This window comes from Trachurus japonicus, chromosome 24 (assembly GCF_045865225.1).
Source record: "Trachurus japonicus isolate A0001 chromosome 24, Traja_1.0".
In the NCBI taxonomy this organism is placed as follows: Eukaryota; Metazoa; Chordata; class Actinopteri; order Carangiformes; family Carangidae; genus Trachurus; species Trachurus japonicus.
In genome coordinates, this window is record NC_140930.1 from 29741378 (window position 1) to 29813466 (window position 72089).

At 41.6% G+C, this 72089-nt stretch overlaps 2 protein-coding genes across 3 annotated transcripts; both read right to left on the minus strand.

Moving 5' to 3' along the window:
• Nucleotides 1-6027: 6027 nt before the first annotated feature.
• On the minus strand, nucleotides 6028-17147 carry ankef1a (ankyrin repeat and EF-hand domain containing 1a). Its single transcript, XM_085770110.1, has 11 exons — nucleotides 16942-17147; nucleotides 15650-15857; nucleotides 15245-15406; nucleotides 12912-13111; nucleotides 12651-12800; nucleotides 11798-11921; nucleotides 10706-11531; nucleotides 9525-9751; nucleotides 9243-9382; nucleotides 6916-7068; nucleotides 6028-6600 (listed from the first exon to the last, which is right to left on the minus strand). The coding sequence occupies exons 2-11, from the start codon at nucleotides 15840-15842 to the stop codon at nucleotides 6469-6471; spliced, it is 2307 nt and encodes a 768-aa protein (XP_085626236.1). The 5' UTR covers nucleotides 15843-15857; nucleotides 16942-17147; the 3' UTR covers nucleotides 6028-6468.
• A 916-nt stretch (nucleotides 17148-18063) lies between these two features.
• On the minus strand, nucleotides 18064-46598 carry emilin1a (elastin microfibril interfacer 1a). 2 transcript variants are annotated; one of them, XM_085770109.1, is made up of 12 exons: nucleotides 46277-46598; nucleotides 30599-30715; nucleotides 28090-28262; nucleotides 27069-27168; nucleotides 26566-26674; nucleotides 26277-26450; nucleotides 23474-24751; nucleotides 21853-22267; nucleotides 21370-21495; nucleotides 21163-21180; nucleotides 20929-21063; nucleotides 18064-19803 (listed from the first exon to the last, which is right to left on the minus strand). In XM_085770109.1, the coding sequence occupies exons 1-12, from the start codon at nucleotides 46390-46392 to the stop codon at nucleotides 19484-19486; spliced, it is 3081 nt and encodes a 1026-aa protein (XP_085626235.1). In that variant the 5' UTR covers nucleotides 46393-46598; the 3' UTR covers nucleotides 18064-19483. The 2 variants fall into 2 exon arrangements, with proteins under 2 accessions (XP_085626235.1, XP_085626234.1); XM_085770108.1 differs by lacking the exons at nucleotides 28090-28262; nucleotides 30599-30715; nucleotides 46277-46598 and adding an exon at nucleotides 27278-27363.
• Between the last annotated feature and the right edge of the window lie 25491 nt (nucleotides 46599-72089).

Consider the following 72089-nt stretch of genomic DNA (forward strand, 5'->3'; position numbering starts at 1 on the left):
ATGCAGCGAGAGAAAAATGTGGGAATGATGAATGTGATGTGCAGAGCTTTGAGGGAAATAATGCTAATGAGAAACATAATCACAAGTGACAAAAAAAACTCCTCAGACTCCTCATTAGGCCCAACGATATTTTACAAGATAAATGCATCACAGACGGAAAAGGCCGAAGTGATTGTCTCTAAAATAATGCATTCATAATTAAACGTTTTTACGTGCTAGTAGAATAAAATGAATGCTGATGTGACAGTAAAACTCTCCAGAGATTAACATAAATCTGGGGAATTATACTGAAAAAGGTGCAAGTCATGTGCTGATGCATGAGTGGCAGGATTTCTCAAAGTTGCTCTCCCCTCTCGTCACCCTTTTACATAACATTCATCTGTATTATTTATAGGCTTATCAGAAAACCCTGCTGACAATTCCTTATATAACATTCATATTTTATGACTATGTTTCCTGCTTGAAGTTTGATTAAAATGCCCTTCTTGCAGTGGATTCCAACTGCTGCTGAGCAATTGGCCACTGAGGAGGCCTTAATCAACAGGGAGTGTGTATTCATACTGTAAATGGGTGTGTGAGCGAGTGAGAGAGAGAGAGAGAGAGAGAGGCTGAGCCCATCTCTTCTTTCCTTTTTTTCTTGAGGACTGAAGGAGACAGTTTGGGGAGGGTGCAGATGATACTGCAGTGTTGAACGGAGCCAAATGCACAGACATAACAACAGATTTGAAACTTTTCTCAGACAGTGGACGTGCAGCAGCCTGTAGGAGTATCTCAACACACAGTCAATAATGTAACATCATAATTAATAGATCAAAGTGCTCTGTTCATTTGATAATAATAGTAAAACCCATCAAATAAAATATAATACTTTATTTCTGCTCAGGTTAATTGCTTAGGAGATTAGGAGATCGTAAAAATAATTTATACATCTGAATTAATTTACTCTTTAAAAATTATTACCATTTATTTCCAGTAGTCTTTTGTTCATGTGGTGAATGTCATTTCAATATTCACTCTCTCTGTTTTTGGTCTCCACCAATATCTGTTTCTTTACCTACTTTGTCTGCTGACAACTGCAAGCTATATGAATGTAAACAATGTGAAAATATTTCCTAAGGAAATTGATTAAGTTACGCATAAAGGAGATTTGGCTAAGTAACTTTGAATGTAAACTTAACGTTTATGTGTTTATATGAAAATTCTATGGGACAAATTTAAAACCATCACTTTGATTAATGCTGAGAAGAGCTTTTCCATTTATATAATAACAAAGTTTAAATTGAATAGTGCAGCCTGAAATAGCACAGACAGTAAATATAACCGCTGACCACCTCTTATGGGAGAAGTTTTGTGTTGACTCTCCATATCAGATATCAGCAACTTGTTTCTTGTTTTATCTCTACTTTTTTAAACGATATCTTGGAAGTTACACTTTTTGCGTTTCTCCTCTAAAACCCTGTTTGCATTAGCTGGGCTTCCACTCTACTTATTTTTTCTTCCCATTTTAATGTATCACTGAAAATGAGGCAGAAACTACTGTGGCTTCAGACTAATGGCACCCCCCTGGTTTCCATGATCACTGCCAGCAAAACTAATGAGCTGTTTTAGAGGAGAGGAAACTTCTGTTTCTACTATTAGAAGTAGGCAGGTTAAGAAAAGCACAGTTAAGATTAAATATCTTTCTACAGAAAAGGCAGAATAGATGACAACATGAAATGACTTGCTAGTGTTTTCAAGATGCTGGAATCTGTTTTCAAGCCACTTCATTGATCATTTTGATCCTGTGACCCACTGTTACAGAAAATTTATGGCAGAAAAGATGGAGATCAATGGTGATGTATTTACTGATCTTTGTCAATTAAGACCTTCTGAAATGACCTTTTTATGAAGGAAATATAGTCAGTAAAATGCTGCAGCTGTAATCTGTCTAGTGGGATATTTATTGTATCTGTTTTGGGTCTCTTTCCCAGGAACCGGCCTGTTTATCTCAGCCAGTCCTCTGTTCACCACCCAGCATTATTGGTCTCACTATGAAATTCAAATCAATATCCTCATAATAAAAGTCCCAGGCCTGCAGCAAATTGGAATCTATAGCTTGGAAAGCTAAAGAGATCCATGGCACTGCCAAGGCTGCGCTAATGAATGATGAATCACTGCAACACTGTTGCCCACTCAGTAAACCTGCACAGGTACCAAACTTTCATAGATAAAAAAGTGCTTACACACACACACACACACACACACACACACACACACACACACACACACACACACACACACACACATACACCAAATACCACACACACATGTTGTCCTGTTGTGTCACACACACAGCACAGTCAGGCTGATGTGAAACACGACTCTCTCATTAATAATGGATGCAAACCAGGATCCGTACAAAGTCGCCATTGTTTCACTAGACACAGCATTTCCATACCACTGCTACTGTGTTTACAATTATCGGCTCTTTGGTAAAAAAAAGAAAGAAAAAAAACCACACAGAGGCACTCGACTGAGCTCTGAATCCATCCTGGCATGAAATTACAAACAATAGATTCACTTTAACCCTGAACTGCTGAATATATTTTATCAGCTAACTTTTTCACCTATGGGCTTGCACTGTATTTAATATCATTAAAAAAAAGAAGCAAAATCAGTCAATGTGATCACATCGCATCACAATTACACTTAAACATACTGCAATCTAGGATTATGTTCAGTGTATTGTGATTACAGGAGATGTGCTATGTCTGTCCACATTAGAGGTGAATCTGTGTTGCTCACCAGAAAAGTCATTGGCAAGTATATTGATTAAAGATAAATCCTTTCTGTCTATTCAAGAAAATAAATCTTGCTGCAGCTTTTTAAACACAAAGATTTGCTGCTGTGCTTTGTCACATACAGTATACTTTAAAAAAACATATGGAAGTGTGACTGGTGTGACTGGTGGATGAACAAAATTAAATTTCTTTTTGTCATTGACATTTTACAGACAGGACAATTAATTGAGAAAATAATTGGCAGATCAATCATTAATGAAAATAACCATTCCTTGCAGCCTCAGTCTGCTTGTATTCATGTTGTTTATATTTGCTGGAGGAGGCTGCAGGCAGAGTGAGACAGCACTGACAGTGCATCTGTGTGTATCTCAGCGTATGTGTGTGCATGTGTGTGTGTGATGTCCAGTTTGCATGTGTATGCTTGCCTGGATAAAGTATGCAATTATTGGATCATATGCATGTCTGAGCGCATCTGTTACTGTGTACATGCATACTTAATGTAAGTAATGCTATAATAAATGGTATTACCAAACAATACTCTGGTAGACAGCAATAACATGATCTGTGACGGTGTATGTGTGTTTGTGTGTCTGTTTTGGGAAGTGAAGGGTTGGAGTCCTGAGTGCTGAGTAAGCGGTGCAGGACCAGAGCTGGGAGACTGCAGTGCTGCTGGCAGCAACACACACTGATTTGAGCTCAGACTGATACTCAGCAGAGGGGGAGGAGGAGGAGGAGGAGGAGGAGAGGAAGCTCTTGAAAGAAAAAAAAAACTACCATTGGACATGAGCTAATAGCATGTATGTGCACTCACATCCTAACACAACACAACACAACACAACACAACACAACACAACACAACACAACACAACACAACACAACACAACACAACACAACACAACACAACACACACACTCCCACTCATGCAGACAACTATAACAAGATCTGAGATGTTGAGTTCAATAGAATAACATTAACTTCCACACATAGTGAAGCACAAGATCACACACACACACACACACACACACACACACACACACACACACACACACACACACACACACACACACACACACACACACACACACACACACACACACACACACACACACTTGGTAACACTTTACAATAAGGGACCCTTAATTAACGTTAGTTAGTACATTATTAAGCATTAATATATAAACTAATGGGTTATTACTTAATAATTTATGAACTAACTTTGTAGACTAGTAGTGAGTAGTAAACATTAATTAACTGCTTACTAATAGGCTACATTAATTAATGTGTTTCCTAATCCAAAGTAATACATAATAATGATTGTTAATATATCTGTAAACAGTTAATTAATGCTTAATAATGTACTAACTAACGTTAATTAAGGGACCCTTATTGTAAAGTGTTACGAAACATTTATCTACACATGAACCTATCCACATAGGAAACTAATATCTCTCTATGTTAAATGACATTATGCAAAATAGCCATATTTCCTCTATATATACTTTTACATACACACATCCTTGTACAACAGAAATGCACCTAACCACACTCACATGCACACACACACATACTGCATGACCATATAAGCCTGAGCCCACGCCCTGACAGACACACTGCGTCATGGCCAGCAATCAGAGCCAGCAGCCTTGTTTACTCCCTCTAACCTGTGTGCCACTGATTGTGCTAGAAAAGCCCTCGTCTTCTCCTCCCGCCCACTCCTCCGCTCCCCCTCTCATCCTTCGTCGTGCTTCCTCCCCGTCCTCTACTCTCTCTCCACCCCCCCTCTCCCCGATCTCCTCTCCTCTTCACCTCCTCTCCTCTCCTCTCCTCATGTCCTTTTTGCCTTCCCTTCCTTTGCTGTTAGTCTCTGCTTCTCTCTTTCTGTAGATCATTATTACATGTGCCTCCTCCTCCTGCTTTCATTCCTCTCTTCTCCTCCGCCGCCTCACTGTCATCGCTCTCATCCACTGCCTCTTTCTCTCACATCTTTGTCATCAATGGTATTATGACTATGTATATTTAAACAACCCAGGCCCTGTGTTATGAACCTCAAAGCCGCTATCCCCCCGCCCCCACTTCTGCCTGTATATTTGATTATATAACTGAGTCCCCATGGACCTTGAGGACACTGCAATCTAATTTTATCTGGTGATGGTGGTGGTGATGATGGGAGTGAGCATCGATGCGACATTTAACACAGAAAAGGATGTGTATCTCCTCAGATGATTGCTGATATGCACATCAACAACTAAAGTATGACCCAAACACCGGCAGCGTCACAGCCAGACCCCCCCCCCCACTCCCCGAAGCCTATGATGAAGTCACATCATAGAAACAGAGAGACATGTCAATTCTCGACCATCTTCCGACGACGTCCTCTTTTCATTCATATGTCAAAGTTTCACAGCGGTCTGAGCTACTAATCTGAAGACAGTAAATACACATGGCTGCCATTTTGATGTCTTTCTGTGCTAGAAACACAAGAGCTCCCTCCAAGTTTTCTGTCCTCCCAGCTTCATAAACAACCGAACCCCTGCATTGGTAAATTTGCCAAACAGCGCCATTCGCTGGCTTTACAATGGAACTGCATCTGGCCTGAGCTGCCATAGTCTTGCAGGTGATAGCAGCAACATGGAGGGTTCATGGTGAAATCAAATATCACAGCATTAACGAGGCACAGTGCCTCATAGTCAGTGACCGTGTATGTACAGGATGAGTTAAAAACTGGATATGATACAGGTGGAATGCATGTTTCACAGACTTATAGAGGTCTTCCAGGAAAGAGGGAAACAAAGGAAGAAAGAAACAAACAACAAAACAGATGAAGCAGGGTGAAAAGCAGCTAATTTGTGAATTCATTAAATGTGCCACCACTCTCCTGTCTCCCCCACCCCCCCTCCCTGTCAGACTCCTCATGTCTCTCACTGCAGGCAGACACTGCAGAGTCAGGGGAGGATATCAACCAACTTCCCAACTGCAGTATGTACCAATACAGTTTTACCCCTGTACACCACTCACAGTCTGTCAGACTTAAACTCTTCTTTTCTGCCTACTTAATCAACATCCATCTAACCACCTATTAAAACCATGGGATCGTATGACTAAGTTATGTTGAGCCAGTGTAATGTGATTAATGTCTTAATGCAGATTCCCTATCGGGGTATTTAACTTCCATGGCTGTATAATTTCAGAAAGAAAAATGGTTCTGGATTTAAATAAGGCTCCAAAAAAAGTACAGTAGCCATCAATTCTGTGTGAATGTGCAAAATCTTTATATTTAGTAAACATTATGTTCCACTGTATTGATGAACCTGTTGAGTTTTTGTTGTTTGACAGTTGCCAAGAGACACATATCCCTGCTCAGCTTGGCTATACAGTATTGACTGGTGCGTACATAAAGAAAAAAAAAAAAAAAATTATCGTACTGATCAGTTTGTTATCTCATTATTAATCAAGACAGATTCTACTAAAGACTCAGATGTCATGGTATTTCAAATTCAATAAAGAGATTAAGAAATAAGAGGTTCAGTAAGATGCTGTCCAACTGTGTTGTTTTATAGTGTCTGTAATGGAAATAGATGTAAATCAATGTCCATAACTGAGGAAGGTGACCTGAGCTCAGGTAACAGTACGGTATGAGTGTCTCTCTGTCTAACCTACTTCCAGTCTAGTCTGTGGTCTTTGCAAGCTCTCACGTCGTCCTCTGGATGCTCTGGCTGAAAGGCGTCATGAAGTCGTCAAAGTCCACCTCCAGGGTTAAGGGCTCCTTCCGTCTCTCTATCTTTGACATCAGCTGGCTGGTGGTGGGCGGCTTCCCCCAAATCTGAGGCAGACAGACAGACAAGTGACAGTTAGTAAGGATCCTGTAATGATTTGATGTGCAGTGATGGGGAATTTAAATTTCTGTGTTATGCTTTCCTTATCAGTACACATTTGCAGGTAAGGTGGGCGGCTCAAATTGAATATAAAATATAACACCTTCTCCTTATTACAAACGTCTTTATCTTAGGAGCTGATCCTTTGCAATAAGAATCGTTGATAAAGTTACAAAGATGTGTAATACATGTTAAAAAAATTAAGGCCTAACTGTAAAGCTACAGTATAGAGGGACAGGGTACAGTCCAGTGGTGTTGCTTACTGTCTTTGGCACAAAGGTGATGTCTGTAGTGTTGGTTTTCCCTGTGGCGATCCTGGTGTTCTGCAGGACAATGCTGTTTGGATTTTTCTGAGATGTCCTCCCTCCTGTTGAAATGGATGTCTCTGTGTGCACTGCACCTTCTGCAGCAACGCCCTGTAGAGGACACCATGTTTTTCAGATTCACCATATTTCCTCAAGCACTTTGTGTCAGTGTCAGATTCAGGTCAGAGAGAGAGCGAGAGAGAAAAGGAGAGGATACTCAACATAGTTGGTGAGGTTTAGCTGTAATAGGACAAACTGTACAAAATGTGTAGAACGTGCCACTTTGAGGATGAAAATTGTCAAGATTAATCAGATGAGATGTCAGATTCTTCTGACTTTTCAATGAATCATATATTGGTTCAGGATAGAGAGGAGGGTGGGAGGTGTGAGAAAAGTCACACCTGTTCTACAGAGGAAACAAACTCCTTCACTGTACTATTGACTAAAACTTTGAAATGTATCCAAATTCAATCTTGGTGCATAGTAATAATGGTAAACAATGGTAAACAACTGGGGGAAAAAAGTCAGCCTTCCCTGGGCAAACTATTCTAAATATATGTGACAGATGAATCAATAGGTCTTTTCCACTTAGTGTGGTTAGGAGACCAAACTCATTTTAGATGCCAACAATGCTTAATACATAGAACATAAGAAACACACACACAAATGGAAGCTTCAATGACTACAGTAGTAAGTATAACTTTCCTTGCCTGTACTGTAGTTGTGATGTTGTAAATCCAGATGTTTGCACCTGCATCTTAACCAGCTGTTGCCGTGACTCTCATCTCGTCCCTGGTAGGTCTTGGATGACTGTCCCTAGGCCTTGTTTCAAGAGCTTTGCCTCAATCTCTCTGTCTCCCTGTTTCATAGCCTGCTTCAAAATCAATACATTTCACACACAGTTCTCACAACTGGAAGCCAAAGACATCCATTCACAGCCAGGCCTCTCAGCAGTGCTGAGTAGTTCTGTGATCTGGATTACAGTGATAAGGTCTTCACTCTGTAGGTGTCTAAAGCAGAGCACTGAACCGACTGATTTCTTAATGAAATATAACAGAGGCTGGACAATGAGATGAAGGTTCAGATTCTCTCCACTCCTCACAGTTTACCTCACATTTTAACATATAACTTTTTTTTTTTTTTACTTTTATGGGAAATACTTGGTTTAATTATGCTAACATCTTAGAGTTCCATGGTGTGTTTTTCTTTGTTTGTCTTTTACCAAGATAGAACATTTGATGCCTGGAAACGTGCTCTGTAGTGATAAATCTGATACATGTCCTTCAGTGTGATAACAAAAGAGTGCAACTCAGGATTGCAGGTTCACAACCACGAGTAAGTAATTTGCTCACAAAATACACAGAGTGTGTTTCCTCAGGAGTGAGTGTAACATTAATATGAAAAGCATGTAGTATGACTTGAGGGTGCATGTATTATTTACAGTGACTGACTGACTCATGAGTCACAGTTGATGGAAGTTTAATAGGCTGATTACTTTCTCACATCAGTTAAAAGGTTCTGCTGTTCTAGTGAGAATTTATGCCATTATTATTTGTTATTAGAAGAAAAAGCACAGGGACACATCATAAATGCTTGGTGGGTAGAACGCTCCATATTATACCTGTGTGCAATTTATTCTGCCTGATAGACTTTTTCTTGCCTTGCCCCCTAGAAGTGCTGCTCGCAGCTACACTGAACAACGAATATATCCCTGACAAATTTATGCCCCAGCACAACCTGCTACTTTCACAGCCTAAATGACAAAATCAATTCATTTTGTCTAATGGGTGCAGAGTTATAGAAAATGCTAACTGTCTAGTTGTAACATAACACTTCTGGTCTAATTTGCTCTACAAGTCGGTGTCTTACAGTCACCAGATCTCTTTACAGGCTTGGGTTTCTCATGCTGTAAAAAGAGGCCACGGTGCACAGTTGATAACCAGGGTGAGAGAAGGCCTTCAGTCTGATGTTGGTTAAGTTTCAGTTCAGCGTCATTCAGAGGTCAGAATCGTAGGGACCCCAAAGGTCTGTTTCATCTGCAAAACGTACACTTTCATATTCAGATTTCTGACTTCAGAGAAAAGGAAAGTTAAATATTGCCACAGTGGCAGCCATGGGTTCTTTTCCATTGAATGAGTCTGATTTAGTTTTGTGGACAGCAAACGGTGCACAAAGAACAGTATGCAATCAAAGAAAACAGGGAAAAGTTTGAAGCCACACTACTTTAATTTTTTTTTTTTTTGATGCCGACTGGTGAAAAGATTGGAAGAGAGTTTCTTTTATACCTTGGCAGATTTAGGTTTTGCTTTGGCCCCCTTCCCCTTGGCCCCATCCTTGGGTTTAGGCTGAGATTCCATCTTGTCTTTGACCAATTCATAAATCCTGTAGTCTGCAAATGCTCTGGCGATGTCAAGGCAGGTTTGTTCTGAGGAGGAATTAAAAACAGTCAAATAATAAAAACAAGGTCACAGTGTTAAGTATAAAACAGAAAGGGCTTTTTTTCCAAGTGTTAATATTAATCTGTCGTGAGTGCACACATTAAAACATATTTGGCATTGAACTCAAACCTTTCTTATTCTCTGCATTAACATTGGCACCAGCCTTGATGAGCACGTCCACGCAGGACGGCCGAGAGCTCTCGATGGCTCTCATGAGGGGCGTGCCTTCACCGAGTGCTCGAGCATCGACAACGGCCCCGGCCTCCAGCAGAAGTTCAATGAGTTCCACTTGACCAGCGTGAGCCGCGTGGTGGAGCGGCGTCCAGAGGAACTGGTCAGACGCATTTACATCAGCCCTGTCACGAAAATGTGGAGAAGTAATATCAGCCTCACGCGATCATTTTGCACAGCCACAGCTTCACATTAAAAAACAGTCAGCAACGCCTAACATCTTCAAATTTAGTGCAAAGACGAACTGATTACATTTTGATGGTCAAAGGTGAAGGTGACCTCACTAATTAATATAATACAATATAATAATATAGTTAAAGGAGATGTATGTAAGACTGTGGCCAAAACTGTTGCTGCAGTCAAATTCAAAATACTGCAGTGCAGTGTTTGCCCTCCTTCCCCACCCCAGACTCGAGGTTGCCAGATAGGTTGCCAGATTGCCACTCGCTAACCTCTGCCGTGCTCCAGCTTTGTGGCTATGGTGTAAAGCTGCATACATGCACTGGGAAAACCGATCATTGTGCAAAAAAGCTAGGTGTGACCAGGAGAAAACTCTGTCCTCGAGTTCTTCTGCGCTTTTAGCCTTCTCCATTTACATCTCCCATACAGATCCTTGTTATGTTTCTGCTTCGGTCAATATGTTTTTGAAAGTCATAGCGAGGTCTTTTAATGTAAAAAACGTCAGACATAATCCACAACGCTTGTAGCTGCAGCCTAGTGGTAAATGGCAACCTGGATGGTGAAAAATGCTACTGACTTTGTGATTGGGAGAGGGCAACAGGCCAAAACACAAAATCAAAACATAAACAAAATTTTGAAATGAGAATATTCTGGCTGCACTATTGTTGTCAGTCAGATCAGTATTTCAAAGTAAGTTCTTAGTCTCTGGTGGTGTACAGTATTGGGAGATTTTATGATTACTTGCCATACATTTTTTACATACTGTAGGTCCTCTGAAACAAATTTGAGTGACGGAGGCAGACAACTGGAAAGAGGCAATTCTAGTTATAAACGCAACAACAATATCTGTAATGTGTGAAATCTGTTTCTAAACCCAGAAAAAAGAGAAGTTTCCTCACCCCCGGCTTAGCAGGTACTGAACCACCTTGTGGTTGCCACTGGAGCAGGCCGCCATCAGTGGAGTTTTATAAAACTGATCCTGAACGTCCACAGGGACCCCCTGACTGAACGCTTGGTCCAAAGTCTCCAGATCGCCGCTTTTCACACAGTAGTTGATGTTGACGTAGATCTTTGCCGGCCTCTCCATGTACCATCCCGAGTCATTCATTATGGGATGATCTGGCGGGTGATCACGGTCAAACCGACAGATGTCCAGGCAGTTGTAGTATGTCTCGATCATGAAGTTAGGCGGTCCTCCATCAGGTCGCCGGGGCATGAGCTCAGGTGTGAGGGTGCAAATGGGCAATGGGATCTCCAGTTTACCTTTCTTCTTCTTACCTCCCTTTCCACCCTTCTCCCCCTTTTTCTTCTTGGGCATATAAGAGGAAATGAGAAAAGGTTTCTTGATGTACTTGACGCCTTTGAAGAAATCGTTAATGTTGACACATCCTTTTTTTTCCTTGTCATGTGCGGCTATGACCATGTGGAGCTGCTCCAGTTCAACCGGAGCTTTTAGATTCTCTAACACCGAAATAAACATCTCTGTGGTAACTGTGTCCTGTTTGTCCCCACAGGCTTCCCGTAGTTCGGTCTCAAACTCGTAAGACCAGTCGTGGAGGGTCAAGGCCCAGGGATCTGACATGGGGCCAACGTCTGTGGATTTGTTTCCTTTCCCTTGTTGCTTCTCAGCTTTCTTCAGCTCCTTGGCTGCTGCTTTGTGACCAGCATCTTTGGCAATCTGGCGCGGCAGCAAACCCTCCTGGTTCTTTAGTTTGGGGTTACAACCTTTCATAAAAAATATAAACACAAGGTTGCATTACCTTAATTGAATTTTTGGACTGTTTGCAGCTGCATGTTCTGCAATTTCAGTTAGTTTCTTGGCTCAGGAGACAGAGTTTACAACATACAAATATACAAAGAGACCAGCAGAGGGCCTGTGTTGATCTTGTGAAGGCAACAGAGCTACTGTGTCTTTGCCAAATCTTTGAAAACCCCAAACGCTGAAATCACTGCATTAACATGATGCTTATGATTACTACGCTCTCTCAAACCTCTCTGTGCCAGGAACTTGCAGCAGTTAGCGTCGCCCGTGGCAGCAGCGTAGTGAAGGGCCGTGCAGTCCTCAAGGTTAATCACACCCATGTCTGCTGAGTATGCAGACAGCACCTGGATCACCTGAAGGCACAAACCATCACAGAGAAACACATCGCAAAGTCCTAAATCTACATCGAGACTGGCTGAACTAGCAAAATGGAAAGAAAAATGGAAGAAAAACGTAAGGAGAATAATTTTGAAACATTGTGCTTTAAAGTGATGTGGAATTTAAAGGGATAGTTCAACATTTTGGCAAATTGACCCATTGCCATTGCAAGCTATTTTTAGAACAGCAGCGCTCGTGGGATTTCTTGGTTTCCCTCATCAAACCCATCAAATACACAATGTACTGTAAATTCATGCAAAACCGCTGATGCGCGTTCCCATCGGGGAATCGTTTTTTTGGCAAGCAGTCTCTAAATTTGCCTGGAGAACAACTCTGTCTGGTAACGTTCTGTTATTATCTCATAACGTGGTGAATGTGCAGGTCACAACTTGTCCACCAGAGCGTTTTGGAGTTGTTGGATTGTGTATTGATGAGTTTGATGAGAGAAACCAAGAAATCCCATGAGCCTCCGTAGCGTAGCTCTGAGCAGCTCGCGGCTCGGCTCCGCCGTTCTAAAAATAGCTTACCGACAATTAAAGGTAACGAACCTACTGCTATGACTATAGGGATTATGGCAATGGGCCAATTTGCCAACATGTTGAACTATCCCTTTAAAGGAAATTGCTGTCTAACAATATCTTCACATTCTATTCTTGTTAAAAAAAAAAAAAAAGAGCTGGTGTGTGTGTTAGCAGCTAATTCACCTCAAAAAAGCCACCCTTGGCAGCGTAGTGCACCGCTGTGAGACGTTTACGGTCCAGGCTATTAGGGTTTCCCCCTGTCTGAAGAAGAGCTCTCACAAGCTGCACAGAGCCCGCCTTGGCTGCCTCCATCACCGCTGTGACACCAGTTTCCTATGGAGACGGAGGAAGAGGAGCTCATGGATATCCACTATCATTTCCTTGTACTCTACGTTTTACAGCTCCATAATCCCTCGGTGTTAACCCCCACATCTAATTCTGAACCTTGTTTGTTGCATTGGGGTCGGCCCCACCCTCCAGCATGACGAGACACATGGGGGTGCACTCCGTGGCTTTTTCACACATCAGCTGGAAGACATGCGTCCCCTGTGCCGACACATTGTTGACGTCTGCCTGTCTCTTCAGGGCCACCTGCAGGCAGCGGATGTGGCGCTTGGTGGGGTAGATGCAGTAGAACAGCACACCTAAAGTGGGGTTGAGAAATTGTTTAGCAAAAGCTAAAAGGAGTGTTATCCAATACAACTTTGAGCCCAGGCTTCTTGGGATGAGAGTAGTTCAGAACACAGAACATATACTTTTATACTGTAAACAAATACTGTGCAACTGCTCAACAAGAAGTTCGGTGGTCGTACCACTCTGTCTCTTTCTTTCTGTCTCTGTCTTTCTTTCCTGTCTGCTGCTGCTACACTCTTTGTAATTTTGCACAAAAATAACACAGAGAAGTGATATTAATTCTAAAAAATATAATAATTCTGGGCAGATTATAGCAGACCAATGCACAAGAGACAAGAGGAGTAGGGGAATTTATTTGTGTTTAAGTTGACTGTACAATGGAAAAATAACTTCTAACAGTCTGATAGTTGGGCTCTGGAGCTGAAGTCAACACATTCTGGGGCTTGTCTGTGTGTCCTCATGCTGAGGAATCTGCAATTGGCCAGAGAGCAAAGCCACTGAAGGCTCACATTTGGATATCTCTCTTTAAATCTTTATTTATCCAGCTAAGTTTTGCTGTGAGAAAAAACTCTGTTTCAGGAATGCTCACGTAGTTCGTATGTAAGTGGTACTGTTTTCAAAGGTTTTCCCAACTCTGAATTATCTTGGTGTATAAATCAAGCTGGGGCTTCAGTGATGTTGAAGGATCACACAAGCAAGTGTGTGACTACTGACACCGCTCCTACTGGAGAAAAGGTCTGGCTGTGAGTGTTGTGGCTGGGCCAAACCAGTCCTCTGAGAGAACAGGGCCATATCAGATTACACAGCCGGTTTCGCACGAGAGGATCACCATTAGGGTTTGATCTGTAATTAGATGTACCCACACAGCCTGATACACACATTCGCACACATACACACAATCATATGCATACTACTGTACACATATGGCATACAGAACATTACATTACCCATGCCCACAAGCACACACGCCTAACTCAACCTCCCTCTCCCCCTCTCTCCCTCTCCCTCTCCCTCTCCCTCTCTCATTCACTCACTCTCAAGAGCATGCCATTTGCTGTAATTGATTCTCCGGACACACTGTAATTGGGGTAATTATCACAATTGGTTTAAAAAGGTCCTGAAGAAGAACTTTAGGCCCTCTGATTGGAGTTGTCTGGGATACAGCCTCCTCATCAATATATAAACAGACGCACCATGCATTTTCATGAGTTGTAAGACAAGGCCGGGCATTCAGAACAGAGCTGCTGCTCTAACATGAGGTGGAAAACACCTCTATTGAGATGGCCACACTTCAAGTGGAAGCAAAGCTGTGCCAGCACTTCTCATGATTAAATTATTGACTGTATAATAGTGCAGACCTGTGTACTCTGTAAGAGTTTTATCTCCAACATAATCAGAAATACAATCTTGTGCTTTGACATTTAAAGGTAGGGCAATCCTTTTGTTTACATAAAAAAACTGGTGGTCAAATAACTGTACAGTAACTTGATACATATAATGATCTATATAATCTGTCATCAATTGATCTAAAAAAATAGAAACTTACTGAGGAAATTTTATCAAGCTGTAAAAAGCAGTCGTTTGTTTTTAAATTGGATACTCAGCTCTTGATTATCAGAACTGCTTTACTGGTAACCTAATGTAATGTCAACTGAGCCTGAATGTTCACACTTTGTGTAAAACATATCTGATAAAAATAACTGTCACTTCAGTTTTCAACTGCATTTTGTGAACTTCCTCAGCAGATATTTTTCTCACATGCCAACTGACTAGTTGTTCGGCGAAGATTAATTGTCTAATCGTTTAGAATCTTTATGCAAACTTATTTGTTTGTCAATGCATTATTCCATCAAATCCCTGCTTTGTACTTATATGTACTGTATATATATTTACATTGGATATTTTTTAGCCGCCCTCAACACTTCGGTGCCTTTTCTCCTGTTCTTTCCTAGGTCTGCTGTTTATGTATGTATCGACAACAATGCAGCCTTATTTGGAAAATGTGTTACTGTGCTTTCTTATAACCATGGCAGCTGTCTGTTTCCCTGTCGATCACTCTCAGTAAGATAGATTGCTTGTTTCTCTCCAGAACCCACCAGCAGCACATGCTATGTCAAACAGCAATACTGCCTACTACTGCTCACCTTTGCCCTCGGCATCCTGGAGCTTCAGGTTTGCATTGCTTTTTGCCAACAATGCCACTATGGCCTCATTGCCCAGCTCAGCAGCTAACATGATTGGGGTGCGGCCATTCTTGTCCTGGATGTCGGGTTGTGCCCCATGAGAGAGAAGGAAGCTGACTAGGTCTGTGAGTAGTCAATGAGAATAGAGAAACTGTCAGGAGAGCAAACGGACTGGTGTGCAGTATTTTCTATAAACTGCTATAAACTACAGTAAGGTTAATCACAGTGTCTGTACGAAGCAAACAAAGCTTTAGTGATGACTGAATTTAAAGCATATCAAACCGTTACCTTTCTGTTAACCACAACAAATCATATAGCACCTCTTGACTAAATGTGAACTGATGGAGCAAAGAGGAGGCCTCTCACCCTGATTGTTGGCTGAAACTGCCACGTGAAGCGCCCCAACGCCATCCTGTGGCTCAATGAGATTGATGAGGTTTTTCACCCCAAGGTTCACCATCTTCTCTATCTGCGCCTTGTTCCCTTCATGGACCCACTGCAGGAGGCGGTAGACCTGGAGGAGCTGCAGGCGGCCCTCCGCTTCTCTGCCACTCATCATAGAGGAGGAGAGAGGCTGGTGGAAAGTAAAAGGAAGGACCAATAAATTCATGATAAATATGGATAACCTCTAAGTGAACTAAGGTGGCAGCAACTGTGTAGCTTTCAGAACTCATCATGGTAAAATTTTACTATGGTGAGTTTGAATTAAGCATTGTACTGGTCAAAGCGCTCTCTAAAGTCTTAACATCACAGAGCACAGTTAGGTATGGTTTGTTACAACACTCTGTGGAGCCATTATACAGTAGTGAGCAACTTTAAATTTCAACCATTTTAAACCAAGTCTGACCTTTGTGTATGGGTCCGTGAGAATTAATTAAAAAAAAGTTTTAAATAAATGAAAATTAATAAGTAAAAAAAGATTTGTTAAAATGTACATTCTGAATTTGTGTTGTTACACAAAAGAAAGACTGAATGCCCCTGAAAATGTCAAGGGGTGTAACCTCAAAAGAGTGATAAATATCAAATATTTTGTCTAGCCTAACTACACTGGATTTAAGTGTACTTTTAAAAAGTATATTTTTTCTGAAAACATTAAATTGAAATTGATTTCTTGTTGTGTTTCTATGATTTGATTTTAATGCATTTTAGCAACACTGGGCAGGACATGTCCTAAAAACACAGCTTTTCTTCCAAATAAACTGTGACAAATATTGTAAAATAGTGTTGCATTGCAAAAATGAATTACATTTCCACATTTCAGTCCAGACCTATTTTCTATTTATGAAAAAATGCCTAATCCACTTGATATTGGGTTGCATCACGTCATTGTATTGGCACTTTGACACACATTTTCTTCTCTGAGGAAAAGTATAGCATATTTTAGGTAGATTTCTAGACGGATTTTCACATCCTATGCAGTTATACATTGATATATTGTGCTGTTACTGACCATTTGACCTGTTCTGACCGGTTCTGACCCTTTGTTGGGAAAAAAAAAAAGTATTTTGTCTGAAAAGCGCTTTATTCTTGAAGTGTGGCGTCAGTTGTATTAACAGTGAGTGCAGAGGCAGACTGTCACTACTGCAGTCATCATCACTAAGTTACAAGTGGTGTTAGCTAGCTACCTGGCGTTTCCTTGTTTGGCACGCGCACCTTACCTTTGCGGGAAAACTTCACAAATCCCTAAATTATGTTGTCCACATAACCGGCGCGACTGGACAGGCGGTTATTCCCAGTTTCTTCACTATGTCCTTACTTTAAAGCACAACCTTTCACTTCGTATGAGCCGGAGAAAGGAAACAAACTCAGCTCCATAGCAACGGAACGCGTTGGTAAATCCCGGGAAGGAAGGACGTGTTGTGCTTTGGTAGAGTCTGGTGCTGCTTTCAAGTGCCAGCGATGAGCTCGGGAATATGACAACTACCCGAATAATGATAATATGGTGGCCAATTTGACACCAGCCACGTTTTGTCCCCTAAACAACGTCACATTTCATCCACTTTCAGATGTCATAGCCTACAAGAACTGCCAGTGTTGTGTAATCCAATTTATTAGGCTATCTGATCATTTTGACAACTTTGGATTGTTTATTCCTAAATATTCATTTGGACCATGCCTCCAGTAGTCTTGGGCAATAGCCTATAATGCATAGCCTATATAATTTATCAAATTTTCCCATGATAAATCAAGCACATCTACATCTCACCATGCTGTAATATGCATCTTAACTAGTGTGGGTAGAATTACCTCTTCTTTTTTGCCTTGATCGGTAGTGCATAGAACAACTTACAATAGTCTTGAGGATGACTTTGTTTGTGTGAGTGACAGTGGAATGGCAGCTATTGAATGTAGAGAGCCTCAGAAAGAGATGTGTAAGTCCCATTGATAAGTAGGCTAATGAATATGATAAGAATGGAGGAAAAGTGATACTACTCATGACAGTCTTCAAGGATGAGCAGCAGAACCATCCGCAAGAATGACGGTGACCAAAGCAAACACAAGGTGTCACTGCAGTGCAGCATGTGAAATGGCTTTTCAATTTTCATCAAAGTCTTCAACTATAAATATCCCTCAGGCCAAGAGAAAGAGATTGAGAGGGGTTTAAGCAGGAGCCAGAAACAAAAGTTAACCCAGCTGTGTGTATTTGTGAAAGCCAAAAAAGTGCCAGATCAAATAAGTGAAGTCCAAATGCAGGCTAAACAGTGTGTAAAATCTGGCACGTTCCTGTTCATTTAATAAAGGAAGAAAATCCAGATAAAAGAGAGACTGTTGACATCGGCTGTGTAAAACTGGGTATCTGTATTTGAGGCACACGTGGCGAAGACATATAAAACATATACAGTACCTGGCAAAGGTGAAGTGGTAATTCATAAAAAAAAAAATCTCATATTGGCAAAACCGCTAAAAAAATATTTACATTCCTTCACGGTTATACAAAGCATAGAAATATATTTCCACACTGAACACTGATGGAAAAAAAAAAAGTCAAACAATACACATTGTGAGCCGACCCTGATATGCAGATGTATTACTTCAACAATAATATAAATATAATGCAACATGGGGCTCAATCTGCTGTGTCTCTCTGCAGAAAATGTACAATGTTCCTTTAAAAATCCATTCAAGAATATCTACAAACTTGATGCCATGCACTTTCTCTTGAGACATTTTAGTTATAGACTTCTAAAAGCAGAATGTGTGTGTATGTAGCCTATATTTGTTAAAAGAGATTTGCAGCATAGAAACAACGGTATGTGTAGCTTTATCATTTGTTATTGCTAGCTTTACGTAAAAATTCCACTGTAAGACGGACTAACAGTAACAGCTTCATAACTTTAACTACTTGATCCTCCACCAAGTTTAGATGGCCCTTATTAGGAGACAGGAAAAAAAATCCCCATTCTTCCCCGTGGCCATTCTCCTCCCCTTGTGTTTCTGGGCATAGCTAATGTCCTAAAATGGTCTTATTGTTTTGCTGTCGTATGATTTATAAAATCCTGTGGTTTCTCGTCTGAACTGTCACTGACTTCATTTGTGCACTTCCCTCTACAGAACAGTGGTTTGGACTGTGTCCCCTCCCCAACTACATCACTCTGCAGTTTTTTTTTTCTTAGACAATTGGCATTCAGCATTATGTTACTGAGAATTTGCTTGTGGTCAAAATGAAACTGGGAGCAATACAAAGAAAAACCCCACTACATTAGAAACAGGAAAAGAATGTGTAATGACCTCTGAACATTTGATAGCTGTGGGTGGATAAAACACAAAAGACAAAAAAAACCCAGCTACATCCTGAATACTGTAACATCTTACCATATTTCCTCTCAGTGACACCAGGAAGACTAAAAGGCTGTCTCGGTCTAATCAGTGAAGAATTCAAGTTTATAGCACAGCATGAAATTAAACCTGGAGGAGATTTTACTGAGGAAAACAGCAAAAAACACTTTGCTTTGCTTTGCACAGGTTTTCCTTAAAGCTGTGAAACACAAAAACAAACCAGTGAAATTGAAATTGCCTTCTTCCTAAGCACATAAAGTAAAATATAAAGTATATTTCTCTTTGCTGAATAAATCCAGTCCAGTTATTTCAGTCTTTTTGACCCTCAGTCAACCACTCTGTCTCTTAAGAGTTCAGACAAATTAGATCTCGCGTGCTGGAAGTTTCCCTTTGACTGACAGGTCATAATGAAACTGCATCCAATCAGATGGTCTCGTACAACAGCATCCCACTGAAGATGGTCAGAGGTTCAGAGGAGTAGGCCAGCTTGCCGGTGACGAGGTCGATGCAGACCGTGTCCCCTGCCTCCATGGGCAGGATGATGTTGAAGACAGCCAGAGCTCCAGGGATTTGTTTGGCCTCTGCCATGGGTTTCTCCAGGCCCTCTGGCTGATACCCAGCTGAGTCCACTCGGGCCACACCACTGTTGGACTTGGACAACACGGCCTCGATCTTCATATTCTTGTGGCCTGTAAGAATGCCACTGAAGAAGTACTTCCCTCTCACCGGAGCTGTGAAATAACCTGCAGAATCAAAGGGAATAATGAACAGGATATCAAGGTTTTGCTGTAAAATACAACTCAGATTTCCTTATTTTATGAGGTCAAGTTTTCTTGCTTATACAGTAAGGTAACTTTCAATACAGTTAATTTCACAATTTCAAGAGGCATTTATGAAAAAATACAGTTATTTTCTGATTTTCCTGTATCCAGCTGTGCAGACAGTTTATTTATTTTTGAGACTGATACTGCCTGGACATGTGCACATTAATGGATGTTTTCTCTGATTAAAGTAATACCTGACGGATCTTTATGTATTTATCTGAAATATCCAGCATGTGGTGAAATTTATAGAAAGATCTGTGGGGATGGGGTTGGTTATGGTTAAGGAGCTATAAAATATGCAGGTGTTTTGTCTTGTTATTTTAAAGGTGTACAGAAAAGAAAACTGAATTTGAGCCCACTCTGGATCATAAAATTAATGTGATAACTCATCTTTCAGACGATGTAGGCCAAACTTTGTGCAAAATTCTATTTTTGAGTAAATCCGGGATGAAAGTGTGTATTTTTTTTTCCGCATTGGATAATGCAGGCGCACAGATTATACGTCAGCCTGTACACGATTCACCAGCCACTGATATTGGATCCGTCATCCGTCATTCAAACGTCTGAGACACGCACACATACACGGAGCTCGGGCTCGCCCCAAGCTTTGAATATCCCGCCCGCTCGATAACGACCAATCAAATTCGTTTTCCTTACTTGTGTATGTTTGCAAATGTTAATGTGTATGCTTGTATACATGTATGCTTCCTGTGTGCAGTTGATATTACATGTTGATGTGCACCTGCTTTGCTTGTGGATAAAACACTTGACCGATCAGAGCTTTGTAGACTGGACTAAGAATACAGCTGCCTTCTTTCTCTAATGCTGCAGTAGCTATCTACCAGGCCACACGGATGAAAAATAGTGATATAAATAACTCAACAAATTAGGCTGATTTTGACACAAATTAGTATTGAAGTTAATCAAAAAGTCAAAGCTGTGAACACAACAAACACATTTTCTTTCATCTATGTGGAATGGGATGAGTATGTCACGTCAGTGGCTAGAGACAACCACAGGTATTCCAGCTGAACTAAAACTGACCTGTTTTGGGGTTGTAAGAACTGTCTTCATTGACAAGCACATCGTTAAACACTATGGTCCCTGCGCCTCTCATTGGACGAGTCAGCGCGGCAGAGAAGGAGAGGCGTGGCACGTGGGCATCAGACCCTGCGAGACCTGATCATGGAGCGGAAACACAGAGCAGGAGTTAGAGGGAAACAGAGATCAAAGAGTAATGACTGCTTTCATCTGCTGTTTAGTAAGAACAACACATACCCTGTTCACCTCTGAGACCTGAGAGATGAAAGATAAAAAAAAACGTGAGTTAATCATCCAACAATATCACTCTCTGTGTTTATTTTTTATTCTTATCTCATTGTATCTACAGTGAGATAGGCAGAAAGGGAGATCAAAGATAAAAACTTGAAAACAGTCATTGTTATTTAAGTAAACAAAGACAGAGACAAAGGTTGTTGTCTTTACCTGGCGGTCCCACTGGTCCTCGCTCACCCTCTCTGCCCGGGGATCCCACCCTCCCTTGGGGTCCTACGGGACCCGGGACTCCACGCTCGCCTTTCTCTCCACGGGGTCCCGGGAAGCCAGGCGGACCTGGAGGAGCAGAATGTTTGGTGAGACAGCACAACTGAGACAGACTTTTTTTTTTTTTTTTTTTTTGAAGAAACAGGGTCTTGTAGGAGAAAAACATGTTCAGTAAAGCCAAGAACGCTAAGACATTTAACCCAGTGTGATTCAGGATGTGCTTTTCACCCCCATGTTTACTAAAGCTACTCTTTCAGACAGATTGCAGACTTATGGACTCTTAAGTGAATGCTTCTAAGGAAGACAGACTGGATTCTGTCTTTGGTCTATTTTTTCCCTCACCCTGACCTTGCCTCCCTTCAACTGGGCGCTATCTCATCTCCAAGAAAGTCAAATCCCATGCCCTTCATCTCTCTCTTGACTTACCCATGAAGTCCTGTTCAATGAAACTGTGGAACTCCTTGGTCAAGTCCAACACTGAGGAGTTCAGCCTGTGTATCCTGGTGTGGACGTTCTCCAGCTGTACGTTCTGGATATTGTCGATGCGATCTCCGTGAGATGTTACCGTGAGGTTGAGTCCATTAACGCAGCTCCACAGGCCAGACACATGTCGGCTCAGACCCTCCTTGATCTTCTCCAGGCTGTCTGAGAAGGAGTCGAAGCGTCCGCACACACCCTCCAGCTTGGAGAGCCTTCGGTCCAGACCGTCGCTGGACCGCCGGCACTCCCCGACCTCTGTCACATAGTTGCTCCTTATTATTTGGATCTCTTTGCCCAGGCCGTCGAATCGTCTCCTCGAGTCCTCGACGTGCTCCGTCAGCTCCTTCTGCAAGTTGTTCACCTTGTAAAGAACATAGACACTTGTTAATGTGTGTATTTTAGGTGAGTTTCCTTTGACAAAGTCCTTCTATAAATATACGTTTTTTCCATCGTTGCCATGATTTATTTTCCTATGGTATCTTGTACACACAAACGTATGTAAGCGTCTCATCTAGGCCATGTCTGTCAAGAAGACTCAAATATTTGTAATATGCTCAAATATTTTCATAACTGTAACAACATTATGTGAAAACACTGTTGCCAAGATAACTTTCAGGCGTGTATGATTGACATTGTGTTGTTTTAACAGTACATAAAGAACACTTGTGTTTCACTGTGTGCAGTTTAATATAACAAGGATACACATAATTACCAGCTGCATTATCATAACGGTAGTTTGATCTTTTCTGTCTAATTCTCAGGGATGAGTTTAATGTTTACAGTGGCTCCAAAACTGGAGCAAGGGAAACCCCAAGTGGGTCAATGGTGTTTACCCATTAATAAATATTATTTTGTGTAGGATTTTATATTGATTATTATCCTACATTTTTGCTAATTTTTTTAGCCCCAATAGCAGCATAGCTTAGGAAAATATCTGGACAACCATTGAATGAGTCAATGCTGCTTAGAGACGAGCCCTAAACCCTTGTTGTGCCATCCTGACTTTCTCTCGTGCTTCTCAGTGAAATGCATCCACATTTATTAGATGGATTGTCATGGTAGGCTATGGGGTAAACATGAAACACTGCCAAGTCAAAATAAGGCAACACTTTAGCTAATAGCCTAATGAAACACCTGCAACACTGATATTTAAGCGCTAATTAGTAAGCGTTAGCATGCTGACACACTATACTAAGATTATGAGCGCTACACCCTCTAAACTTCAACATGTTAGCATTGTCATTGAGCATGTTAGCAGAAGATTCAGCTCCAAGCACAGCTGTGTTTATAGTAAGCACAGCATCACAGAGCTGCTGTAGATTCTTACTGTAGCTGCAGTAAAATCCTGGATAGTTTAACCTCTTCAGGCCTCTACAATCAATCTGAATTATACAATCACAGAAAAGAATGTCACTCTTTGATGGAAGTGCTCACAACTCATAAGAAAATGACAACCTATAGTAAAGGTCATGAATACGCCTACAGTTAAAGTCAACAACACAACGAGTGTCCTTTTAATTGCAGTATCAGTGGCAGTGATTTTGTGTTCATCATGACAGCGTCTTACCTCGGAAACTATATCGTCCTTGTTGTTGGTCAGATCAGTGATCATGTTGTCATGTGTATGGACGGTCCTTCCCAGGCCTTTCAGAGTGTTATTGATGGAGTTGAACGTGAACATGACCCCAGCCAGGTCTCCCTGGATGGACTTCAGATCCCCTCCTAATTTTCCATTGTGGACGGTATGACCGTCCAGACGCGTCTTGAGATCATTGATGTTGATTTTACACTGTCCGGTGCACTCCTCCACTTCCTCCCTGAGTCGTCCAACCTCCTCCTGAAGGTTGGAGCACACCTGAGAGCAGGCAGACTCTCCCGAGTCAACCTTTCTCCGCAGATCCGTCAGCTCCGTCTGGCACCTGCTGATGCCGGTGAGGGTGGAGTTGGTGAGGAAGCGCAAGTCCTCCTTCATGGTGCTGCAAATGGAGCAGTCCTCAAAGTCCTGTACCAGCGTATCAATTTCATTCACGATCCGGTTGAAGTTCTCACCATCTTTCCCCGTTACAGCAATGATCTTTTTGATATCGTCCGTTAAGTTGATCACCTTCTCACTCAGTGAGTCTCCGGACACGGACAGATCATTTAACTTGGTATTAAACTTCTGGATCTCCTCTTGGTTGGACACAACTCTCCACTGTAAGGTTTTCACAGTGTCATCCGTCTTCTGGCCTTTACCATTAGGCCCACAGGTCTCATTGCACATTCTTGTGGTCGACGTTAGCCTCCTGTCCAAGAAGGTTGTAATGTTCTCCAGCTGACTTAAACGGCGACTATGGTCCGTCACTGTGTCTCCAAGGACGGCCACGTCCAGCTCTAGTTTTCCTATCTTGAAGCTGTGGTCATCCATCTGACTGAGGACCATGTTGCGCAGCTGTATGACGTCCCTCTGGACAGTGTCCTTCATGTTGTTCCCCGAATTCGTGCACCTCTGCTCCGTCTTCCTCATGGTGTTATTCATCCGCTTCTCTAATTCTCTCATTCTGCTGTTGAGCCTGTCCTCCGTCACTCTCCCCTTTCCACCACCGGTCCCGGCCAGCTCCTTATCCAGACGCCCTTTGATGGTGTCACACTTGTTAGCGGTGGAGGTGACTCGCAGCTCGACATCAGACAGCCTCTTCTCCAGCTCAGTGACTGTTTTGCAGCAGGCCTGGGAACGCTCAGTCTCACTGCGAGAGATTTCCAGGCTCTGCCTCAAGTGCTGGTCCATGGAGCTGATCAGCTTCTCCAGGGCCCTGATCCTGTCCCTGTCATCCTGCTGCTGGCGCCTCAGGTCCTCCACACCAGCCTGAAACACACAGGGATTACAACAACTGTCACTGTTTCTAGCCGTGTGGCCCTGAAGCAATTATGTTTTCTGTTTTTCTGAGTTAAGACTGACTTGAAAGTAATCTCTATCTTGTGTTGTAGTGGATTTGAAAGTGCCCTTGAGTCCAGCAAATGTTGCCTCAAGGGGCACTCCTCAAGAAAAGATGAGTGGGCTTCAGAGGTTTGACTCTTTCAATCTTGTAGCCTTTAGCTCAAACCGACGCTGATTCAAGTGACATCACTTGAGGCAGATAATTCGATTTCATGCAGCTCCCTCTGGAGCCACAAAAGATTTCATAAATGTTTTGTTTTTTTTAATCAATTTCTGTTTTAGAAAATAGAAAATGCATAAAAAGTTTTCCCATAGCAATTTCTTTATTGTGCTACAGTATTCTTTTATGAGAGGTATAGAGATGATTCACCAGGTTTGGGAACAGGCTCTCTTCATTTCCTATATGGTCAAAATAATGAAGCTCAGCATTTTACAAACTACATAATAAAAATGAATATTACTTATTATTATACTTCTGCCTTACTGCCTTATGGTTATTCACCTAGACCAGCAAGTCAAGTTGCAGTTTACTACCTTGGTTCATATTATACATGTTTACATTAATTTTCAACCTGGAAACAAAGAAAATGTATAACAGCAACATAATTACCAATTTAGTACAGTATCTGGGCAGAAATTTTAATTCTGGAGGAAAAACATGCTTTGACCACCAACTTCTAACCCGTTCATCTTTGAGTCCAAGAACCTTTGTGCCAGATGGAACGAAATTCCCTCCAGCTGTTCCTGTATGTTAGGTTCACAAAAATGGGACAGATGCAAACTCACAGTGACCTTAACCTTTGACCTTTGGCCCTCATAATCGAATCACTTCGTCTTTGAATCCAAGTGAATGTTGGTTCTATATTTATGGAAAGTCCCTCAAGCCGTTCCTGAGATATCAGGTTCCCAAGAATGGGACGGACAACACAAAAACATAATACTCCCAACCACAGCTGTTGGTTGGTGTAGTGCTGGTGTGGAGACATAAGAAAGAGGCAGTTGGGCCCTGTTTGCACTTTAACATACATATTACACAAATAAAACAATAATTTATTTATTTTTAAAAAAGGTTTTATGTTCAGTGCTAACCACTAGTAATTTCAAACAGCTGGTGGTATGGTTTGTTGCAACTTTCTTTAAAAAAAAAAATTGTTCTTTCACCGTGTGATTATCAACATTTTGCAGGATTGAGTTTCCAAGTTTTATTATTTGTTTGTGCAGTGGTTCATATGGGAGTTCTGTTTTATTGTATTACAGCCTGTATGTGGCCATTATGTTTTTACTGCTTCAGGCAGCAGAAATCACTGCCAGAGCACCACTGGGAGCAAAGTAGATGCATGAAAATTGAAGAGCAAAAAAACAGATATTAAACTTGCGTTTTATCATCGATGTGTCATTCAGCTCTGCCACTTTTTTTTAATGCTTTTGCTTTGATCTCATTTTTGAGATTCACCTGGCAGGATGAACAGGACAAAGACACCCGTCTCTCGAGCTCTGTCAGAATTTCCTCCTTCAGAGTGTTCAGCTGGTTCCCTCCATTTCCTCCTCCGCGGGCCGATCCATCCAGTTCGTTGCCCCCACCGTTCACCAGGTGGTTGTTGATGGTGAGCAGGGTCTGATCATGGACCTGCCAACACCCAAATATTCACATCAATGATTACATGGTCTATTTCTTACAATAACTCATACATTTTCATTGAATATATGTCGACAGGCAAAAAAACAGATGTACTGTATCTTACCTGCGTCCTGTTGTACAGGTGATCCAGCTTGGTCTGGATGGTGTTGATGGTGTCTTTCATGTGTGGCTGAGCTGAGTCAGCAGGGACTACCGCCCCATTCAGATCAGGCCTATATACAGATAGAGTAAAAATAATTTCCACAAATTCTTTACATTATTACTCAGGAATGTGTGTGTGGAGAGGATGAGAAAATGCAAAAGAAAGATTCAGTCTAAATTTAGTTAATTCTGCTTTGACAAGAGCAGCAGAAGTCACGGGGTGCATCTACTGTATGTAAGTAATTACCATCTCTCAGTATTATGCTAATAAACAATCCTCTCTCTGTAAACTGACCTGCTGCAATAAACATTAATAAACAGGAAAATATATACACTGTAAAAACTAGCGCATTCTGAGTGGTAAAGAAACGCTGTACATTGAGTATAGCAGGATGTTTTCTGGGGTTTGCACTTGAAATGAAACGATGTGCACTATGTACGGTATTAAAACCAGTGTCCACATACAGCTTCTGGTTTATTCCATGAAGGGTGGTCTGCATGTTGTGGAGGTCTCTGGTCAGACCGCGGATCGTCTCCTCCAGCTGTTTGATCTTCTCACTGTCACCTTAGGACAAAGAAATATGAAAGAAGTAATGCAGAGGTTAATGTGTTAAAAAAATAAATAAAACTCAGTTTGCCACATGCACGATCAACAAGGTATGGAACATTTAAACCTTGTTAAAGCCCCATGAAACCTTTTTCCTCAGTTGGCTTCCTAACATGAGCGATGTGGTCTGACATGAATACAAAACTTTCTGCCAAACTTTGACCACTTCCTTGTTTTCATAAGGCGTCGCTCAGTTGGGAAAAGATGATGTCATGCATTTCTGTGAACCAATCACAGTTTAGCAACATCCAAATCTGATGAGTTGGTGGTTTGTCTGCTTATGTTGCCAGCACAGTCTACCAAATCTGATCAAACCGCACCCATACAGACCTGATGAGGCAGATTAGAGTTTTTGACCGTTCCACTCTCTGCGTAAATAATAACTAACTTTGTTATTTCCTGAACTTTCACTCTGATTGTTGTTGAAACTGATTTTTCATGGGCGTTATGTTTAGTCAGCACGTTGGATCAGTTTGGATACAATTACACATTTTGGAAAATAGATTTCCAGCTGTCTTTTAAAGTGATGCATCATGTAACTGTATACCACTTCCTGAGAAGTCAGATGAATTCATTCATTTATTCAGTTTCTGCAGACAGCACAGAAAAGTACATCAGATACACATTACATCAGAGCGTCTGCATTCAAGTGAAAGAAAACCCCCAAATAAATCCCACTATCCCTCCTGACAACCCATGTCAGATATTGCCAACAACTAATCAGAAGAAATAGTGTAAAATATTAGAAAAATAGGAGTAAATAAAATGAAATATAACATATAAGGACCCACAGGGGGACATATGCACATCCTTTTGAATGATATTTCACAAAATGAATAAAGCACATGGAGCAGTATGAATTTTGCTCCATCTTCTTACCATCTGTACCTCCTGGGTTGTAGCCGGCCTGTGTGACACGAGGTCGCCCTCCCTCAGTTACTTGAGGGCCATTATGGCAGTCTTCCCCCGAGTAACCATGGCAACACTTCCACTCCATCTCTGTCACCATCTTGTAAGCTACCTTATACCTTGGCCTCCTGTAGGTCCGGTAGCTGAGGATCAAACAGTTGTGAAATGTTATCTTAGATTTTTCTTAGCTCTGACCTGACATGACAAATGCTGCTTCTCTATTCTGAAACACTGAGGATTGACTTAAAGGGATACTTCACCTAAAATCGATAATTCACCAATTTTCTACTCACCGTCATGCCAAGGAAGGGTTTGGAGAACTTTCGGAGTTATCAAAACTCTTTTGGAGTTCCAGGGGGGTCCGGCTGGCAACAGATTTTCATATAATGGCGGCGGATAGAGCTCACTTTTGAATCATCCAAAACACACACTATGAAACATCCAGATACCTCCATACTGCTCGTCTGTACTGACCCAAGTGTCCTGAAGCCACAACATGAAAAAGTTGTTCGGAACAGTTGTTTTAAGTCTTGTTGAAGTAGTAGCCATTATATGAAAATCCATTGCCAGCTGGACCCCCCCTGGAACTCCAAAAACATTTTGATGACTCCGGAAGTTCTCCAAACTCTTCCTTGCCATGACGCCGGTGAATAGAAAATTGGTGAATTATTGATTTTGGGTGAATTATCCCTTTAAGACTCAATACTAATCTCATGGACTTGAGTTGTTTGGTTGGGCATGGTGCTGATGTTTAGACACGTGAGCTTTCGAATTTATAGATGGCACTGCAAACTATGGGAGCCTTTTCAGCTCAAACTTGTGGCCTGGTACACCATGAAGCTGCACTGAGGCCCTTTAGGCTGGTCTCAGTGCAGCCGTATTGATGGGAATCCGTGTTCGGCGGTTGTGTTCACACTGACCTGTGAAAACACCCTAACATAGAAGACATTGCACCATCAGCATGTTAGCATTTTGTATGTGTATTACAATGCAGATGTGAGCTGAGGGAAGGGCTTCTGTAAATGTCTGGAGACTCATAGTCTTGTTGATATGCGTCTTAAAACTGAAATCACCTCGGGACTTGAGCCAGATCACGACATTTTAAAGATTTAAAATTTGTAGAGTGATCCTGATAACCGTGGCAAGACCTAAACCGTGTACTGAATATAAGCACTGTACTCTGCTCATATAAATGTGCACTGGGCCATTTAGATGTCTGGAAAATAGCTACAAATCATCTTCTGATGATGGATGAGATTAAAGCGCTTAGTAAACTTTAAATGTTATTCCTGTCCTTTTTTTTCCAAAAGACATCAACTGCACCCAGCCAGCCCTAAATCTTAATATCTTGCTTATAGATGACTCGTCTGAGAGAGAAATATAGATGTTTTATTTGGCACGCGGTTCTGTGGTTTTATCATCGATGTGTCATTCAGCTCTGCCACTGAAGAGAGTCCCTGTTACAGTAACAATGCAATAAATAGACCAGAGTTGGCCGGAAGTCTCCATAAAGATTTATGGCAGCGTCGCGAGGCACGTTAACAAGCGGCTGATTGTGAGAGTTCAGCAGGTTGCTCTCCTTTATGCCAACCCACAAACATCACTGTAGGTATCGCGGAGCTGTTTCTGTGCCATAGAAAAGATTTCATCTTCCAGCTCCCTGCGCTGAGAGCGTGAGAAAAAGGGATCCAACGTACTCTCAGAGGGAAAACAAAAACAGGGCTCGGAGAGTTGGAAGGAGGCGGGGTTTTGTCGAGTCAGTGAAACAGTAAAGGAGGAGTCATAAAAAACTAAAGACAGGCAGACAGAGTGAGAAGAAGAGATTGCTTTTATGGGGTGGGATACTAGACTGTGGTGCCTGGAACCCCTGTCGGCTTCATTCTTAGCATAGCCCAGGTTTAGGCTGAGGTCCCTGGCAGGCATGGGGATCAAGCAGCCAGGCCAGGCTCAAACAACATGGTCAAACTTCAAAGGGCCGTTTGATGAATGTTGTCTCCTAATATAAAATCAACATCTGGAAAAATGATTCAATCAATCACATCTACAGAAACATTTGCTCCAATATTCATACTATTGGATATTCCTAGGTCAGGTCCAGAGAGCTCCACCAGAGTGATATGTATGTTTGTTTGAACATCATTACTGAGATTAAGCAGCCAAATACTGAGCTGTAATTATGTGACGTTTTGGCTTCAAAAAGACACGACTACAAACAGATACTTTCCTGAGCAAACAGCTGAAACTCTCCGGACAGAAAATGAAAAGAGCTGAGAGAGAGATTGGTATCCACAGAGAGGAAAAGGAGGGGTGGGGTTGTGGGGGGGGGGGGTGATGATGCACAGATAGAGGACACAAACTTCTGTGGACCTGACGACAGGAAGCTGGAGGAGCAGGGGCTGAATACAGATGGATTCCAGCGGCAGAGGGAGCGAGTCGGGGGAGATATGAGACACTAAAAAAGAGAGTAACAGATACTCACGCTACTCGAGGACACTGGCCCCAGGTACAGCGCTGGTAGTCTGGCTTGATGTACGTCTCCACCCCGTCCTCCATCACACAGCTAACCGTGCGTGTCACCACATAAGCACACCAGTTCCTGTGAAATCACATACACAAGCAGAAAGGAAATGACAAATGAATAAGTCAGCGGTGTCTGGTCGTTTTACTGTCAGGCGTTGACACAAACATAGCAGTCCTCTTACAGTACACACAGCTGCTGCCCTTTGTTTTGTGGGGGCAAACAAGGAAAGATTTGGGAAAATAATAATCACAAATATGGTCAGTTGTTGAATGTGAGGCCCCAGTGAGTTTAAAGATCGATATCTCAAACCCCGGACTGATTATTATTCTGTTCAACATTGGAGAGAAATTGTTCGCTGATGTGAATGTCAGATCGGTTCGGGATAGCTGCATGACTTCAACAATGGCTCCCATTGTGTGTCTCCACAACTCCACATCAACCAACCCACACAAAGGCACACACTAACAGACACACACACACACACACACATACCCTTGAAGTTGAAAGTGCCATTGGTTACATTCATTCCACATTCATATGATATTGATAATAAAATTTCATACCTCAAGAATGTAAATGATTTCATTCAATTTTAGACCTTTGGACAGGAAATCACATTAGGAGTGTATCTAGAGTGAGCCACTGGGATAAAAATATGTATGTTAAAGCATAGATTTCCTGTCTCACTTGCTTATATTAAAGAGTCACTGGTATGTGTCTGTGTACATTAGCTGTGAACAAAACACTTATTTAATGCAACTGTAGGATGAATACTTGAAACTGACACATCTTGTAACTCTGGGTGAATTCAGGTCAATTATAATAGACAGAGAATTGAGCTCAATCGGATTGTGTGATTGCATTGTTTAATCATGTTTTCCTGAAATGTGTGATTGTATTTTATTTGAGTCTTATGTGATGTGCAACTGAGCTGTTTGTGTGCTGCCGTCTTGGCCAGGTCACTCTTGGAAAAGAGGTTTTAAATCTCAATGAGTTTTTTACCTGGTTAAATAAAGGATATTGATTGACTGATTTGATTGAATAAAGTCCAGTGTTAACAATGTTTTTTCAAGTATTTTCAAGACAGAGACCAAGCTAAGTAAATACAGTGAAAAAAGTCAACACCTCTAAAAAAGACAAGATAATATTAAGACTGACATTCATCTGTGCTTTGATTCCTATGGACATTAGAAATAGGCTCCTATTGAAATCAATGTTAACAGCTGCCACACATTCTCAACTCAGCAGGTTTCTCCCATAGACTGTAAAAAACATGGACGTAGCATCCGTGACGTCACCCATTGGTTTTGGGGAGTCGTTTTTGTGACTAGCAAAAAGCAGCTGTCTCTGGACCGCTCCGGACCTGTCACTCAACGTTTCCGCGCCCTAATTTTGGCGAGAATTTTAACCTAATAATAGTAAAACGGTAGAGTTAAAAAAAAAGTTCACCCCCCTCAGAGTGTGTGCGAGGGTAGAAACTATCGATTGAGACCAAAAAACGTTCTGACACCAGGCTTTGATCATGTTTATTGAGGATGTAAAGTCGGCGATTTTAACATGGGGGTCTATGGAGAATGCTGCTTTCTGACACCAGCCCCCAGAGGAAGCCGAGGGGATTGCAGTTTTTTGAACGCGGAAGTAAGACAACTGCCCCGTTGGTTTCTCCACTACAGAGAAGTCATGACAAATATTTGGCTTTTAGACGAACATATGTGATCTATAGGGTGGTAAACCTACTTCTAAAAATACAGAATGATAAAATGATAACAACAAACACATTCTCAAAAACATGTATCTAAACCCACAGTAGTGTGGCTTGAAAGAAACAGACATACTCCCACATACCAGTACCCCCCCTCAGTGATCATGCTTCTCAGTTTGTCCTCATCCCCCTGACCTCCCTTCACCCTCAGATATCTCTCAGGATAACAACTGCAGATAGATTTAAGACACAGATGCCCTTCAGTCACTTTCTATCATCATTTTCATATTACCCAGAATCCCCATCCCCTGCTATTTCCCTGGTGGTTATTATGGCCAATTAGTGTCACTCTTACATTCATTTGAACAGAACTAAGGGTTTACAGATAAAAGTAGGAGGGTACAAGGGGTTCCTTCATGATGGTAAGTCAGTCAGCAGCTTTAGTCTCTCAGGCTTCATGTCTGTCAGTCTGTCTCTTCAGGTCTCTTCCTTTTTCTCTCTCCGTCCTCATGTCTGCCACTCTTAACGCTGTTGCTCGTGTAACTAATTTTGTTTTTCTTTTTTTAGGCGACTCTTGTCTGTACAGATCTGTCTCATTCCTCCCACACACGCTTTTTCGCTTCCCCTGTTTCTTTCATTTCATCCCCCTCCACCTGCGTCTCTCCCTGTCCATCCCTGTATATCTCCTTCTCCCTCCTACCCGTGTCCCTCGCTCTGCCCACCTCTCCCCTGATCCTCCTAAGACCATGATCCTCCCCTTCATTCCAGAGCTTGTCTGACTGAGAAAGAGTTTATCATGTTACAATCCTCCCCTACCCCACATGACCTGCTGCTCCTGTAGGTCCTATACGTGGGAAAGTGAAACTCACTAATTAGCTGTCAGATTCTACTGTAAAGGAACATGTTACAGCCCACATACTGTAGACTACAGTACACATATGCCAATTTGCATTATGTAACATTATTGTACACATTTGGCCTACCATATTAATTTACATTGTGCTGCAATATCTTTTTTTATCTTAATTTAACCAGTCACTGTACATGATCATTTATAGAGTGTTTTCTAGAATTCATGTGCTGCAAAGAGGGAAAAATAAAGTTGTGTATGCTGTGCTGAGTTGGTGGTGATTTAAGAAGACAGCTAAAAGTAAAATATAGCCTGCCAGTCGCCAACAGCCCAGACACCCTGGAGCGGTGGGCACGCACTCACCAACATGGCCTGGTCTGAGTAATCTGGAATTCTGCTCAGGCATGCACAAGGTCTGAATTTGGTATAAACAGCATTAAATCAATAAAAATATGAATCTCACATTGAATTTAAGTATTGTTGCTAAGAATCAACTTATTAGATGATTAACCTTTGTCTTGTGTGTGTCAGCTTTCTGCTGCCATCTATGGTGTAAATCAGCTGTAAAACACACTAAAACAATTATTTATCATCCCATTTGTTTCTCATCTCTTGGTTACATTGTTAGGCTTCCTTATCCTTGTTTTTCCACTTATGATTTCAGTTTTAACTCTTATTATTGTTCTTATTGTTATAACTGGGTCAAAATTTTAAAAAAATTAAATAGAGGTTCCTGACAAAGTCAAACAGCCTTGATGCTATAAAAAATGTATGTGGTACTTTTATGCATTTAAAACCTGAAAACAGGTCACTGGTGACTCGAACAGCGAGCTTCCTTAGTCTCCAGATCTGAATCAGCAGACAAATCTAGGCTACATAAATGATGTCACAGTGTGACATCAAAACACGCTTTTATTTTATAATTTGTAACTGTATCAGATGATACTGTTCAGATTAAGAGTTTGCATTCATACAATTTGAACTTTCATATTCCTAACATGTCCATTCTACCAATTGAATAATATATTAAATACCGTTTCATTCAACAATAGGCTACACAATCTTCTAAGTGAGTATTTTCATACTGCAGTGTTTCTGAATATGAATATGTCTGGAGTCTTGTCATACATCTGTCAAACAGTGTCACATTGGGATATCAAAAACCCACATCTCATTCTTATCATAATAAATATGTTTCAGATTAGTCAAATTCCATCTGCTGTCACTTCATAAAGAACAAAAAGAAATCTTTCACCACATAAGCTCTAAACATTTTATCCCACTGTACGAGAATCTCGTTACTAATGATCTTGACAGTGCTGCAGGCGGGTGCTGTGAGTGATGGCTGCTTTTTCACTGGATTCCCAGAGTATGGATTGCAGCTACAGACCTTATGCAAAAAAAACGAAATTTGTGTGTTTTGCATATTCACAGCGTATCGTGTTGCTTTGAATAAGATTGGGGAGATTGAGATGAGCCTGCACCAGAGGAGCATAAGCAAAAGTCATTTGGCTGAAATTATACAGCGTTCATGCATCTAAACAACTGTAACTTTGCTCTGTGGGTTTTCCACAGATTTTGCGGTTCTTCACCGTAATCCGCCCCCTCAAACTACGTATCCAACTTCACATTGTGCTTTGCCATTCTGCAGTTTGTTAGACATTATATTTAACATGTCCATTAGAGCTCGGAGCGCTAAAACGTCTGCCAACGTGCATGTGAAGTCAGCCAGCATCACTGCCTCCACACACAGCTGCTTCCCCCTCATGTGTGTTTCCACAGGCCTCAGGCTCGTCGGAGTGATCCTTATTGCATTATGCCATGTAAGGGTTTCCACGGTTATCTTGTTCTGTGGTTTGTTACACTGTGTATGTTAAACTAGAAGGTTTTGGAGAAACAGAGGTATCCAACATCTCTATCTGGAGCTGAACCAGTGCAGATATGAACAACAACATCAGATATCAGACAGCAATGATGAATCAAAACAGCTCCGTCTCCGTAGGTCCGTGGTGTTGTTTTTTTGTCACTGTGATTCAGTGAACCAGCCGTGCTGATCTGTTATCCTGACTTACTCGCGCTCAGGGCCACTGACAGCAGATAAAGAATAAATTTGGCAACGTTAACACCCTATCTCCTCTGATGGAGACCAGACGCTGGGGCTTATATAAATAAACCCAACCATCTAACTTTTCTCACTCTGGAGCAGACACAGATGTGGAGTCACATACACACGCACACGTATGCATGCATATACAAACACACAACTCCCACAACCTCTCTGCAGCTTCCAAACACCCACACTTGCTGTGTAGTACGGTACGTACCGCCCTCACTACCAGTTCATTTTCCATCGTTCCGTCACTGGCTCTTCCACTGAAATACATAAGAGGAGTCTTTATATTATTAGGAGCATGACTAAGTAAGTGTGTGTGTGTGTGTGTGTGTGTGTGTGTGTGTGTGTGTGTGTGTGCGCGTGTGCGTGCGTGCGTGGTGAATTTGTTAATGTGCACCGTAGGGTTGCAAAGGGGCGGAAAAATCTCCAGTAAATTTCCAGAAACTTTCCATGGAATTATGGGAATTTATGTGAATAATGGGAATTTATGGGAATTAACTGGAAATTGGGGGTAATTTAAACAAACTGTATCATATCCAAACATAAATGTAAATATTTTGTTTTGTCATAAGCAGACATCCATGCAAAATTATACAATTAAAAAAACATGACGAACTTCATCAAGTTTTAATTCTTGTAGAATAATCAATTATTTTACTGAACAACAAAAACACGATGAATCTTGAGTAAAATATTACTCATCCCCCCCTACAAGTTCCCTGTTAAAGGGATAGTTCACCCTAGAATGATATTTCGCTCATTATCTACTCACCCTCATGTTGACTAAGGGCTGGAAGAATTTTCAGAGTCCACCGTCCCTTCTCTGAGTTACAGGGGGTCTTGGCGTAGCAGTGCATTTCAATGCAACGGTTGCAAAGGGACACCAGAGCTCTTCGTAAAAAAACACACACAAAAAAACATCCAAATACCTCCATGCTGCTCGTATGTAATGTCCGTCTTGTGCTGAAGCCCCAAATTGCGTAATTGTCCCGAAAAAAATTAAATAAGTCTATATTTTAAGCTTGTTTGTAGCATTAGCTCCTAGTGTCTGTTGTCCGGCTCTCCCGCTGCCAGCGCGCATGCGCAAGGTTCGCCGTAGCTGCTTCGTCCTGTTGCCTGAGTTCCTCCTCTGTCCATTCTGGCTCGTACAAATACGGCTCAGCAAAGAAATGCAGCTCGTCCTCGACATCAAAATCTTCAGCCATGGCTAAAATATGTTTTAAGAGGCCAAAATTGCACGAAAAAGTGTTGTCCCGGTGCAAGGCAGGCTATTACGGACTGCTTCTAGTCCTTCGCCGGGGTAAACAAGGAAGCGAGTCGGTCTCAGTGCGAACCTTGCGCATGCGCGCTGGCAGCGGGAGAGCCGGACAACAGACACTAGGAGCTAATGCTACAAACATGCTTGGAATGTGGACTTATTTAATTTTTTTCGGGACAATTACGCAATTTGGGGCTTCAGCACAAGACGGACATTACATACGAGCATCATGGAGGTATTTGGATGTTTTTTTGTGTGTGTTTTTTTACGAAGAGCTCTGGTGTCCCTTTGCAACCGTTGCATTGAAATGCACTGCTACGCCAAGACCCCCTGTAACTCAGAGAAGGGACGGTGGACTCTGAAAATTCTTCCAGCCCTTAGTCAACATGAGGGTGAGTAGATAATGAGCGAAATATCATTCTAGGGTGAACTATCCCTTTAAGGGGCCAAATTTCGGATTTATTCCCGTTTATTCCCATATATTTCCGTTAATTCCCATATATTCCATTAATTCCCATGGAAAGTTTCCAACTTTGAAAATTCCCAGAGTTGTGCACCGTGTATGTGTTCTTATTAGAATATTTACTGTTTAATGGGCAACACCTTCAAAATAACATTTCAGCTCCAAGCCAGTGGCCTTTTCCTCTCTCTCTCTCTCTCTCTCTCTCTCTCTCTCTCTAACCAGCGTGAAGTTAAGCATTCCAAACAGTAATCCAATAAAGTCCCATTAATCCAAATGGCTGCAGAGATGAAAGTCCACTAACTAGACTTGGCATCTTTTCCATAAGTGTAAAACACAATTACAAGCACAGCACACACAAACAAACACACACACACAGCCTCCACACATGTTGAAAGGATAGACTGGCAAAAGTCACAGACTTAAATTGTAATGTTTATATTGGGCATGAAGGTGTGTTGTGTAGTGAAGTGGAAAAATAAGCATGTGCGATGTTTTCTGTCTACGTGTATGTCAGCATGTCTCACTGCCTGTGTGAGTGTCCTTGTCTGCCTGTGTGGGACTCTTGTGGACCCATGGCTCTCTGTATGTGTGTGTGTCCTTGGTCTCCATTCAATGGTGTATTCATCAGCTAATCTCCTTGTTTCCTTTACATTATCAGCAACATAGGGAAACATTACACATAAACAGTCCAGTTCCTGCACATATTAGTAATGTTTATAATACACTATGTATTTTCACATATGACGTTCCAGTTTTTCAAGCCTTCAAACCTCGACGTCCTCTAGTGGAGAGGTTATTGCAGGCTCCTGCTGTAAAGCCACTTATTGTTCAGGTCAAGTGATTCTTATGAAATTTTCTAAATATACCAAATGTTTACAGCTTATTTTGGGGTAAGGTTTGGGTAATGAGTATGAGCTGCATCCCCCAGGACCATTAGGAGTGGCTGTGCACTGTGCAGAGGAGGAAAACTTTACCAGACATGAACCATTTTGGTTAGCATTCAACTTTATAGCCTCTTATAAAACCAAAACATGGTGTTAGAATTTATATCTAACGTGTTTTCTTACAATGTGTTTTGGTTTCAGCAGTGAAGGGAAGGAGGTTGGTTTGGCAAAATCTACATCCAGTTAACTCCCTCATCACCAAACTGCTGCTGGAGCTTGGTAAAGCCTTTGAAATGATGTGCAAGACATTCACACTGTTTTTCTCTTTAATGGAAATGTCTAATTGGCAAATATTTTTATTGTTAGCAGGTTAAAACGGGTTTTGTTTTTCACGGCAATGGCAAACATTTTAGCAAAAAATGCTAACTTACACAACCAGCACACAGAGGAACATTAGCATTCATTCACAGTTGTGCATGTGTGCACCTGGCAAATGCACTAAATCCATTATTCATTCATTCTCCCCTGAGCAAAATATCAGGCTCTTTAGCTGCTAATGCTCCGCAACATTCACCAGATAGTCGCCACCTTTGTTGTTCTGCCATGTGTTGCTGAGCAGGTAGTGTGGTGAGTTTTCAGAGGTTGTTCTGCTTGAGAAGTAAAGCCTGAGCTGCAGGCCAACAATGTGACGATGGTAAAACGCTTAGAATCGCTGTCACATCTATTCGATTACTACCAAACAAATATTGATCACAGCATCTTTAAACTTAAGATATTATCACAGACTTTGTTACAGTACAGTAGGTACCCTCAAATGCTCAAAGTCCCCCAGTTTATTGTTAATGAACCACAGAATCTAACAAGAATTCTCCTTTGTTTCAGCACAAAAACTGTAAACTATATGGTGAAAACTGTTCATTCAAGGAAGAACACTAGGAACTCCACCTTTGCTATGCAAACAAGTGACAAAAAGAAGTGTGATTATACTTAACAGATTCACAAAGAGCAGGAAACAAGCCTTTATACACTTACATGCATGTTATTTAGCACACCGGCATTGTCCTCCTACAGACAGACACATACAAACAGCACCGTCAAACCTCCATTCTACACATCCTATTTTATTTACAGAGCCATAAAACAGCATGAGGGGAACTCTTGCACCTGCCTCAGCATTTCTTTATTCCTCAGTAAATTTCACATCCTTATAAAACAGCAGACAGACACCTCACAGGCGAGCAGGAAGTCACAGCCTGACATCTCACCCCACACATACCAGGTTCATTTTATTCTAAAGCACCCCTGCATGAGCCCTACACAGGAGAATTGTGGGTAAAAGTGGACTACACAGTGACATAAATAGCTAAGAGGGTGAAAGAAAGAATGAAAAAAAGAAGAAAAAAAGGAAGGTTTAATACTTAAACAAAGAAATCACTTTGCGAGGCCTATTGTTGTCAGATCTTTCATTTAGCTTCAAGGGAAGCGCTTTGACAGCAACCTGAATGAGTGGATGAAAAGGGGAGTGTCTCAGTGTTTGAACTGTGACCCCGAGGTCAAGCACCCCTCCAACGTCCTTGTAAAGGTATCCCGCTGCACACACTCCCAAAAGCACACAGACTGTCACAGACGACAACATACACACTCGAGTGCACTCACTCACGCATGATAGATCGCGGTGGCGACAGACAAACACATATAACGACAGACGCGTACATTCCTCCAGTCTGTCGGTTCTCTCTTAAAATGTGGTTTTACTCGCACACGCAGTCACTCGCACAGATTTCCCTTTGGACCTGTTCCAACATCGAGGGACAACGTGACTGTGTAAACTTCTCTCTGACTGTTTAGCCTTGTGGTCACAAAGATATACAGAGAATGTTCACGATACCTCCATTTGCTTTAACATCATTGTTCAGATACGTCCGTGCTCAGAGGTGTGCAGGGGGCTTTCAGGGCCCACTTGAATTTTATCCATTTATGGAGGCGTGCGTGTTTGAAACATAAGCCTCCTCAAAGCCTAGCAATTGCACTTTCCCAAAATAGTGCAGACTATTTACCCAGGTAAAACTTTATTAGCTGCTCCACGGCACAAGCTCAGTAATTGAGTGTCTTGTCAGGTTGTTCCATTTATTCTCTCACAGAAGATTTATGGTTTCAATTGTGCATGTGTAGTAAGATTGGATGTATCGCTGTTCCGTAACCTCACCCTTTCTAAATGAGCTAAGAAAGGCCTTCCCAAATGCTATGCATGCTGGGAACTACGGTAATTAGGTTACAATGGCTGTGACTGGAAAGGATCCCTTTTCCCACATTTAAATTACCATGTGTAAGGAGATTTGTTTACTGGCCCAATTAGCAGAAAGCAGAAAATCACACAGATAAAGTGAATTTGGAGACTTTCCAGAGGTTGGTCAAGAGGAGGACAGTCCTGTTACAGTACCCTGTTTTGGTAACTATGCTGTTACTATAGTAACATGGTCATTACGTTGAGTGCATTGTGGAAAATGCAAACTTCTCCGTAAGTGCCATGTGGTTGCAGATTAAGATTCAGATGCTTAGACACATTAGCCATGCTAGCAGCATATCAGGCTGAACTGTCATTAAGCCAACATGCTCACTGATGTTTAGCAGGTTATAATCAAAGATCCTCTACTATGACAAGATGGCTCATTCCAAGCTGCGCCAATGATATGAAATGGTACACTTCCTGTCTCCTAAGTGGGCGTGGTCACCCGTGCCCCCTCCCCTTCTTGTGAACATGTGTGGATTTACAAAAGTGGTCAGGAGAGGAAAGGAAAGTGAGCTATTTATATTTTCTTATGATAACATTTTATTTACACAGCTAACAGTCATATTTAACGAAAAAATTTAAAATTTGTTAGCGTGGGCGTTTGCAAACATTAGTTGACATTAACTTGGAGATCTCTGCCGAATCTCACGAGAGTGTGTTGTTGAGACAGGTCTTGAAAAAAAGTTCATTTTCTCCTGATTGGTCCGTCTGCAATTTGCCATTTTTGTGTCAAAATGTTCAGAAGATAAGTGGCTTGTGAAAAATGTGTCCAATATTTACTTGAGTGACTATGGGGCGAAGGAATCAACCATAATCTGTGTTCTTTTTTCCCATTTGAGTCAATAGACTCAAGACCTGCTGCTGGTCTCCTAAAGGGGCGGGGAACACAGATACAGGAAACTGGCCCATCATGGGGCATCTTGGTTTCTAAACCGTCTTTGGTATAATGTTACCAACGATCATCACCCCTTTAGCTAAGCATGCTAACATCTACAGCTTGATGGGAATGTCACCAGTGTTGCACATACTTTGTTATAAACCAAAGAATTGGACAAACAAAAATTTTGACCTGGTCATGGCATCACAAAGAATTATGGGATCATCAATGTTTGAACCACAAATGGCTGAAAACATCACGTTTCAGCTTCATGGTGGTCCTCAAGGAAAAAAGTCCATCCAGCAGTTGTTCAGTCTGGATATTTTGAGCCAAAACAAGCCACACAGTAGAGCTGAGATTAAATCAGTGCCCTAAAGTGCAGATGGACCCAGTCACTCACAGTGTTCATGCTTTTTGGACTGTATTATGGTCAGTTCAGTGACCACTGCACAGCATGTTCTTTTAGCTTAAGAGATTGAATGAATGAATGAATACAATCTATGTCTTCAGATAATGTAAGATGCAACTATTTTCCATCTGATGGATATGAGGTTAAATATGAATTGTAATTCAACAACATTAGACTTTGCATGCAAACACAAGTCAGAGCAACCACGACAGAAAACATAGCACAACCACAGTCTACTTCTTCTGCACTGGAGGCACTGAGGGCTATTACAGTAACGTGCTCTGGAGCAATTATTTAAAAAGAGGCAAAATTACTGACAATTATTCTCTGCATCCAAACTGACTCTTTTTAATTTTCTTTCAATCCCAGTCCTAGATACTCTGTCACCATTAGAGTATATGAATTGTTGATGTTTGATCTTGCAAATTTCTTTGGACAACAGAGGACGCACAAACTAACTAAGAGCCATTGTTTCTATACTGTGTGTAGTCAGAGAGAGAATGATCGAGACAAGAACATCTCATGGGTTCATTGTATCTTGGTCTAAATGTGGTAACTGTTATCTGTGCTTCTTTTGTGATTGATTTCTCCACATGATTCTTAAATGTTCGTGCCAAATGGCAACGGCACAGGGAGGCAATTGTTGTTTAATTCAAAAGGACTGAGAGCAAAATAGGGCATTTGCTACTGATATCTGCATTATCCACAGGAATAAGAAATACACTGCAGTGTTGGGTCCGACTTTCATCCTCCTCAATTTCTGCTCAAATCAAGCAGCGTCTATCCAAAAGAACATAACATGATTGTTAAGCCACAGAAGCCAAATGTACGTATAGTAGCCAACTCACACCAAATGGCCAAAGGTATATGGACACAGACGGTGGGTTCAAACCATATTTGTGTGTTGACTGTCTCATTTTGAAAGCACAGCCATTAATCTGCTGCTGTAAGAACCTCCAGCCTCCTGAGAAGGCTTTCCACACTATGTTGAAACCTGGCTGCAGGGATTTGCTCCATTTACACAGGAGCATTATGGAGGGAGGGCACAGGCCTGAGCCAGGACCATATATCACCTATCACATTCCTGCATGGATAACTTATAGAACTTGGACCCTGTGTAGGTTCAATGTTGAAAATGTAAACACGCTAGATGACGGCAAATCTAAGTCTGAAGCTGGAAAAAAATTAAACTGGGCTCTGTAAAATAAGAAAAATCATATGACAGCAAAGACAGATACAGTCTGTTCTATGAAGGTCAGAACAAGGCAGGAATTGGTCAGGGCCCTGCACCATCTTTAAGGTCACATGGCGTGTGTTGTGTTTAATAATAAGAGTCCTTTCTCCTTCCTTAGTTTGATTACTTCTCAATCACCCAATGACATCTTTTACAAGCTTCACATTCTCCCAAGAGGATTTTCTACCATCTGGTGATTTTGTATTTTCCTCATTCTTGCTGCAATAAATGTTATGAGTGGCTTAAAAGTTCTAGCAGATCTCCATGAAATACCATGATATATGTAGTACTGTATAATGTCAGGAGTAGTAGTCTGGCACTGATTTACTGTAGGGCGCTGGGTGGAGCTGGGTTCTGGCAAGTTCCTCCACACCCAAAAACGGGAAAACGGTCTGCACAGACAACAGAGACTCTGTCACACTGAAGCTGGACAGGGCCATAAGAGAAACACACTATTGTCTGAGTTAATAAAAATTATTCAAATGTATGAATACCCAATACTGTACCACTATACTTTCAGCCATATAGTGTACTTGCATTACTCTGCTCAGTGTCCCAGGATTATAGATTTTCTTGGTACGATTATTGTCAGAGAAATAATCACGGTGTTACGATTATCACAATTATTATGCATCAATACATTACACAACACTATGAATGTGTAAAATCAAATAGTCAAAATGTAATTAGGACCAGTTATTAATCCCCAGGGGGAAGTGTTTGGAATATTTAAGACATTAATTGTCATCTATACCAAATGTTTAAATTTATTTTAATTGTTTTTTTTACAATACAAATGACACGCTAACATTTAAATTCCCAATTGGTGTTACTTATAAATGGACCAGAATCTGTGCATCTTCCTTTATTTTGGCGCACATCTGCTGATATGGTTCCAACATAATCTATTTTGGAAAGTGACAGTATTTAGGAATCTTTACGATCAATTAATTGTGGCGTTTAATACCGCAGTTAATTGTGAAAACAAGTGGTGACATCCCTAGTCCCAGGCCATAAAGTTTGTCAGAAAGCCATTTATTCTTCAGAGCCTTGTCACCATCTGCTCATGTCAACACAACATCTGGTAGAGAGTACAGTACATTTGTCTACATTTATGACCCCTGCAGACAGAGCACTAATGTAACCAAGTGCAAGGGAAGATAAGTAAGATTAATCAGGCACAGAGATGGTGGTGATGAAACGTGCTCGGTGTCTGCTCCTTGCTTCCCTCCAGTGGTGATCTAATGTTTTGTCATTTGAACTGAACACGAGCCACAACATACCAGCAGCTCACCTGCACCTACAGGGATGCACCAACGCAAACACACACACACACAGAGCTTCCTCTTTCTTCCCTCATCTCTGTCTGGAGCAGAGGGGATTCTAACGTTTTGGCAGAAGATGTGTCGGACAGCTCCCGGTCCTCCTGAACACCCCATCACCTCCACGTTAAGACCCCTGCTGGATGTTTTCAGTCCATTCAACAGCCTTTACCACTTATGGAATACTTCACACATCTGTCAAAACAGATCAATTGAGTTCAAACAGATGTCAAAGGGGCAAACCGCACTACACCGGGCCAGCGCATTCTTCTCCCTGTTGCGTCACTCTTGAGTGTGTGTGTGTGTGGTTTGTGTGTGTGTGTGTATGCCACAGGCACAGCCATGCTGACTCCTTCATAGCTTACTGGTTCCAGCAGGAGCGAGGCATTTAAGGACCCAGGCCCTCTTCTGTGCTCCTGACAGACTGTCTTTTCTCTTGTTGGGTCACTGCTTCCAGTCTTTTCTCACTCTTTCATCCCCTCTTGTCTCGCTTGCTTAGGTTTTCTCTCTTCTCTTCAGATCGTCTTTCTTTTACTCTCTTCTTTTCTTCTCTCGCCAGTATTCCTCATCTTTTTCCTTCCTTTTTTTGTCTTATCTAGGTTTAACTTATCTTACCCTCTCTCAACCAGATACTTTATCTATTTCCCTCTCTTCTATTCATCTATCCCTCCCTGGACTTCTTATCTCTCACTTCCGCTACATCAATGAAGATTTTTCTTTTCTTCTCTGTGTTTCGCCGCTGTGTCCTCCTCTCTGTATGCCTCACATTCACAGTAGCCAACAGTTCAGCTTCAACATCCACTGACAGAGAGGCCAGCCACCCATGTCTCATCACTCAGACAGCAGCAGCAGCAGCAGCAGCAGCAGCAGCAGCAGCAGCAGCAGACTGTGCTGTGATGTGGAGGCAAACTTAATCGAAGCTCATATTGCAGAGGCTCAACTCCCAGAAGCCTGGTCTGTCTTGCATATACACACACTAAGTACAAACACATGCAGGCAGACACACACACACCATATGAGAGAGCTCTGTCATTCACTCACTCTGACATTCTGTTGTGATCTCTTGTATTCATACATATGCACACGCATAGTCTTTGGAGCTGCCAAAAACAAGTCACACACACACAGACACACACATCTGTCCATAGAGGTGAGGGGGTCGTCCACATATGGGCCCCGCAGGGCAAAGCTCAATTACATGCTAATAACACACTATGTGGCTGCAACAGCACAATAAAAACATACATGTGTTGGCTCGATTACAATATTAACAGCTTTATGAGTCAGACGACCATCACTGATTTATGACAGACTATTAATCAACAGTTAGCTAAAATGTAAATGATTTCCTCACAGTCCTATAAATGGAGGAAGGACGGTGATAAATCTGAATCAGTCAAGGGGAAATTTCAAGACGAAATTTATTGGAAAAGGATCTATTTTTATACAGTGTCAGTCTTCTGGAGAGGTGATGTCCAAACAAAGTTCACTATCCCTGCAGCTTGGTAGCTCACTCACCTCTGCCTGACTGCATGGATGATAAATTCCCCAGTAAAGAGGCTCACACTGTGGGCGCTGCTTCAGATGCTGGGCCCCTCGAAAACCTTACACTTGGGGCCCTGAAACAGTAAATATCTATAATCCTTGTAAACCCTGTCCAACTCTGGACCCCCTGAATCATCACAACTACATAACCCCCCACTACCACCCCCACCACCATGCCGGGTGGGGCCCCCCGCTGAGTAACAGACCTACTCACAAATATGATATTTCCTCTGAAAATACAGAATACAACATGATTACACCTGCAAGGTAGAAGAAAAAAGAAGAGTCCTGACAGAGTGGACCAAAGTATGGGAAACAATCCTAAGAAGTTATCTTGTTTATTTGCCAAAGTTAAAGTTAAATTAGTTAAGAATCTTATCAAAATACCAAATTTAGCAGTGTATCAAATAATTTGTCTATTTTCATTAGCAAACCTTTGATTTGTTTACTTACCTCTATGATGAATCATTATTAATTAATTACGTCAATCAGATTCTGATATAGGCTATTAGATAGACTGAGAGGGGGGGGAAAAGTCAAGCGTCAATCATTTTATATAGGTTACTCTTATTTTAGGGTGATCCACTAAACCATTAACTAGACCCGCAGAAAACCTGGTTCCAAAACAGTGCAGCCTGAAGCAGCCACAGGTTAATCACACGCACGTGTTGTTGGGTCGTGGGTCCTACCTGTGTCTGCTGGCCGCTCTCTGGCCGCTCTGAACAGTACTGGACTCCGCGTATCCGAGACCAGAGCAAAGCCGGGACAACATGAAGGCGAGCAGGTAAAATAAAGTCCCCATCATCTAGTCGAGCGTGGCTCAGAGTGGAATAATAAATGTCACTTAGTCCCAAAGTTTGTCCCACAGACAGTCTCTCCTCCCCGCGCGGCTGTCTTCAGTGAGGATGGACGTCCATGAGTTCACAGCCCGAGGAAGTCCCGCAAACACCGCAGCGTCCAGTCAAGTGCATTTCAGATCTGCGCCTGAAGAAGCGTTGAGGTCTGACTGCTGCTGCTCCACAGCCGAGGAACAGGAAGAAAGTTTCCTGTCACAGCTCCAAGAGCCGTCAATGCCAGCCCAGGCTCTCTCTCTCTCTCTCTCTCTCTCTCTCTCTCTCTCTCTCTCTCTCTCTCTCTCTCTCAGTCTGAACATATGGATGGACCCCCTCCTTCTCTCTACCCACAAGAGGTTAAGATCCAACCCACTTCAATTCTTTTCACCTAAAACTGTTTCTCTGCCACTGAAAGACATTATTGATCTTGCAAAAGCAATTTATCATCCATGTCGAAAGTATGCCAAAGAAGAAGAAAAAAGCTCCAGAGTAAACTACTTTAAAAATGTTTAACATGGAGCTGGATTTTATTTTTCTCTGATACTGATCCTAACATTATGGTAGAATAGGCTACGACTGGGCAACACCTTTCTTTCTATCTATCAGTGTCATTTTTTCTCATATTGGTGGCTTTCAAAATGATTAGGCTACACTTGTTTTATTGTGTGTACCCAAGTAGAACATATCTATATTCATACATTCTTGATATACAGTATACATGCTTTATTTGTGGGCAGGGCCGGCCCTAGGATTTTGGTGGTCCTAAACAAGTTGCCCCCCAAAACACTCCAAGCACAAGCGCAAACCCCAAATCACACACCCTGCTTACTAGTGAATGGGCAGACACACACACACACATGTTTATGTGTTAAATGAACTGAATTGAACGCTGGTCAAGACTTTTCTAATCATGTGGCCCCCCCACCAGTGGTTGTGGCCCTAAAGAACCACATATAGCATTTATGCCAGGAACCAGCCCTGTTTGTCGGTCTAAGTGCCTCTATACTGCTACATAAGTCAGCTTTAACAGCTTTTAACTTTTCAGTCTAGAAGAAACATAATGTTTCAGCATCTCCAGTGGAGAAGGCTTCACAAGGCTATACTCACATGTCTACTGTATCTTTTCTTATACCTAGCATATAACCAGCTTGCCTTGGCCTGCATCGTCACTGTCCAACTTCACTGAGCTAAAATGTTCTGTAGCCTAAATAAAATACTCTGACTCAGTAATGTCACTTTAAAGCCATGTCTATGTTGGTTAAAGTGAGCTAACATTTAGCCAACATAAGCTACTGGACAGGCCAAACCAAGTGTGTAGTAAAGTGAACAGGCTTGCTACTGAGTCAACTTTTCATTAAAAAATGTTTTTTCTTCTTTTAAAATAAAAGTCACTAAGAAAAAAGTTTTTCATATTTTAATGTGGCTTAGATTCAGGGTTTAGCATTTGTTAATAATTAAATAGAGAGAAAACTAAAATCCTGTCAAGTTGACAGGTTGAGCCACAGCTTCATTACATTCAGCACATGGAGGAGTGAGTGAGCGTGCAAGTGTGTCCAGTGATGGCTTGTTAACTTGCCGCCCTCTTCATAATCACAGTCAACCTTAACACAGTCATCCTGTCTGCCATGTTTCCCTTCCGATCAGCAAGGCAGATTTCAGTTGGAGAAGTGGATGACATCTAACAGCCCAACTAAAAGGAAAGACACGCAAACTACTGTCCACATACACAGCACATAGTAGCAGCTCCGTATCTGTTGGATAAAGGGGTCGTATACTCGAGGTGTGATTAATGCTGTTGTGCTGCCGCAGCCAAGAGGGAGTTTGACTCCATGCCATGATTTACATCACACTTCATTTCCCGTTCTACCTCTTTCCCGTCATTATCTGTATCCAAATTTAGCGAACATGCCAAAAAGTTAAAAATAGCTCTGTGCAATCTCAGCAGTTCTGTCAGAGATACTGTACTGGAATGAATGTTGCTTTCAACTTAATATAATTACAGTTAATTGCGAGCGGATGAGAAACAATATAACAAACCACATTTTGTCAACACAATGAGACAGTCATTTTTGCTGATATGTCGGTTAACATAAATAAGGGCTAAACTTTTGCTTTCCTAATGAGCAACTTCTGTGAGAACTTTTGGAGGAGGTTATTTATTTTCCCCAGAGTTCTGTTATTCTCCAAGTATTATTATTTTTTACTGAATGAAAGCTGTGCATCTCTTCCACTGCTGCTGCCACAGAGGAATGCCCAGCTCTGCAGTCCTCCCATCAGCCCACTAATGAGATCAGCTCTCCCAGCTGCTCTGTCACAGACACTGCGACTCCCTACTGAGAGTGTAGCCAGGCATACTGAGGAGGATGAGACCATAATGGAAACATACAGCCACCACTTGTACAAGCATGATGCAAAACAGACACCTGGTACCTTCTATCTAACCCCAGTATGCACCATCCATACTAACCAGGCATTAAATAAATACAATACCTGCAGGAACAGTGTGACACATTAAGCTCCGTGATTGCTCCATTTGTCTTCAGTTGGTAACTCAGTAAACAGTTAATGTAACTGGCAGTTCTGGCAAAAGTATAGAGCATACAAACCTCCTAACGTTTTGGGTCCTTGCAAAACAAAGCATTAACATGCTTGCCAAACAGAAGTTGGAGCCTGTAATGGAGATTAAGGAGTGGTGACCTCTGTTTAGTGATTGGAGACTCACTGTACTTTTTTATGGCTCATTAACTGTTGCTGGAGGCTCCAACTTGGCTATTCTACCTTTCTAATGATCTGTGGTCAGTGAGAAGTGCTGGCCAGGCAGGAGGGAAGGCAGCGATAAGACGGAGAATGAATGAGAGAGGCCTCACGAACCATGTGATGCATGACACAAACCAGATATGAGACAAATCAGACTCCGGGTGAGCCGAAAGAAGCGGAGAGAGCTTTGAAGGAGGATGCCGTTCCTCCTGTATCAAACGAACAAATTACCATCATCTCTTTGTTAATGATATTTCTTAAAGTAAGCAACGAATCTGGGCAGATACACATAGACACAGTCACACCCTGTTCAATTTCAGCCAAATTCTTTCTCGAAATTACTTCCTCCTCTGAAGACTAAGTTTGCCAAGATTGATCTGTAGCATTGCCAGTATCCCATGTGGAAATTACTTGGAATTTGCGAAATCATCAGGTTTTAACGGTATCTACGACGCATTTCAAATAAACATAAGTTCCTCCAACTTGTATTTCCTGATCATGTAAGATTCTGGATTAATTTCAATTCCTTTTACCATGAAAGAGGAAGATAATGACCATAAAACAAGATTGCTTGCGTGGTAGCTGGAGCTCTGATTTGTCAAATGTGTCAGTGTGTTGCACAGCTGATGGGACCACAGCTGCATTTGTCACTCATTCATCTAATGTGCATCTGATGGAACAGAAGTAATTCTACGTATTTTAATCAATATCAGCTGATTGTAGAGGCTGAGTATTACTGGTGCTGAATGCAAAATATATTTTTATGCTTCAAGTTGTTTTTATGCGTGCAACTACAGTGATTGTGTCTTGCTGAGTGACTGTGTGTCTGCACTATGATGCACTTGTACTTGGCCACAGCGGTGGTTTAAGCTAACTCGTAAACTTTGAAGCTGACGATGGCACAAGACAAAGAGTTAAAGGGTCACAGGTGTGTTTGAGTTCATCCTGAAAGGAGCCTGTATATGTTTGACAATATACAGTATCAAACATTTGTAAGATGTTTTCATTCAGAATCACATGTCCACCTCAGGAAACATCAGGGAATCATCAGTTGGTATTAATCCTCTGGGCACCTTGAATTTACCAAGTTGCAAATAGGAAATTCAGTTGATTTCTGCACAGTTTATACTTGCATGCCAAAAAAGATAAGACATATAACAAAATAAATAACACAAGGGTCCAAGCAGTTTGACCCTACTCTAGTCCCTAAACAGTGATAAAATTGATGGTAAAGATACCCCAGAGCCCCTGCTCCACACCGTTTGACGGCGTGACAGGCTGTTTATTTCACTTTATGTGCTGTTCACTTTTATTTTCTCCTGCGAATGCTTCATGGGAGAAACTCACTGATGAGTCTTCTGCTTCCCTCCCTCACATTTAGCTTTATTTCACTGGAATCTCTGGCACTTTTTTTCATTCTGTGTGGTTGCACCATGAGACTATCTGTAAAAAATGCAACTGGATAGCATTTCTTTCCTTTCCTGTGGCTTTAGATTAATTGCATCTTCCTTAAAGAGCCAGTTTGCATTGAGATGTACTTGGATCGACCCTGTCAACTGTGTGGCGTTCGCTGGCTGGGCCACTGGACTCTTGACCAAAGCCCTTGGGCAGATTAACATTCCTGCGGGGGGACCGCTGTATCACTGCCATTATAAATAGGCAGGATTAGGCAATACACAACAAAACAAACAAGGTTTTCTGTTGTAGCAATATACAATATATGTTGATAAGGGCACATGTCTATAAACAGATGGTATACTGAAGTCTGAATTCTGAACTGGTCTGTGCTTTGAAAACTTGTATTCTTTGCCTTTCTATTGTTCCTATTGTACCCCATTTCTTTTCTATCTACTCCCACTGCTTCCTCCAGCGCTTTATCTTGACTTTGTGTGTGTGGTGTGTGACCGGTGCATGTTTCCAATGCTTTGTGGCTGCCATGTTGACATTCTTCAAGGATTGGCCTGCATTTCACATTTGTGCAGGTCAGGGTGTTTTGTTTGCTTTAACTATTATGGGAGACCCCCAGTTGTTATTTCGCACTTTAGAGGAACCTTTAAAATGCCTCTGCTGGTGTGCTGTGCTTGACTGCACCAAAAAGAGCGGAGCCTCGGGGGAGGTGTCTTATGAGTGTATTTCTGTTAGGTCTCCATCAACTCACTGACATTTTTTTCCTTTGGAGGATTTAGGTGCCCAGACCACATGTACTTCCTGAGAGAGCATACGTCACACTGTGGTGTGTGTGCAGCAAACATACAGTAGTCCTAAGCAAACGCAAGTCCCTTACACACAAAGTGCCTTCATGTTTTCTCAGACATTACACACACAGCAGGAGCCAGTGTTTCTGAAACATATCTGGACTTAGTCTCAAGAAAGAAAGAAAAAAAAAACTGTGTCATTTGGAGTCAAAAGCCTCAGTTTCGTAGGCAACAATTAGCAATGGCCTGTTCATATTCCACAAAAAGTAATGTAAATACATTCAATCTTGTAGTGACCTTGCCTCACAGAACACAAGTTCAAAAACCTTTGTTATGAGAAACGCCGGGACTCCACTGTTTCACCTCTGACGGGAATTCTTTATGATGCCGGGACATGTGGGATAATGGGAGCATGACTTATATCCCACATTAGCAATTCATAATGTGAGCTATGTTCTTGGACCATGATCAAAGTATTAAGGCTCAATTAGGATGATGAATGCAGTGTTTCATTTCTATAATCCCGCAGTATGCAGCTGCGGTGGTCAGACATTTTGTGGTAACACAAACAAATGGAGATTTACCCTCAGTGTTAAATCAGATTACCACCATTTACAAGTAAGTACCACTGTTCTTACAACCTGTCTTACTTGGCTCAGAGCTTTGGGACTTTTCAAAGTGTAGCAAGATCATAACACAGAGTCAGACTCAGGCTACAGCATCATAGGCCATAACGCTGGTGGCTCTTTCTGGCAGAAACCGTGTGCTGTCATGAGACTGGCTGTGTCAGAAATTACTCATTACTCTCTATACAGTATATACTCCACCTCAGGAGTTTGCTATTTTATAGGGCTGTCAAAACATATGGTGATAATTATTACCTGGCCTGGATAGTGGACTGAGTAACCCATAATGCATTTCCTATCCTCTGTGTTGAAGTCCCAGTGCTGTGTCCATAGTGTCTATTGTGTTGCTTCTATTGCTATATGAAAGGAGCGCATGACGTCTGTCCAACTACCTTTTTCTTCGACTTTCTATTTATCCGACTTCCCATTTCTCCGACCATACATTTCTTTATTTTTGCGTCCATTAGTCCAACCTCCCATTTCTCCGATTTAGGTAGGCTAACCCTAACCCTAAACCTAACCGTAACACTGTAGAATAACTCGGATTAATGGGTAGTCAGAGAAAACAGCGGTCGGACTGACGTATGCTCCCCATATGAAAGTGTGGTGCACACGCAGTCTCATTTTTGGGGGTTAACCGGTGTTTGATTTGATTTGATTTTATCTGTTTCTCCATTTGAGGGATAGGCTAGGTGTCTCTGGCTGCTGAGGCCACAGAAATTAGCCTAATCTCTGCAGAATTGGAAGAATATATACTGCTTTTTGCTAGTCTTGTTGTCACACCATTCAAACTACAGTAGCTCCTGCTGTGTTGCATATTTAGAGTGTGTTGTTAGTACAAAGAACCAGACACAATCATTGCACTGCTCATTATAAGTAACAGAATCAGTGTGTTTTCTCAGGAAGGCTAATGTAGGCTAATAGCTAAGGTTAACGTAAACTAATAATTAATGTGCTGCCATTTTTCGAGCATTGCTGTTTCTAATCAAAAGGGAGATGTTTTTAAACTGTTCTTACTTGGCAACCTTTAATTACGGTTGGTTTTAATTTCAGTAATTAATTATGTTCATCAGCTAATAGCTATCTCATGCGTATTGCTCCAGAACAGGTAGCATGCAGAGGGTTTAGAGTTTTGTTGTTGTTGTTGTTGCTGGTAGCAGATGTGTGTAGCGACTGGAAACAGCGCCAATGAGAGCAGTAAAACTCGACCAAAACGGTAAAGTTGTGGGTCATAAAAGAAAAACAATGAGCTTAATGATGCTGAAGAGCTCTGTAAAGCTGAGGGAACTAAAGAGGCAGTCACACTACATGTAGTCAACTGACTGATTATTATTATAAGACAGTATTATATTCAATTATGAGCTTTAAAACACATTGCAAATTTTACATCTTACAAACCCATTAAACTCAAGAAAAGAGTCATTGTTGTACTTCGCTTTCAAAGCCCTGTCAAACGTGATACCGTCCAACCCTCACAGGCACGCTTCAGTTTGTTTTCTCAAGATAATGTCTCATCACTATCACATGTGGAAATAAATACCCAGACAGGGTCTTGGCTCTTTCTATCTATTCTGCTCCGTGTCCCAGTGTCGCTGGGTGGGACGAAGGGGAAACAATTTCTCTATCATTATAGTCATTATCCTCAAGCCCTTATCATCACGGATGTTTGTCCAAGAAGTCATAGCATTTGCACTGTTCTTGTGAGGATAACGGTCTTATCCGTGAGGAGGATGAGGAAGAAGATGACTGGTTCAATCTCTGAAAATTTCATTTTACACAACACAAGGCTGCCATTCAATGTGCATTAGACCACTTTCCAAATTATTTCATATTGTCATAGCACAATAGAGGCCACAGAATTATCATTATCATTATTAGGGGAATCATGCAGTGCAAATGTAAAATGTACACAGGGTGTAAGCTACCAATTTACCCCTGAGCACCTCATGTCTCTGCGAAAGCAGCAATTCTGCATATTCTGTGAATGCTTCCTTTGAGCCCTATTCTTCTCACTCAGATAACTGCTTATGTGTTTTGCTTCTTTCATTTCATTGCACTTTTGTAAACTGCTTAATCGGTGCCAGTGACGGCCCACTGTGTGAATGATGTGTTACTTTTTGTTGTGAATCCCCATGTCGTCATACGAGATGGAAGCGACCTCCTGTGTGGGCTTTGTTTGAAGAAGCTCGGCTCATAAACAAACCACGAGGGAGTTGCAGCAGGATGTTTATGGGGATGTGAGGTAGAATGAATTAGGAACCGCAGGGGTTCATGCGCTGGGGCCTTTGCCACACACACATATGCACGTGCAATTAGATATATATACAGATACACTCATTACGGAGCACTAGACCTTCTGGAGTTGTGTACCCTGCAGACATGCTCAGTAATAGTCTAGTAAATGTAGAAACCACTACCAAGTTAAACTTCAACACCACTTTTATATTCAGTAAAATAACCTTAACAGGTTTTGTTTGTAATTTCAGTGTGCTCTGTAACTGAGCTGTAAAAGTCATTTTCTCACCGTATCTGCAGGGGACGCCAGATGAGGAGAGAGAAACAGACACACGAAGACTGAAAGGAAGAGAAGCGTGAGGGTCCATCACTCGTTTCAACCCTGAACCTAAACCAGAAAACCAGAAGTTCAACACTGTAACACACATGTTTAGAGTAGGTAAATTAAAACAAAGGATTTGCACAATTTCTCCATTTATAAATGTTCCCCTTGCTGCTTAATGTTTACCACATGTCTGCAGCAATTGAACACATCTTGCGGTGGCTGTTTTGTCGTTACATTGCTCTCCCATGGGAAAAGAAAAACCCTAAGCCTGACTGTTGTTTGAAACTAAGCAGTCTTTTTATCTGTACTTTGCTTACTTGATCCATTTTGGTGCTTTTTCAGCACAACAGCCCTTGATTTGAACTTTTACTCGGAGGCTGGTACTCCTGGGAAAACACAAGTCTGAACTCAGAACAACAGCTTGATCTTGGCTGAATAACAGTCTGTTCTGACATTTACACTGCACGCTACTAACCAAAGGCCGGGTGCTTATTTGTGCTTTGTGTGTTGCACAGAAAAATGGAGATGGAAGGTCAAATGTTTGGGTACTGCTGAACAAGAAAAGAGAGAGAATGCTTTGCATTAGTCTGACACTGTATGAGGATGGCACAGACCTAGAGCTTGTTCCTCAACCAGATGATAAACATCTGTCTCCCAGAAGTGACTGTGAGCAGAGGGCAGCAACCTCTGCACAACCCTGGGTCAGAGAAGAAGGTCAAGAGTGCTGAGTCAGTCCACTGCAAGTGACAACAAAAACCTCTAAATTCTAACTAATTATTAATAAATGGATATATGTGACACTTTTAAACAACACAGCTGGGATTCTACCTATATCCAGTTCATGAAAACATTTTCACAATAAAAATGTGGTGTGAGGAAGGTCCCTCACAGGAGAAATCTCCACAGGAAGTCATATGTTTCATGTTTCTAACAGCAACAAGTGGTAATTTGAAGAATATGATTGTTGTTATGGCTACAGTAGCTGAAAGAAAAGAGAAAAATAAAATTAAAAAAAGAGTTAATGTCATACAATACAGTCTTCACTGTATCAATAAACATTTCACAGAGATGATCCTCTTACAAAAATGTCACGAAAGTGAAATAATCTGGTATAATCCCATTTTAAAATGTCAAAATTTAATCTGAAGCCATCCCAGACCCCCGCTGGTCTTTCCTACAAACTCCCTAGAAGGACATGTCCAGCCTCGAGAATTTAGGGTCCTTCGGGGCCAAATGTGTGCTTGACTGCACTGGGACCAACCTGAGACGTAGCAGGGAGCTGGGCAACAGAGGCAACAGCAGCAGGAGCTTTAATGAGAGTAAGAGTTAAAAAAGCAAAAGCCTTGAGTGAAGAAAGCCCCTCTTTATGTGGGTGTAAGTAAGTGTGGAAGAGAAAGAATGAAAAAGGGAGAGAAAAGTATGTTTAAAAGTGTTGGTTCTTTCTATGTGTGCATGTTTGTGTTTGCAGGACTACACCATCCTATAAACCACCTACACCTCCCATTGCCTTTAGCAGCAGGTTCAGCTGCAGAGGCAGCAGTGTAGTAGTGAAACCTCATCCAAAGCAAACACCACACTACCTCTGTTTCACTTTTGGATTCCCGCTACCTGGAATTTTTGTTTTCTAAAAGGCGCTCTTTGTCCCAGCTGACGTGTATTGATCTGGCGAGGCACGTGGGAGTTCACCCTCACTTAAAAATGGCCCAGGTGGGTTGTTTAGCTGAAACAGATACTGCCACCTGAATATGCACACTGAAGATTAGTGGCAAAGTTGGTTATTGGTCCTCATAGAACTGCCAATAAGACTTTTCAGTGGTCTCCACCCTCCCCTGCCTGCCTTCCTGCAAATTTTCCCTCCAAGCAAGAGGCTTTGCCCAACGAGATGTAATTGCTGCTACTGCTTGTACCTCAAATAACAACTTACTTTTTTATTTAAAATAGAACTTTCCCAGCTCCCCTGTGCGCTTTCATGTGAATGAGCTCAACAAAATTAATTTAGGTTTTTAAAATCATAAGCACCAGACTGGAATTCCTTATTAAAAGTAAGGGTTTTATATGGGAGTAGAGAGAAGAGCCCTATGTTTTTCCCCTCTCATGCCTCCACCTAAATGGTAACACTAGAGGTGCCAGCATACAAAGCCCAGCATTCATACGCTGGTCCACCGTCCTCAACGCCCACGGCTCTGACAGCATACAGAAAGCAGCAGCCAACAGGATGGAGAGAAACGTAGAGCTGATAGTTCATGGAAAGGAAAAACATGAAAAGTACTGAATGAATAGTGCCCTCAACACACCGTTTTCAACATTGAAGTCTGAGGGGCTGTGTGTTAGAGAACAGCACACCAGTGTTTCAACCTTCACCACTTTTAATTATCAAGAAAAGCAAAGGTGTAACTGCTACTCCGGCACATCCCATGGATGAAAAAAAAGCTGTTTATACTGTAGAGAATAGTGTAAAAAGGACTGTCTGTGGGTTCTGGCTTCAGACAGTTATTTATACTTGTGGCTTTCAGCGCCCATTCCTTAAGATCTCTTGAGTAGGAGGCTACTTATAGGACGATATGGACCATATATCATATCCAAGCAAGATTCTAGTCTCTCACACAGTCTCTTTTCAGACAATGACCTGTTGAGCCTCTGAATTGCCTTGAATGAAATGCTTTGAATCTCAAATCCTGCAGTTTACTGCAGTTTTGAAAAAGAAATCTCAAGTATGTTCCTTCACTTTATTGTGGCCATCAAGGTAATAGCTACAGTACCTGGTCACCTGAACACACCAGCAAGTTTGACTGAGGTGTCAGGGTGTGTAGCCTACCTGCTACAGTAGCAATGGGGAAACAGTGGATTATTGTGACTTTGATGTTGAGGTTTTTCACTTTAATGGTTTTATTTGAGCTGCAGGCTACACCAGGAGCTATGGAGGAGAAGGTAGCAGAGCAGCAGTAGAGGAGATGGTGTTCCTGCTGCCTTTGGTCCACACAATCACCGGAGGTAGAAAACTTTCCTGTAAAGAGCATGACTCATTGATGACTGAGAAAAATCTAGACATGCCCATGATAAGAAGCTAGTTTGTTTAGCTGACTGGTGCGTAATGAGTTAGAGCTAACTCATCTTTATTTGGACTCATGGTGATTCAAACAAACAGGACTAGCTGGGGAACTATAATAGTAACTGCTAATAGGAAGTTGTTGTAGTGTTGGGCAGTGACAACAGCTCACTATCTCTACTGTTTGTTATGGTGTATTGGCTTATGGGATTATACATTATTTCATTAAATAAAGAGTAGTTGTAAATGGGACTATAACTATGCAAGCTAACATTGCTAACTGTCAGTTTACAAGCTTGTTAGAGCCAAAAAAGCTCTCATCATTTTGGACTCTCAAGCTATTGTATGCGAAATGTCACCAATTTTATTATTCACCTCGTTTGCAGGCTAAAGTAAAGCAATGCAAAACAAACAAACAAAAAAGTTGCGTCTGTTTGTGAATTTACAACTGTGTTTAAATGCTGGCATGGCTTTTAGGACCAAGGTTGGAAAATACCAGGATTTCCCTTTCATGAGTGTCCAGCACAAATAACTGTGTGTGTGTGTGCTGGCTGTGTGTGGGAGTCCAGACTGCCAACCACCTTGACCCCAGCAAAAAGTTAGAGATAGTCAGTGCTCATTGATCTGGGAACAGGATTCCCTTTTATCTCTAAGAACTGGCAGGCAAAGTGCTTGGGCTCATAAGACTGTAACATCACCGCCTCTAAATCACTAAACAACAGGATGCATTTCAAATAAATTTGTCTGAGGGGGTTCAACTGAAGAACTAAAATGTCTCAGTGCTTCAGAAATTGTATATTTGACAAATTACAGTGCAATGGAGCCTATGTTCCCCATTTAACTTCTAATGCCTTAATTTGTCCATCACTGTCAAGTTACTCGGCTATCTTAATGGCTCAGTGCATTGTGTGAAATATACACACTGAGTCATCACCTCCTTCCACAGGCCTCATGTTATGGTAAAACATTCCTTTGACATTACCTGCTTTAATTTCACACTGTACTTTGGGAATCTCCCTTTTCAGAGGCAGCAGCTCCGGGGCCGTCTAATGGATGTGTCTGCCCAGGCTGGAGAGACTGTGTGTGTGCGAGTGTGAGTATATAAGTGTGGGAAAGGTATATACTACGTGTACCATAGTGTCCATTTGGGAGACATCTCTGAGCAACTTGCCTTATACTAAAGATGTACCGTATAAAGGCAACAAACAGCCACAAACACATTTAACAAATTATATGTTGGCACATGCATGATGTTTAACACTTTTCTGTAAGCAGGGTGGTGGGAATTAATTGTGTTTTGCCTACATAGTGTCAGTAACAGAAACACTATTATGGTTCCAGAGGCCCAGTAGCCGCGCAGTCGAGCGGCAGGTGGCCAACGACTACTTGGGGAGCCGAAGCAATCCAGCTAGCGTGTTTACTTGACCTTGGCCCGCCTTCAATAGCACATGACCTCCAGTGAGAATGTTTACAGAGGAATTTTATCTGTACGAGAGCATTATGAACTTCTACCACCATCGTAGTCTCTAAATCTCATTTTGCAACATAAGATGTGGTGTCGTCTATGGTATTCAGCTTTAAGTGCATGAAATGAGTTGAAAAGTGAAAGAGTGCTCACTGCTCTTCAACTATAACTGCCGAAAAAGTTATGTGGTCAGCTAATTTCATTCCACAAATGAAGACTGAGCTCGTATCACAGTAAAAAACAAGTCAGTCAAATTTTCTTTCACTCAAACTATTATTGAATAAATTTTCAAACTCAACCTGCCGATGAGATCAATAGCAACCAAACATAATAGTATATTAGCTAGCAAAGTGAACAATTGTTTACTGTTATTTCTGTCAGTTCTGTTGGACAGTTAAAATGATGATGAGATTTTGGACATTAGGTTATTTAGTCGGTGCAATGTAAACCTGCTGATTTTGGCCACTTTGTGCATGAGTTGTATTAATAACACCGATTTAATAATGAGTTATGTTACTATGACCACTATGATCGTTCCATTAGTCAAAACATTAACCTTCATTTGCAGTCTCTTTGACCATGTGATGAATGTTAAGTTCAACTTTCAATCTTCCTTTTGCTCTCTTCAGGTCTCCACCATCTCCTGAAGAAAGTATTTGGCTCTCACTGGAAGTTGCTAAATTCTTCTCAACGTTTAGCTGTGTGCTAGCTGCTAAACATGTCAAGACCAATATCATGATATCAATATTTAACAGGATTAACTGTTAAATTGTCAGGCCTGTCTGAATGTGTGCAAGATGATGATGATGAACATCGACATCCTGCAGTGACCGTTTGAATGACATGAGTGGTGATTAGATCTGTTCTGAGCAGCTTTATGAATACCTAAGTTTTCAGTTCCCTGTTGTCCGGTTTTTGACAGCTAGCTGTTAACTTATATCTCCGTCCACGGGAGTCTCACTGCCTGTGAGCAACTCATAACCACTTTGTCTAGAAAAATCTATCATGCTGCTTTATCTATTTGAAGTGCACATACCTGCAGGCACTGCAACAGCAACACAGCCATCACAGTGGACGACTCAACCTGTTTTTTTTTTCATTGTGGGTCACTATGTTATGTCTACATTTTGTCTTTATAACAAGTCTCTGATGCTTCAGCTGCGGCTAAATTTACTCCTGTGCAGCGTCTCCAACCATTCAGTCTGACTTCATCACGGCTCTGAAGGGGCTCATTTGCTAACAGAGTGTAATGTGTAACACCTGTTTGTGGTGCTTCTGTTAGGCTGTTTGTCATTGTGTTGTCTTCAGGGGACTGCTGAGGAGATGAGCCATGGATTCCAGCTTAGTCTTTATCCAAGTCCTCGACAGGCATGAACAGTTTTAGGCAATACACTACGTATGATTGCACCCATATGGAGAGTAGAAGGGGACAGATCTATCTATCTATCTATCTATCTATCTATCTATCTATCTATCTATCTATCTATCTATCTATCTATCTATCTATCTATCTATCTATCTATCTATCTATCTATCTATCTATCTATCTATCTATCTATCTACCTAACATCAGCCTCTCTGAGTACATATAGTAGGCTATAACTATATCTATACAGTATGTGTGTTTTTTCATATGGATCCTGTTATTAAGTTTGAATTTAAACAAAACTTTGAGAACACGTTGACGGGACTAGTGATTTAAAATACAGTCATTACTGTGCAATTGTGTTGCAATGCTACACATCTGGGTGATGTTAAAATACACTAAATGCTTGCAAATGTGTTATAAATTCATTCAGTGATGTGTACAGCTACAAATAAGCACAGACATTTGTGCTTTGTGTGAGATGGCTGCATGTAAGAGGAGTTTTTTTTTTAAAACGCTGAAATACAATTGCAAAACAGTTATTTGGGGCACAATCTTCTACTAATTGAGATCAGTCAGGACAGTCATCTGCATCATTTATCAGGTAGACGGCTCCACCTGTTCTGGGCACATAAACACTAGATCACAATGTGTTCTAAAGTTGGAGCAAAAGACAACAGAGACTTCTAATTTCAGGCCTTCAAGCTCAGTTTGTCCATTAAAAGTGTGTGACTGCAGCTCCAGTAGCTGCTCCTCCCTGCTGCGCTGAGAAGAGGCGTCCTGCTGATGGGGGCTTAAGGCTGAAGGCTGCTGGCTGTGGAGGTCAGCAGCAACAGTGAGGGGCTGTCATGTGTGTTTAGGCCTCAGACTAAATGGAGAGAGACAGAAGTTAATTTGCCACGCACACACACAAACACCCACATGCACAGATACACACAAAGCACTGCCAACAAAGCAGGGCTTACCCAGACCTGAAGCTGCAGACCTGACAGACAGTGTAACATGCACACTTAAATACACACACACAGACGTTTCACACTTTGTCCTCCCAAACCCCAGAGCTTGACGCTCACTCCCTGTAGCGCACTATAATCACTCCACACTTCCCCTGAGCTGCCATGGTGACAGCTTGAAAAACAGTCCCATTCCTCTATTTGGGGGCAGTGGCCACTTGATAGTTATGGTGGCTGTCAGGTGAAAACCTTGAATCTTCAGTAACTCTGCAGAGTCTGAGAACAGGACTGTTGTCTTTAGTTATACCATGTGCCACATACTGTATTGTTCAAAGTTCATCAAGCTACAAGCTAGCGGAGATATTTCTACAGCTCTGTGGTTTCTGCCTAATGGTTATACTGTAGCACAAAAGTACAGCATCCTGGGTTTGATTCTGGCTGTCGACCTTTGGTGTGCAATGAAGCCCCCAAAACATTTTAGTTCTTCTCACTTGGTGCATTTTGGACTTACGTAAAGCTATAGTGCGTAACTTCTATCGCCCCCTAGAGGATTTCTGCGTTATTACAACGATACGGCCGGCACCTCAATATGGCGTATGGCCCGGTGTAACCCGCCCCTCTTTCACTCTCTTTGCTACAGACCTTCTGCCGAACAGGAAGGCTTTTTCTTTTTAGTAGGTTCTACTTCTGAACCTCTTGGTCGCTTCCCTCGGGCTCTCCGCCAAGTTGCTTCTAGCAGCGCTCTCCTCCCCCCTCCCTTCTCGTTGTCAGGTAAAACGAAGTAGAACCAAGGGGGCAGTTGTCGGTCTGAGAAGTGAAGCTCACTTCTGCGTTCAAAAAACTGTAATCCTCTCGGCTGCTACTGGGGGCTGGTGTCAGAAAGCAGCATTCTCCATAGACCCCCATGTTAAAATCGCCGACTTTACATCCTCAATAAACATGATCATGATGGTCTCAACCGATAGTTTCTACCCCGCACACACTCTGAGGGGGGTGAATTTTTTTTTAACTCTACCGTTTTACTATTAGGTTTAAAATTCTCGTCAAATAGGGCGCGGAAACGTTGAGTGACAGGTCTGGAGCGGTCCGCGGACAGCTGCTTCAAGGCCAGTGGGCGGGTTCTCGGCTGATAAATCCAACATGGCGCTGTTCAGGCCGCCATATTTGAGTCACAGAAACGACTCCCCAAAACCAATGGGTGACGTCACGGATGCTACGTCCATATTTTTTACGGTCTATGAGTAGAACGCGTTATGCTGCGTTCCAGGCAGGCAGTTGAACCCGTAAGTTACCACTTCAAGTCACGACTTACGACTTTGTGGCGTTCCAACTTGTGTTTTTCCGACCTGTTACCCGTGAAGGTACACTATAACGCCGTCAAACTCGTAACTTACGATCCGTGACTTCACAGGTCGGAAAAACACGAGTTACAGGTTGCCTGAAACGCACCATTATTTCCTGTGCGCCAGCGTGGGAATGTCGCCAACGTCACCAAATACAAAAAGAACAAATAGGCTACTGAAAAATACCGCGAGGTGTTAGAGGAGCCGAACGGCTTAATCAGTGTTGTATCATCTCCTCTTGTAGTGGCTTGGGTGAAACGGATATTACAGACACGTAGAAGTTAAGCACCATAGCTTTAACCCACTGAGAACACATGTAAAAATCTAATCATGATGATTCCATCTGTAAATAATGAAATGGTAATGCAAAATGTATCTCCTCATCACTATGTATCTACTGCAGGGGAATTTTACACATGTATGTAACAGTTTCTTCATGACTTTGTTTATGTGTTAAAATATCCAAACAATCGCACTGTGGTCCAAAAAGGAATGGAAACTTTTCTCACATTATCATTCCAAAACTCTGTGTAATGCTCAGACAGTGGGTGTAGTAGGCTAACAACTCAAAGCAGAGTAGGTGACCAATACTGGCTGGCTGTGTGTGTCACTGTACTGTACCCTACTGTACTGTACTGCCAAGCAATATGATTGATAATTTATGCTTCTCTGTAACTGCACATGACGACCCTGTTGACTTGCTTCTTCAAAGCAGTTTTGATAGAGCAATGGGGGAGTGGAGCTAATCTTTAAAGCACATTGTACATGGTGAGATTAATGTAATAACTGGAACTAATCGAGATGTAAGTGAATGACAAATGCGACTAAGTCAGGCATGCTATAGCAGCTCTGAGAAACTGTTCACGGGTGCTCTGAGGTAAATACCAACACTGACATGCTAACATACTCAGTAACAATGTGAACATACTGATATAATGTTTTTACTTGGTTGAATTTATAGTTGCACATTTAAGGGTTGTGCCATTGCTCCTAAGCACACTAAACTACAAGAAGTGGTTAGTCAGTCTGGACTGCTTGAGTTTTCTCCCTCTACTTTCTGTGTAGATTTGCATTGTCCAAGTGATGTTTAGGTGTTTTCCCTTTAAACTGCACATTTGATATGTTTACTGTCACTTGAGAAGAATAATTATTCTTCATTCAGAAAGGTGAAAGGTGAAGATGGAATCTTTTGAATCAACAATGTTAGTGTGGTATGAACACTACATTAGCATTACAGCATGAGTATAGTAGCAACACACCATCACCAACAATGTCAAACATTTTTGTCAATGGAAGCAAACGGATATCAAACAGGGCTGACATGTAACAGTAACATCTCTGCTGCAAACACCAGGACACAACAATGAAACAAGGTGAAACAAAGTAACCTATGTAACATACTGTAGCTCTATTTTACTGTAAAATGTGAATGAAATAGTTAACACAATGACAGCATGGCATGGTCTGGTTATGTGCAACACAGTTATTTAGCACTTTGGTGATGTTATCAAAGAGTGAAATCCTATACTCAGATATAAATCTAAACCAACATCATATCTACAGCAGGATTCCCAGTAACTCTTTACCTCAAGTAGGCTATGAATCCATTTTGAGTGTAGCATGATTTAACCAATGTGAATGTCATTAGTTATCCATGTATTTGGTCATAAACCAAAGTATTAAACCCATTTAGACTTTGACCTTTCGTGGGTTTAGATGTAAGTCAGAGAATCACTAATGTCAGAGCAATACATCATCTGGAAACCTTTAGTATCTGTATCAGATTTCATGGCAATCCATCCATTTCTTGTTGAAAATATTTCACACAAAAGTGAAAATGTCAAAGCTAATGGTGGTATATGATGAAAAGTCAGGGGATGACTGAAGTCTTTAGGATCTATTCTCATGGGGACCATGTAGCCAATCCCTTAACAGTTGTTGAGACGTTTCACATGTAACAAAGTGGTGCAATGGCACCAACATTACCAACAGAGCTATTAAAAATGAAAAAGACACGATAGTCTTTAGAAAGCTATTGTAATCCAGTACATACATCATAATAATAGCTGAACCTCATCTGATATCATCTCTGGGTTAGTTGCTCCTCCAGTTGCTCCTCACCTTGTTGTTTAAAACCATCTGTGCTGCAGTTGCTTTCACGTGAGACTGAACCAATATAAAACTGTCAGTGGTGTTTCATCTCTGTGCTCTTATCTCTTTTCCACAATATACCAGGTGTCTTAGCTTTAATGTAAAGCCTCATTCTTCACCCCCACGACACGCACACAGTGTGCTGCCTGAAGTGTTGCTCCTGTCCTAACTGATCGCCCTATCTGCACCGGGACATTTTACTGCCTGGTGAAAGGAGGCAGCAAGTGAAAATGCAATTATCGGCCTTTAAAAACAAAAGCAGCGAAGCAGTTATGATAAGGCTCCATGAAGCTCCAGGAAGAAGTAGTGGAGTGTTTTTGAAGGTGATTCAAACCAGACCTGGGCCCAACAGCATTTGCCAATTACCTTCTGTGATTTTCCTACGCTCCAGTTGAGAACCAGATGGGAAGGTTTATCAGAATAATTCAGATTATATCAGGTAAATTATCAATCATTTTATTTGAAAATGCCCTGTGGAACTTGTTTCATGCTCATATCTGGTCAGCGCCATTATTCTGAATTATAATTAGGCTAAAATATATCTTAAAGCCCTATCCACGCTCCATCTGCTGAACAACTTTCACATCTGAAACAATTACTTGAACTTTCCAGACCTTTAAATGCCATAGAGCTTTACTGAAACTCTAGAGATGTAGTTGAGGCATTATTTGAAAGGAAGACTAACAGGCTTCCTCACATTTCCCCTTTTCCCCCTACACGTGTCCGGCTCAGAGGGGGTGGACATTAGTTCAGGGTATCCATCCATCCTGCCCTCATCCATTTATTCATCTGTATCTGGCCTGCCTCAGCTCCTGCAATGAGCTGCACCGTCACAGTTTTTCATGCATGTCAGAGCTGCATATTTCATGTTCCCCTCTGCCCCCTGCAGGTCCTGCCGCTGTGATTTAGAGCAGAGTGGAAAGAGGACAGGAACAGGGAGAACTGGAGGCCCTGGGTGGAAGAATGCCTCCATCCTTCCTGCTTCTAAACGACACCGCTGAGGAAACACCAGCCGGGACCTGTAAAGGTGAGATCTGAGATGTTAAGAGACACACACCAGGGGTTTTTACTGAGAAAACCAAAGTGGGGTCATACTTTTAAAACATATACTCCCACCACTCATGTTGAATCCTGTGCACTTTGTTATGTACGTATTTGTATTTCAGTCCTGAGACGAAAATCCCTGAATGATTTTTTATTGTTTTAAACCAGCGTATAAAAGCAGAACAAAAAACTACAAACATTTGGGTAACACTTTACTATAAGGGTCCCTTAATTAATGTTAGTATATTATTAAGATAAACTAATATGTTAATTAATGCCGAGTGATGCATACATAATGATAACTAATTAAATTATTCAACTTGGTTTCTATCTAAATTTAGCGCAGGTTTTCACCAAAATCCAAAGATTTTGATTAAGAAATGAAAATTAAAGCAACCTACTGTATCTATTGGAACAGACAAATCTGAAGTCAGCCTCAGTTTTTCTTCCTGTCAGTGGTAAAGAGGCTTAAAGGACAAACACATTTCATGTATGTCATGCCATGTATGTTTTTCTTTTATCAATATCATCTTTTCAATCTCAAGTTTTTCTTACATGCAAATTGAAAATGTGCAAAGGGGGGGAAACAAACCCTGTCCTGTTCTGTCAGATGATGTGATAAACGTGTTAGGAAACCACGTCCTGATCACACATCCATCTTGGAGTGACTTAACTGAACTCTGTAGTTTAAGGTTTCATACCGTATGTTTTCGTTTCATCCCAACTGCTCAGGGAAATCATCTTATTCAGCTAAATGTTCCACTGTATTCACCAGCTACTGTTAGTTTTGTTTGTGAGGCGTTGCTATAGTGATGTATTATCAGGCATAAACAGCTGCCGGCTACTTAAAATGAGGCTGAGCTGAGAAGTGAGAGTAACCAAAACAGTAAAGTTGTAAAACTTGAAAAATAATAATCTGAAAGAGTCCAATGCTGCAGAGCTTCAGGGGATTACAGAGTGAAGCGATAATCCTCTGTGGGTTTGTAGCTGTAAGTGACTATTGCACATCACACATTGTTATTTGATCCTTTACTAATGTAACATTTTACAGCTTTAAGTCAGAAGAAAATACTGAAGCTGCAACATGCACAAAAAATAAAGCAATGTACTAGTCTTTGAGTTTTCAACACTCATGTAAACAGTGTTCAAACAACTGTTGTTTTGCACCCAGCGCTTTATCTGTGAGGAATCTGTTCAATAGGGCATAACCTTCTTTTCCAGTCTTCCAAAGCTTTGACTTGTTTGTAGAACAGTGTCTTACGCTAGGAAACACAAACGCCTTCTAAGAAAACACCATGATGGAACAAACAAGGAATGCAGCGGATCATCAGATCTCTGAGCGCCCCCTTTTAAACAGTGATAAATGTGAAGCAGTTCTTCAAGGTGTAAGGTGATCAAAGGCGCGGCCGAGGTCTGGCTCTGCTTTTATGAGAGTGTGGTGGTCAGCCGACGGGTCTTGAGATCAGAGGGGGAATTCACTTTTCCTCAAACACACATCTGGCCAATGAATGGCCTGAACTAATGCAGAATGGTCTGTTCAGGCATCTTCACCCGATTCACGTGAGTCACTTATCACAGACAGGAAATGATCTGTCCTGTTATAAGTCTTGAATGAAGATGAACCCATATTTGAATTTCAAATGTATAGCACAAATCTATATTTTATTTGCTCTTCTTTGATACTGTAGTGCCTCTCAGTAAGGATGTTAGATTCCTTCATCATTCATTGACTGAACATAAGATACTGCTGGTTGTAGCACAGAAGCATAGCATAATCTAATTCTCCTTAATAACATGTAGGCTACATAACAACTGTGGCCCTCACTCTCTGCCAATCACAGGTAGCCAGTGTCATTTCACACAAATCACTGCCAGAGGTAGCTGTGATGACTTACAGACATCTCACAGTGTCTAAACACAACAGACATTCAATGAAAACCTGGAAAACTTCAGTGAACACAATAACCAGTCCTTTCCACCTTAACTTAACACAGCAACACTACAAAAAACTATAATACTCTAATAAGATATGACCCAGTCCATTACAAACCATAGAGCATCTGTTCTCTGTGTATTTTCTCATTGGAGCCAGAAATCAGGTAAGACTTGGACAGAGTTACAATACGAAACAATATCTGATGTTATTGTAGCCTGACATTATATATTATATATATTAAGCCACTAGCTATAGGAGCCAAATTAATTCAAATCATATGGCTTAAGTGAAATGAAATAGTTCAGCCCCGAGAAGCAGCGTGGGTTGACTTTGGCTGATAAAATGACGTATAGGATGTTGGAGAATTGGTTAATTGGAAACATGATTACGTGTAAAAACAAAACAGAGCAGTGACTGACACACAGTCAGTGTAGGTTTCTGAGTCTGAAAGCGAACAGAAAATTCAGATGGAGCTGCTTATACTGTGTTGTAGATCAAAATTCCCAGCATTCCCTGCCTGACCACTTGAGAACACAACAAATTTAGCACAGACTGAAGAATAAAGACAGGGGGGAAACACACACTATGGGGAATTGTCTTGTTTCTTTTGTTCTTGTCTCTCCAGTTTTAGCTACTACCTTCATGTCTATGTCTTTGCAATTTTTTCAATTTTACCTTATCCTAAATAGACTGACATTTCATGTTTGAGTTAGCATTTCTCATTGACTCATGTCTGTCCATGTGCTTACAGACTAGAGCTCCGTGGCAACAAAATCCCACTGCATACCAATGACTATTTTCTACTACTTTTCCAATTTGGGTTAAAGCTACATTGATTAATGTTTTGGACATTTTTGGGCAATAGAACACAATGCTGACATACCATTACCTTATAAAGTTTATCATGGTAAAAGTGTCAGTGTTGCAGTTGTGTATGTCTTACATAATAAACAAAACACATAGCCTACCAACACTTTTGTCTTTGTCAAGCTGTTTATCCAGATAACAATAATCTTAAGTTTGTTTGGTCTCTGACAACTGATATTCTGATACCAAGCTCCAAAACACACTAAAACTAAAGAAACAACGTAGCTACTGTTAGAGCACCCAACTGCTGGTTAGCCAACTGCACCATATGACCCTAGGCCTACATGAAAAGATGCTAACAAGACACTCTCAGCCAACACAGTCATAGAAGGATAGCCCACCACTGAACTACCAACACAATGAAAGTTTATGATACTGAGTTTGATTTTCACTGTAATGATGTTCCAAATAACTAGTCTCATTAAAGCCATAAGTTAGTAGTGTTGCCAGTGTTTGTGTATCTATATTTTGTGCAGTAGAATATTAAAATGCATTGTTAGTCCAATATTTATTTTCCTTATAGCTTTGCTCTGCTCACCAACATCTGAAGGAAAAATAGTCAGCACTGGCAACTCGTGTTCACAAGCTCTGCTAATTTTGCTAATTTTAGTGCAGTGCAGTGCATGTCTAACCCTTTTTCTGTATTTCGAAAATGAAAATGTAGGCTTGTGTATTGAGAACTTCCATTTTTTAATGGTCATTAGAGCCAGTGGAATAATTAGGGTTAATTATTTGAGTTTGTAACATTGTCCTCCCACATCATGCATTTGATTTATTCTAAACTTGAAAATTATTGATCAGAGCAGCTTTAATAGGAAGTCATAAAGGGAGACATAAACACCAACTTTGAGTGACAGTAGCCTCCAAATCCCCAAATGTCCTCTTCCTGTCTTCTTCCTTCATTGCTCATTTTTAGCAACTCGTCACATTCACAGCTGAGGTCTAACACCGCTGGTGAAGAGGTTAACAGTAGCTGTAAATGGAGGGTAAATTTTGTTAAATGAGCCATGACAGTAGCCTCGAAAACACATGCTCAGCCTGAAGAAGAAAAGACCTTGTGCATCCCCGGGAGAAAATGTTAAACCTATTTGCCAGTGTGGGTCAAAGGTCGCCTCAGTGTGACCCCGAGTCTTTGTTTGTTCAGTAGGTCACCACCTGGATCTGTTTCTAATTGAGGCTGCTGGCTTAAAATATGCCTTTGTTACAGTAGGAGGAGGCCAAAGTCATTTATTAAACAGGTGGGGGGAAACAAGTTGACAGCACAGTCTGGTGTGTGTGTGTGATAGTCGGAGCCACTGCAGAGGAGGCATGTATGTGTGTTTAGGTAAGTGACTTGAATCCCTTCTGCTTCTTCTTTCTGTTCTTCTTTCATTGTTTAATTCTTCTTTCTCTGTCCTTTAACTCCTGTGTGTTTCTCTCTCAGTCTTTTTGTCCTCTCCCCCTCCCCTGCTGCTCAGAGGTCACTGACTCTGGTCACTTGTCTCCTGGTAGAAGAGCAGAGAACAAAGATAAGCGTCTCAGCGGGGAGGTGTCTGTCTTTCAGCCTTTCACCAATCTGCTCACTGTGCAGCTTTTAAAACACACAACACACGCCTCTCACTCACTCACACACGATAATACAAACAGACACACTGAAGGACTGATTTCTCACTAACTGATTAGCCTCATTGATTAACCTACAATACACATGTAGTTATCCTAAAAAAAACACAAACCTGTCAACACCTACATGTGTCGAAGGTACTTAAAACAGATCAGCACTTGACAGATCAATTAAGAAGGATCAGTAGAGCAAGGGTGATGCTATAATATAAAGTAGCTTTACGCTATTGATAAGCATTGACATGCCCAGCTTCATTTCTTTAACCAGTGGTATTTGGTTAGGTTCTACCATACATGTACTGTATGTACCTGTATAATAATGTATAATAGTGAATGTAAAAGAGACAACAAATCCACCCCAACATTTACTGTAAGGCCATTGAAAAACCTTGATCCTGAACTGTGGAGTAATGCCTCATTGAGAATTATTCATGCTGCAATAATAATAATAATTTCACCGTTTATCTCTATTTATGTCCTGAATTTAAAAGTTCATTGTGTAGGAATTACTCCCATCTAGCGTTGTGGTTGTATATCGCAAGCAACTCAATCGTATTTTTCATGCTGCATTCACGTGAAATTGGGCAGACGGCAGACGGACGACAGCTGCTGCAGGTAATGGTATAAACAAGCCTCTATGTAAACAAGTGGTCCGTCAGCACCAGGCAAAACAATACATGACTAAATGGTTTGTTACCGACGGCCGTCTGCCCGACTGCAGGTGAATGCAGCATCAGTGTAACGCTCCATTCCTCCTCACTGCGTTACCGCGGTGACTTTTCACAGACGCCACCTCGACCTGAGCCGACAGCTCCGATGTCTCCGCTGGGTTTCCGTGGTTTCCTACCGTCACACTGCCACTGAACGTAAAAACATGGCGACACGACATGGCAGCCAGCACCGAGCTTACCCGCTCCATGTAGATATGAATGATATGAACGGCAAATTCAGAGCTGAAAGGAACACTTCAGTTTGTTGATGGGAGGGATTACTGATTAATGAAAAACAGACTTTTGAACCAAATAATCGATTTTCGTGAATAGATAACAGGAGAAGTTACACAATGTCCCTTTAATGGATGCACTTTGTAAACACAGTTTCTCATGACCATCTCTGGTGCTACAGCAGCAGCAGAGGTGGACTCCTGCAACAGCTGCAACTAGAATTGTCTCCAAGGTTGAGACGACAGGTAGAAAGTAGGAGTGAAAAAGTTAAGGCGTAGTACAGAGGAAAAACATTCACCCAGGAGACACTTGGGCTGGATTTCCAGATGTGATGCCTCTGGCTTGGATAGAAGCTGAACACACCACACCGACAATGTTGTGTGGGAAGCCTGTGAGGGATCATGTCCTTGACACTACACTCCAGCTCATACCACAGAAGTAATGAAAAAAAGCTGCTCAACGCTTTGATTATTTTTTTCTTGTCTTTGTTTTTTCTAGATATAAACCTGATTTTCATGTGTTGCGTTTTACTGCATACACAGCTATAAGTAGATCCTCCTGCTCTGCTGCCTGCTCCAGAGGAGGAACCGTACACAGCACAGATTAGATTTATTTGTGAATGTATAAGAGAACCTCACTGCGTATGGTGTCCATATGGATGTGATGACTTACTGATGCTGCAGTGCCGGGAAAGTGGGTCAGCAGACTCATACTCCACGCTACGTCCACGACAATTACAAATTGAAAACAGCTCTGCGCAGTGGTCGCTCAGCCTTTTCATGTTGATACGACTTGTAGGCAGTTGGAAAGCACT

What these genes read in the sequence shown, in the direction of transcription:
- ankef1a (XM_085770110.1), bottom strand. Translation starts at nt 15,842, where the DNA reads ATGATGAGTGGCAGAGAAGCGGAGGGCCGCCTGCAGCTCCTCCAGGTC. An exon ending in AGTTTCAGCCAACAATCAGG is followed by an intron (nt 15,407 to 15,649) that starts GTGAGAGGCCTC and finishes GACTACTCACAG; the next exon opens with ACCTAGTCAGCTTCCTTCTC. An exon ending in CCAGGATGCCGAGGGCAAAG is followed by an intron (nt 13,112 to 15,244) that starts GTGAGCAGTAGT and finishes ACCCCACTTTAG; the next exon opens with GTGTGCTGTTCTACTGCATC.
- emilin1a (XM_085770109.1), bottom strand. Translation starts at nt 46,392, where the DNA reads ATGATGGGGACTTTATTTTACCTGCTCGCCTTCATGTTGTCCCGGCTT. An exon ending in ACCTGTACAACAGGACGCAG is followed by an intron (nt 26,451 to 26,565) that starts GTAAGATACAGT and finishes GGGTGTTGGCAG; the next exon opens with GTCCATGATCAGACCCTGCT. An exon ending in TGTCCTGTTCATCCTGCCAG is followed by an intron (nt 24,752 to 26,276) that starts GTGAATCTCAAA and finishes TGTGTGTTTCAG; the next exon opens with GCTGGTGTGGAGGACCTGAG.